Source organism: Patiria miniata, unplaced genomic scaffold (assembly GCF_015706575.1).
Source record: "Patiria miniata isolate m_02_andy unplaced genomic scaffold, ASM1570657v1 HiC_scaffold_8, whole genome shotgun sequence".
Lineage (NCBI taxonomy): Eukaryota > Metazoa > Echinodermata > Asteroidea > Valvatida > Asterinidae > Patiria > Patiria miniata.
In genome coordinates, this window is record NW_024037075.1 from 13,850,759 (window position 1) to 13,922,847 (window position 72,089).

The 72,089-nt window shown below is 40.7% G+C and overlaps 3 protein-coding genes and 1 pseudogene across 6 annotated transcripts in view; all 4 read left to right on the top strand.

Annotated features, from left to right (window-relative positions):
• LOC119719773 (NACHT, LRR and PYD domains-containing protein 14-like) overlaps positions 1 to 3,112 on the top strand; it is a 17,323-nt gene extending 14,211 nt beyond the window's left edge. The window contains exon 4 of the mRNA XM_038189262.1: positions 1 to 3,112. This exon is cut by the window's left edge and continues 1,440 nt beyond it. Coding sequence (XP_038045190.1) covers positions 1 to 932 — 932 coding nt within the window. The 3' untranslated portion in view covers positions 933 to 3,112.
• A 1,229-nt stretch (positions 3,113 to 4,341) lies between these two features.
• On the top strand, positions 4,342 to 45,015 carry LOC119719455 (piwi-like protein 1). Of its 4 annotated transcripts, XM_038188920.1 has the most exons (22): positions 4,342 to 5,023; positions 8,857 to 9,504; positions 12,449 to 12,635; positions 15,061 to 15,207; positions 17,234 to 17,479; positions 18,785 to 19,000; positions 19,934 to 20,148; positions 21,217 to 21,341; positions 22,383 to 22,463; positions 24,038 to 24,232; positions 28,627 to 28,801; positions 29,584 to 29,762; positions 31,019 to 31,139; positions 31,967 to 32,151; positions 33,191 to 33,266; positions 33,792 to 33,992; positions 35,042 to 35,148; positions 35,739 to 35,809; positions 36,168 to 36,321; positions 37,139 to 37,264; positions 38,945 to 39,092; positions 43,613 to 45,015. In XM_038188920.1, exons 5-22 carry the CDS (start codon positions 17,260 to 17,262, stop codon positions 43,727 to 43,729), a joined length of 2,712 nt encoding a protein of 903 aa, XP_038044848.1. In that variant the 5' UTR covers positions 4,342 to 5,023; positions 8,857 to 9,504; positions 12,449 to 12,635; positions 15,061 to 15,207; positions 17,234 to 17,259; the 3' UTR covers positions 43,730 to 45,015. The 4 variants fall into 4 exon arrangements, with proteins under 4 accessions (XP_038044848.1, XP_038044847.1, XP_038044850.1 ...); XM_038188919.1 differs by lacking the exons at positions 4,342 to 5,023; positions 8,857 to 9,504; positions 12,449 to 12,635 and adding an exon at positions 13,790 to 14,029; XM_038188922.1 differs by lacking the exons at positions 4,342 to 5,023; positions 8,857 to 9,504; positions 12,449 to 12,635 and adding an exon at positions 13,790 to 13,999.
• LOC119719765 (bifunctional coenzyme A synthase-like) lies at positions 9,120 to 16,621 on the top strand. Its single transcript, XM_038189254.1, has 6 exons — positions 9,120 to 9,189; positions 9,286 to 9,524; positions 12,449 to 12,613; positions 13,772 to 14,029; positions 15,061 to 15,207; positions 16,595 to 16,621. The coding sequence occupies exons 1-6, from the start codon at positions 9,120 to 9,122 to the stop codon at positions 16,619 to 16,621; spliced, it is 906 nt and encodes a 301-aa protein (XP_038045182.1).
• Positions 45,016 to 65,650: 20,635 nt separating the features above from the next.
• The window catches only part of LOC119719766, a 16,119-nt pseudogene continuing 9,680 nt past the window's right edge, over positions 65,651 to 72,089 (top strand).

Genomic DNA, 72,089 nt, shown 5'->3' on the forward strand with positions numbered 1-72,089 from the left:
ACGTTATACAATTAATTAGTCGACACTGTTTTTTTGAAAGCCAATCCAAAAAGATCCCACAATGTCTAACCAGCGACTCACTCATCCCATCAAATATCAAGGTGAATAACAATACTGATGTCCGCATTCTCAGGTACCTTCTTAAAATAATCTGTAGGTCAGAAGTCCAGGTGCCACAACTGTCACGCATTGAAACCTTGAAGGTCTCTGAGGTGTCTTCAGTCAGTGGTTTAGCCTTTGCCGTGGGTTACATGAAAAACCTCAGTCATGTGATGCTCTGGAGTTGTCCTTTAGTGAAGGGTGAGCTTGAGAAAATCCTGTCATCACTGAAATGCAACTATCTCTTAACCAGTCTTGACATAGACAATTGCAATACATTGGGAGCTGTAGAATGGGCCCCTCATATCAAACACTTGGCAAGCCTTAAGAAACTTGCAGTGAGTGGTTGCAAACTTCAGAGCACAGACATTGCACACATTGCCTCAGCTGTACATGACATGCCCAAACTTACTGACTTGAGCCTTAGCCTCAACAAGACATTGGGTGAATCGGCTGACTTGTGGGCCAAGGAATTGCCGAAAATGACGCACTTAAATCAGCTGGACCTGGGCTATTGCCATTTGACACAGTCAGACATTCCACACATTGCCTCGGCTGTAGGTAACATGCCCAGACTGACTGAGTTGAATCTTTGTGGCAACTGTTCATTGGGTGAATGTGCTGTGTTGTGGGCCAAGGATTTGCCCAAAATGAAGCGCTTAAATAAGCTGCACCTGGGCAATTGTGATTTGACACAGTCAGACATTCCACACATTGCCTCGGCTGTAGGTAACATGCACAGACTGACTGAGTTGTACCTGTTTTACAACAAGGCATTGGGTAGACGGGATAAGTTACACTCCCTCTTCCCATCACTTAGGGTTATATTTTAATTCTCCCTTGCCAAGCCCACTCTAGAATTACATGTACTAGGCATAACAATATCAAAATGATAACATTCTCAATAAAAGGAAATGAAATTTTACAAGAAAATCAACAAAATCAAAGGGTCTAATGTTTCAATCCTAAGCAGGACCATTTTCTAAGGTAAAACTTTGTAATATAAGACAATAATCTATTCACCATAAAAAAGTATAAAAGTGGGGACTTAAATCACCCCCCTCCCCCACACTTCGAAAACAGACAATTAAAAATGTGTCTTTCCAGGATGTCTGCTTGCAATTAAAACAATTAGCTGTTCACCTTCTACACATGACACTGTAGTTTGTCATCAAAGTCAAACTGACACTCTTAAAGTCCCAGGTCGAAAATAACCCTGCATCCGGGTCAGATTGGACCTGACACTCTTAATTTCTTAAAGTCCTAGGTAAGATATAACACTGCATCCGGGTCAGATTGGACCTGACACTCTTAAAGTCCGGGGTCAGATATAACCCTGCATCCCGGTCAGATTGGACCTGACCCCCTTCTGGGTTAAAATTAATTTTCTTGGTCAAATAAGTGACTCAAGAGAAGTGTTATTTTGACCCTGAAAAGTGTCAGGTCAAATCTGACCCAGATTTGGGTCGAATCTGACCCGAGACTTTTTAGAGTGTCTATGATTTGCTGATTGGGTCAATAAGAATGGACAAGGAACTGTAGATTCGTGCTAAGAATGGACGGGGCGAATCTTGCACAAATCTACAGTTCCAAGTCTATTCTCCGACTTAAACTATTTCTTAAAACAACGGCAGTTTATGCAAATAAGATCCCTGGTATACCACAATCTCCACATTTGTGAATAAGTGTAGATTCCACATCTGGAAACTTTTTGAAGTGACAAACAAAATTACTGTAGACCTCAAATCTCTTCGTGTGTGCATGGAAACATCACTAATTTGAAAACCCAGTGGATATATGGTATTTGTTGATTTCGGAGGCTGTATGGGTGGTTTGGTCCATTTCCAAGTTGAGACTTGTTGGCCTGACAACAGTTGTCTTTATGTATCACATTGAAACAATAAGAAATTCAAACAGTGAGAAGTTATGTGATTATTCCAAGATAGAAAACACACATGTATATTTTGTAAATAATATTTTATTTTTGGAGACTCATTGGCCCAGGTGGCTAATTAATTGTGCCTGTATAACGGTTCCAAAACTGTATTACCCTGAGTAGTTTTGGAATTATTCCAACCACCAATTAGTGACTTTTTTGTAAATATTTTTTTTGAAGAATGTTTGTGTTATATTTTGTTTTTTAGGCTGCCTGAATATTATTGTACTTATGTCAGACATTTAAAAGAGTTGTTTGGGATTATTCCAACCACAAAATACTGACTTTTCTTGAAAATAATGTTTTTAAGATTTTATATTTTGTTCATATTTGTATATGGGTCATTCCACAAAGTTGAGATACAAAGTGTGACATTGGGGTCAAATTTTCAAATTACTTGTACAAGTTTGGATTATGCATTTTTTGATAGCCCATACATTTGTGGTTTAAGTCACATGATTTTGGAAAGTTGGTAAATTTGTACACAATATGTATTTACATGTAATGACTATGGAGAAGTTGTGGATGTAACCAGAGGCTACCGTCCTGTTACATCCAAACCTTGTTTTGTTCATAATACTTCAAATGCTTCAAATTCACACCAAACTTGAGTTTATCATCAAATAGCTTCATTTAAATAATATCCATACTTATATACTTTTAAAGAATGCTAAAATTGTTATTTCCAACAATAACAACAAAAATAATGGTTGTAGATGTAACATGTGGGACACCACTACATCACAATGCGGTATTCTTCACCTCGATATGAATGGAACTAAATGTTGTTTGTGTTTAGAAATGTTGTTTCCAAATCTCTGTTTCAAGGGCAATTGCAGATTGCAGGTCATGATATTCATACTTATTTTAGGCATGACCATGTCAACTGGTTGTGGATGTAACACGGACACCATGTGCCCACAGGCATAAGATTTTCTTCATATTTGGCCAAAACATTTATTTGCTTAGACTACGATCACATTATTTTACAAATACCAGTTCAATCATGAAATATTGGGGTCAATCTGACCAAAATTGCTGCAAAAAGACAACTTTGCACAGGCCAGTTGTGGATGTAACATAATATGAAACACGGGACACCATATGTTACATCCACAACCCATTTTAAATTGTGCATGCTATTTTGGCAAAACATTTTAAAATCTGATATTTATTTTTTTCAATAGAAAGGGTACATTTTTATGCCCCGCGGCGAAGCCGAAGGGGCATACTGTTTCCGCCTTGTCCTTCCGTGGGTGGGTGTGTGGGTGGGTGTGTGGGTGGGTGTGGGTGGGTGTGTGTGTGTGTCCGGACAAATCTTGTCAGCGCGATAACTTGAGAAATACTTAACATATGAACTTCAAATTTGGTTTGTGGATTGTTCTTGGTAATCCTAAGAAGCCTTTTGCATTTGGGGCCAAAAGGCCAAAGGTCAAGTTCACAGTGGCTAAAACAATAGAAATCTTGTCAGCGCAATAACTTGAGAAATACTTAACATATGAACTTCAAATTTGGTTTGTGGATTGTTCTTGGTAATCCTAAGAAGCCTTTTGCATTTGGGGCCAAAAGGCCAAAGGTCAAGTTCACAGTGGCTAAAACAATAGCAATCTTGTCAGCGCGATAACTTGAGAAATAATTAACATATGAACTTCATATTTGGTTTGTGGATTGTTCTTGGTAATCCTAAGAAGCCTTTTTCATTTGGGGCCAAAAGGCCAAAGGTCAAGTTCACAGTGGCTAAAACAATAGAAATCTTGTCAGCGCGATAACTTGAGAAATACTTTACATGTGAACTTCAAATTTGGTTTGTGGATTGTTTTTGGCAATCCTAAGAAGCCTTTTGCATTTGGGGCCAAAAGGCCTAAGGTCAAGTTCACAGTGGCTAAAACAATAGAAATCTTGTCAGCGCGATAACTTGAGAAATACTTTACATGTGAACTTCAAATTTGGTTTGTGGATTGTTCTTGGCAATCCTAAGAAGCCTATTGCATTTGGGGCCAAAAGGTCAAGGGTCAAGTTCACAGTGGCTAAAACAATAGAAATCTTGTCAGCGCGATAACTTGAGAAATACTTAACATATGAACTTCAAATTTGGTTTGTGGATTGTTCTTGGTAATCCTAAGAAGCCTATTGAATTTGGGGCCAAAAGGTCAAGGGTCAAGTTCACAGTGGCTAAAACAATAGAAATCATGTATTTATTCTGAGATTATAGGGATTAGGGATTAATTCATATAAAACCTACAGAAGACACTAATGCTGTCGATGAATGTTCCATGTGACCAAGGTACATGTAAGTTGATGTTAAAAGAGTGGTGTTATGTCATGGGAACTGTCACCGTTGCGGGGCATTTGTGTTTGTAAACACACCTGACTTGTCTTGCTATAATTTGTGTAAAACCTCAACTCCAGTCCACTTGTTTTCTTTTAAAAATGAGTTATTTTTGAACTGTAGGTTGCTTTGTCACACTTTTTCCTCATTGTCTATGCCGGACGCCATAACATTTACAGAATTTGGTTATGAAAGTTATTTTTGATTGTCATACCTCTGTCTTTATACTGTATTTTCATTGGCCCAGGACGATCACCTGACCGGGCGATAAATATGCATGGCACACTCCCGTTGTATATCACATTGTGATATCGCTTGCATGTAGACTAGTCCCCGCCCCACAGTCCAAACCATTATGCGCGGACCGCTTTTAAACCAGACTATACTTGTATTCACTGGTACCCCGCAGTACTTTCACGTTCCACAATATAATGTATAGCAGTGAGGGAGCAGTGCATTTGCAGACGACCTTAATTTGGCGGCCAGCGACGAGCGGCATTAAGATTATGTTTACGTTTTGACTGACTCTAGTAACGGTGCCTAGGCCTTCAGAACTTCGGAAATGCAGAGCTGACACAGTTAGTTTTTTCATATACGATCCTCATCAGCCTCAACATGTCAGCTGAGCCCGGAGGCACAGATTCTCCGCTCCAAACAAGGTTTTTGAGCCACTCCAAACAACAAATAAAAGATTTAGCTTTTGAACAAGACTCATCGAACACCAAACGTTGTACCGACTACGCAGTCCGCGTTGTACGAGAATTCTGCGAAGAACTAGAAATGGGCAGGGACACTCGTTTCGAGACACTTCCTGTGAAAGAACTGGACAGAAGATTTTTTTTTATTAAACTTGTAAAACCTTTACCCCAAATTGCTCTGAACTTAAGCTTGTTTTAATGCCCCTACATCTATATATGTTGAAAGAAAACTTTTCAAAGATTCCTTCAGTTTGCTACCCTTAATTCCCTTAGAAAAACAAGTAAAACACATCATCAAGACAGAGGTATGACAAAACAGTTGTTGACTGATGTGATGTGGGATATGACGTTTTGAACACCCTCGGGGACGCATAGCACCCTCGGCTTCGCCTCGGGCGCTATGCGTCCCTCGGGTGTTCAAAACGTCATATCCCACATCACATCAGTCAACAACTGTTAAATATCATATAGCATGGTATCATTTAAAAGCTTATCTTATAGGCTTATTGTCAAATGACATTCGTTTTAGAAATAACCATTCCATAACAAAGAAAAAACTGTTTTATAATCAGACCTCAGAAAATTATGGCCTGTTCCTTTTGAACTTCATGGAATGACCCATAAACATTAGTGCAAAGGTTGGTGGGCAGATCAATTTTAAAAACTGCAAAAAGATGAAGGAATAACTGATTTGACCCAGCATTGAAGGGGGGGGGGGTTACAGAAAAGTTTTCAGAATTATATTAATTGAACATTAAAACTACTGAAGGAAATATGACACCAATGTTTTTTTTTTCTTCAAATAAAGCACAAAGAGTAACTGACTAGGTGCATTGTAATTTTTTTCATATTTTTTCATATAAATAAAAACAACAACAATATTCTGACATGTTTGGATGTTAATGAAGTGTGGTGTCAAATTCACTTTCTATGCTTTGCAGTGGCTGAAAATGGTGAAATTTTCTCTTTACATACTTTTAAATAAAAGACTTGTTTCCATTTATACCGGTATAGGCCTAGTACTCTTACAATAAACTAGAAAACTCTCCTTTTTTGCAAGTAGGGCAAGTCCAAGAAAAGGTCTCCTTGTGGTCCCATACGTAGCGTATCATGTCTTCTTCATCACAAAGAATAACACAAATTCATGTGGGTACGGTATTCTCTTATCAGATGTCCCAACAATAGAATACAAAAAACCACACTGATCTAATTGCTTTTTTGAGGGTTATAAGCATTCCTGGGACGTAACGTGTGTGAATTCTTGGACCTGCCCAGTAATAGCCTGATGGAGTAGACATATGGATTGCATTCAGGTTCCATATTAAAATACATGATGTTAGTATTGTTGCGTTCCCGCAAATTACGTAGTTTACTTCTTTCCCAACCAATCCATTCCACTCCGTGCACAGCGTAATGCTTGCAGCGATCCTGTGTGCCCTCACACAGCGCGAAGCTTTACCATGAAGTCTTAAACACACGTAGAAGTGTGCAGCACATTATACAGTACGCTATTGTATAGCGCGCAATGCATGTAGCACTCACAGCTATTGAACATGTACCGCCATGGGACATGTACTTAGGACTTAGCCATTTTCCCTCCACCTTTCCCCGGAGTCGATGCAAATTCCCCTCACACACCTTACCTCGCATCCGACCCACATTGACCCCAAGCATTTAGCGAATGTGGCTCGCTAAAACCTACCCGTGTATTCACCCCTTAGTGACCCCGTACACCCCAGCGAGTGTGTCCCGCTAACCCACTGGCCGAGACCTACGGTAGCTAGAGGTCAGGTTACGTCCTTCATCTCATAGTTTTACTCCATAGCATTAGTGTGTAGATTCCTACCTAGTCTTAGAGACTAAGTCTTGTACACAAACCTATGTACCGAGAAGTTATTCCCTTTCCCTTTTCCTTGAGGATCAGTTCCCCGTAAGGTACCCACGAGTGATCCTACTTTGCCCGCTAACCACTGCTCTCGGACTTTCTTCCGGTAGATTGTCTAAGTCAGCCGTGTACAAATCTCCCATAGAGAACTTTCCCCATGCCTTTGTACACGGATGCATTATTCATAACTACCAGAATCCAATGCTCCCATTGGCTAAGACGCGCACCCAAAAGTGTATATAAAGCGCGCAGAAATGGCAGTTCTGGTCATTGTTGATCTGGGCTCTGACCCCGACAGAGTCCCTGACATGTACACGTAGATTATCGAGCTGTCCGCTCACTGGCCATAGACCCTACGTCTGTACACAGATAATCATGTACGCCGTAACTTTACATTGTATATAGTGCGCCCTCTATTGACCTGAGATGTAAATAATCCCGAATAAAGTACTAGTGTGTGTGTGTAAGATACTTGTATCTGACTCTTTATTTGATAATGTCTCTCACCCCAGAGAGACGTAACAGTATCTCACAATTGTTTCTGGTGTGATCATTTTGTGTCAGTCACATTCTGTTGTATTGCATTTTACCTTAAGATGAGTATGTGAGGAAGAGTGTATAGTGTGTGACTTTCTGGTTGGCTCAGAATTGAATGGTTCAAACCCACCATCATCCCTGTCCTCTTTTACGGATATTCATTCGAACACAATCCAGGCCATGTGTTTATCGGATACCCGATTACCCTATTATCCGTAAACTCCCAGCCCTACCTCAATGAGGGAGATGGGTCTCAGTTTTGCCGTTGCCTTCAACAAACATGTTTTGTTTCTGCACTGAGCTATATGTTTCGATTTTGACATGTTGGACCGAAACAGTTCAAAGAAAATGTGTTTAAAACCAGCCGATGTTTTATCAGTGGCTTAAAACCAGCCTGCACACCTCCCCTCCCCTATTAAAAATAGTACATCCCCCCTCAAACCCCCCCCCCCCCCGCTCCCGTCTCTCTCTCTCCCCCCCCCCCCCCCCCACCGTTGCTACAGAAATCACCCCCCCCCCCCTTTAAAATCCAGCCCCCCACTCGTTCCCCTGTGGTGAGAACACTGGCTTTCCATTGATACGTTGGATACATTCCTATGGTCTTTTGTTTTGAAAATGGAATATGAAAACGCTCTTGGGATAGTTTTATATCCAAAATTGTACCAACTTCGCATTGCGGCGTAGCTGGGGGGGGGGGGGGAGGTTGGCCAGTCGCCCCCCCCCCCCCCCCCCACTGGAAATTTGGCAACCAAAGAAAAGCACAGTCGTATCATGTTACCATGATTAGCAGCCGTAAGTGCTTTTTTTCAAGTTGGTGTATTCGAAAACGAATACCCACTCGAAAACAGGTCTTCGTTTTCGAGTGGGCCGGTCTTCGGTCTTCGTGTTAGGGGTCTTCGTTTTCGATACTACCATTGTAAGAGCCTTCAAATGAGTCTTGTGTGAATCATTATCCTGACTAAGGGGGGGGGGGGGTTAAGGGGGTATATACACTATTGTGTGATATAGTGTGTCTGATCGTTGGTTTTGAACAGCGCCCCCATTGGAAGAATGGTACCAGCCCCCAGAATGTCTGGAGAAAAAACCTGTCTACATTTCAGCACTGATTTGCTGATTCAAAAAAATCTGAAGTGCCTGACCCCCCCCCTGCAAAAATTCCTGGATCCGCCCCTGACAGGTCTGTATTTTTATCCCCTTCCGATGGACAATGGTACTCACAATTCAGCCTTTGTAAAACGGGACCCCAGAAGAGAAATTCTAAAAACTTTTCTTGTTTTCACTTGAGCAAGTGATTCAAATTAAGAGAGCTATTCCTCCATGGTTAACAACATTTGAATATTTGATTTTTTTTTTTCATTCCATTTTTATTCAGTGCAGGTTTTGCTGTGCTTTCCAGTGAACCAAAATGCTCCCCAGCTGCAAAACGGCATGAACGGGGCTTCTCATCTTAACCTCGCTGATTAACCAACTCATCAAACGAATCAGTCCAATACTGTGCCATATGCCGCCAGCTGCATATTGGAAACACTCTACGTACAGCTGCATCCCGGCCTTGACCACGAACTGGAACCGTACAAACAGAGACTGATTCCCGTTACGCAATCTATGCAAAGTCAGCACAGCTACAAGGGCAAGATGTCAGAGTCGTCTTGGACAATATCAGCAACCGGTCTGGCACCTTGCCTCCCCCTAGAATGCTCAATAGGTAAGTGACTGACTGCTCCACTCCAAACAAACTCCAAGCATTTACTCAAGTCGTGGTTTGTATTCCCAACAAATCCTGTTGTGGAAACAATACCAGAGTCTGTCTGGACGAATGTGGATAGTTCTCCACCAGTCATTGCTGATGTGAGTGAAGTACCGGTACTAGACTGTTTGCCAGTTAAGAGTTACAGAAGCATTGTTCTTGGAGGAACACTTGATGGCATCCACGCTGGACATAAAATCCTGCTGAGCGAGTCGGCGATGAGAGCAGAAGAGAAGATTACAGTTGGTGTGACAGACATATCCATGCTGCAACGTAAGAACGCATCAAATCAAGTATTCATGTAACACAACCCTTTTTACATTCTTTCTTTTCACTTAGCTGAGAGTGGGTCATACATGTATTGTGTTCAGTATGTTTGTGAGTGCAATGGTAAGAATAATTTCATGAGGTGACAGATGGAGTGTTCCATTCAAAGAGACGAAACCAAGTAGAGTGGAACATTCCATCAGTCACTGAATGAAATTAGTGCCATTGCATGAATGCGAATCATTCATTACGTATGTGTTTTATGCAACACCTGAATAAATCCTCGTCGGTCAGAGATGCCAAAACTGTAACCATGCAATGAAATTTCCATTTATTGTGGCATGGAACTTCTATTTTTTTGCAGTGTGGCCATGCCATTGGGACGAATAATTCAATGACACGTGATCAATGACCCACTTATCAGTATATATCTTGCAATCCCTGAATAAACCCCCCTCATCTGATGGGTGGGTCATTGAATTATTTGTCCCAAAATACAGCCGAGTCGCACGTCAAAAACAGAAGTTCATTCCAAGATAAAGTCGAAGTTCCTTTGCACGGTCACATGCACTATTGGCTACCAATCAGATGACAAGCAATTTATTCAGGCATTGTATAAAACAAGTAATGAATGCTTCACGTTCGGCAATGGATGGAATATTCTATTCCACTCAGCTTTGCCTTGTGGAGTGAAACATTCCGTCTGTCACCTCATGAAATTATTCTGAGCATTGTACTCATACATAAACACTAAATTAATGCGTTGGGGTGACAAAGCAGAAAAAATTGTCTGTACACTCCCCCCCCCCCCCCAAAAAAAAACCCCACTTTTGAATTGTTCTGTTGAATCTGCTTAAAGGCTCAGAAGTGTAATTAAGAGACCATGGTAGAACAAAACAATGGAAGACTCTTGAGACCCTTGGCGGCATGCAGCATACACACTGGTCCTTTTCTATTTGCATCATATTGAGCAAATATGAGGTAAACAATTGAAAATGACTGGTGCATTATTCAATTGTTGCCTGCTGTGACAGCTATAGGGTCCATGGTGTTTGCCGGAGTGGGCAAATGGCACCCGAGGCGAAGCCGAGGCTGCCATTCGCCCCCCCCCCCCCCCCCCCCCCCCGGGTGAACAAAACACCACAGCAGGCAACAATTGTTTTGTTATACCATGGTAATAGATTACAGCTGTCCAATTCTGTCATTGCGTCTTAAGCCCCTGTCACACCTTTGCGTATCCTTATTCCTTATGAGTTCCTTATCAAAAATTTTCAATACGCAGCCGTACGCTCGATTAACGTTGAAATGTTTTGATCACTTTGACTTATGTGCTACGCACATCTAGCGTACAAGTAACGAATTCAGCGCATCCATTGCGTATGAGATGCGTATGAGTTCCGTATGCAGTACACAACACTATTTTTCGGGCTGCGAATAGGTCAGTATGCAGTGCGCACGCCGAGCGTATTCCGGACGCACCCGACTTATGCCGACCGCATGCTTGACGCACTTCGGAGCGTATTCCCGCCGCATTTCCGCCGCTCGCCGTCCAGCGTGCGTTGCATCTGCGCTGCAAGTACGCTATGTATACGTCCAATACAGGCGGCTCATATGCTGACGGGGTGCGTCACGAACACATAGCATACTCGTAACGCACTCGACCGATGCGGGACCGATGCGCTGCGTATTTATAACTTATGACCTGCGTAACAGCGTACGCAGCGTTGTTTTGTGCATGCCCAAAACTATCCTGAGTACTGGGCCGTACCATGCGTATATCTGCATACATAAAACCTACACAAAACGATAGAGATGCATATGAGGTGCGTATTGTGCGTACGACTGTGTATGAAAAAAATGTCAATGCGCAACTCATAAGGAATTAGGATACGCAGAAGTGTGACAGGGCCCTAAAACTGTTGGTCTCTTCTTGTTGCGGTGCAGACTATTCCACAGAATTTTCCATATTTTTCTTCGTGCTGATTGATGCTGTCCTGTTCAAAAATCAAATTTCTGATCACGTCTTTGGAACAAGAGGGAACAAGAGAGCAACCTCTTCTATGGAGGCAACCTGTTGTAATCTGCTGACATTATTACGCTGAAATTACAGTGAAATTGGCACAGTTTCAAAAAGCAGACGAACTGTGACAAACGATGTAAACAACAATGGCGGTCATAGCAGAAATATTGCTTCACTGTCCCCCGTGGCACATGAACATACATCAATTTATGTAGTACGAACTCGTACCCGAGGTCACACTAATATATTACAACGCGGTGGAAACGACACTTTCAACAGCGATCTGAAGTAATTTCTGACCACTTTAACCAATATTTTTTTTAAGCAAAAGATACATTGTAATACTTAATAGGGCCCTCTAAATGGGACATGAGTTCAAAAATCTGGGGGGAGGGGACATTTTATATTGTGTCCCCCACCGTTCAAAAAGTGGGGGGACATGTCCCCCTGTCCCCCCAGGATTGACGCCCATGTTTTGCAACATAATACATATAGATGTATCCACAAACATAAAAAACTTAAGAACTTATTAACTGAGTAAAAAAAAATAGTATGGAGAAGCTTCAATTGCATAGGCCCTATATATGAGAATACTAAAATCACCAGATTATTGCCAACCTATTACGTTACAAAATTGTTTGATAAACTTGTATTCTGAAAAAGATACGCATATATTACAAAAAGTTATAAAATAATTAAACAAATTTAAAAACCTAATATTCTTAAATGGCTTGAGGAATTGAACAAAGGAGATAGAGTGCTAATTTTCATTGGGTTTTGTAACAATGAAATTTGGTATTTATGCACGGTGCCCACATGTGCAGTATGCAGGGCTGAATGGAATGCGGACTCAATCAAGTTTTAACAAAAAATTTGAAATTGGTTAAAATTGTTGAAATAGTTGTCAATTTTTATAAAATTTCCCTTTAGAATAAAGATCTACCTGGCACCCCATACGTGATTGGTCTGACCGGTGGCATAGCCAGCAGGAAGTCTTCAGTATGTAGACGGCTGGAGGGGCTCGGTGCTGCAGTGATTGACTGTGATAAGCTGGGGCACAAGGCCTACCTACCAGGCACGCAGGGATTCAGGAGAGTGCTGACTGAGTTGGGACAAGGTGGGTGCTGAAAAAAAAACTCCAAAGTATTTTTCAACAAGCTAAGGCAAGTCTAGTAAAGCTGAGTGGACAAAATTCACAGAGCGGAAAACATACTCTTTCGTCGTTGGATTGAAAATGAGATTTGAAGGTTTGCATGGTGGACATGAACAACGAATGGGAGGTTTACACCATGTGAATGATATCTCTTTGTAAAGTTGTGTGGTTCTGAGAAGAACCAGTTGGTTTGAGAGTTTGAAAAAATTATTCCCACATGGTGTTTCCGCAAACCTTTCATAGTTTCATTCATTAGTATCTCCACCATGCAAAGCCTCAAATCTTACTCAGTTGGTTTACCTCAACGTTTCAAATAGTGTGCTCTGTTTGTCAACAGGAGATTAATGACGAACAGAGCATACTGTTCGAAAGGTCGAGTAAAACAACTGGTTCAAATCTCAGAACTCAAAAGAGCTATCATTCACATGGTGTTACCGCAAACCTCCCGTTCATTGGATTGAAAATGGCTGAAGAGTTTGTAGAATAAGCTGTAGTAGTATTACGTGATAGAAATGAGAGATCCACTGTCACCACTCGCATGGAGACTTGACTTACTGCCAACACATGGATCATGAAGTTACAAATAACAAGCTGTGTCAGACTAATGGACATCTGGTATCCACTAATGCAATGACAGTCATTTTCTGAGGTGGCACTGCGGTGGCACCAGGCTCGTGCAAGTCGCGCTCAGGTAGTATGCACGCACTCAGGGGTCCTTGGACCAATAGGGCTACCAATGCACACGCGTCTCGTCTTTAAGAAAGTGTGCTTCGTGCGCGTGGGCATGGCACCACTGAAAATGGCTTCTAATCTTGTTCGATGAATTACACTGTAGATGAAACATGACTTAAATGAATAGACAAGCCTCGTAAAGCTGCTCCTAGACTGGTGTATTAAAGTCATAAGGGATAGTCAGTCAGTGAGATAAATAGCCAGGCTAATTCACAAGTAACTGTCAGTTAGTGAGTCTGTGAGAAATAAAAAGGACTTAGGCTGGACCTTTCTGGGACCGTCAAAAAATCTTGTGCTGTGTTGGGCTGGATATTTGTCAGTGGATTATTTTACAATTATCAAGGTGTAAACATATTTTTGTTCTGCAGATGTTGGGGCTGATGGAAGCATCAACCATTTGTCAACAGGCGTGCTCTCGGCGCCAAAGTCTTCCAAGACTGATCCCGTCTGGACCGGCTGAACCAGATCGTCTGGCCGGAGATTGCCAGCATGGTTCAGGAGGAGATGAGGGTCCTGGAGGTGATGAAGGATGCCTGGTGTGTGTGCTGGATGCAGCCGTGCTGATTGAAGCAGGGTGGGACGGCTTCTGCCATGAGGTGTTGTCATGCATTATTCATAAGGATGAGGTGAGTCACACCCCCAATTAGGAGATTGAAGGTGGATGGGCTGGGTTCTGCTGTGAGCTGTGTTCATTAATTCGCAAGGATGAGGACAGTCACGCCTTCCATTGATGAGTGAAGCTTGGGTGGATTAGCTCTACTATAAGTTGTGGTCTCATAAGGATGAGATAGGTCGCGTCTCATTCATTATGATGAGGTGAGCTACTTTTCTTATTGGATGATTGAAGCTGGGTGGGATGGGTTATGGCATGAGATGTGCAAGGTCATGCATTATTTATAAGGATGAGGTGAGTCACGCCCCCCATTCGTGATTGAAGTTGGGTGGGACGGGTTATGGCATGAGATGTGCAAGGTCATGCATTATTTATAAGGATGAGGTGAGTCACGCCCCCCATTCGTGATTGAAGTTGGGTGGGACGGGTTATGGCATGAGGTGTGGTCATGCATTATTCATCAGGATGAGGTGAGTCACGCCTCTCATTGGGTGATTGAGGCCAGCTGGGATGGATTCTGCCATGAGGTGTGGTCATGCATTATTCATAAGGATGAGGTGAGTCACACCCCCAATTAGGAGATTGGAGATGGATGGGCTGGGTTCTGCTATGAGCTGTGGTCATACATAATTCGCAAGGATGAGGACAGTCACGCCTTCCATTGATGAGTGAAGCTTGGGTGGATTAGCTCTACTATAAGTTGTGGTCATGCATTATTCATAAGGATGAGATAGGTCGCACCTCATTCATTATGACAAGACCACGCCCCTTTGAGCATCTTTGCACACAGTGTTATTATTGGACTAGCCCATATTTAGTGCAAATTTTTTAAAAATGCTCATGAATCATTCACTACAATGAAAACAGTCATGTGCACTTCTCAGTCACTCTGAAATTACACTCCATTCTCATTATGTGATACTCAGCTTCTCAACATGTGTCAATTATAACTAGAGTAAGATTTGTTTCTGCATTTTTACTTTGGTGACATTGACCTTGTAGTTTATTCTTTTTCATCTTCTTTCAATGTTGTTTTTTTGCCAGGCCTTGAAGCGTATTCTAGACAGGGATCGTCTACCAGAGGAGAAGGCACGACAGCGCATAGAATCCCAGCTCAGTAACCAGGAACGTGTGGATCATTCCAATGTTGTCTTCTGCACCTCCTGGGAGCCAGAGGTCACTCAGAAACAGGTACAGGTCGGGTTTAGCGTTGTTGTTTTTTAGCCCTTCAATTACTTTTTTTAGTAGGTATTAGTATTAAAATTGTGATTGGAAAGAATGTTGCAACCTGACGCCACTTTTTTCTTCATATATCATCTCAATAAAGGTCAGTCAATGCATTGCAAAAAAAAGTTGAAAAAAAAACATTTCCAATTTGTTAGGAAATAAATGTTAGGAAAATGTTCTTCACTCTCCATGGACTTTGTACACAACCGCTGAAGTGGCGTCTGGTTACTACATTCGTTTCGTCTACTTAAATAAAAAGAACACTTTGATTAAAAATGTAAAAATTAAGACATCTATTAAAAACAAACAAAAAAATGTTGAGTAGGGGCCTAGTGCTGTGCGGGGATTCGAACCAGGGTCCCATAGCTCATTGAGCTAGCGTCTGTTACTCCTAGAACTATGTTGCAGCACAAAACACTAATTAAGTTCAAAAACGTCCATCAAAACACAGACATTTCCCACAGAACCGCTGCACAGTTTGCCCCTAAACTCTGTACTATACCTCATGACATACTCATGTAATGTGCGCAGAACAATCATCGCTGGATTCTGTCGTTTTTTTTTGCCAAAATGATGAAAAATATGCCCTTTCCACACTGAGCCAACCTGACACTTGAAATGTGCACGCATTATATTCATCGATCGATGATTTTCGGTTCGCTCGGAGCGTGCCGCTGATTCTGGAGATTAGCTGGCTGTATAGGGCATAAAGCGATTCACTTCAGTGACTTGGAAGTACCCACATAATGGGCAAGGGCCACATAATGGGCATTAAGTCTTTTTGTGAATACGAACCAGGGTCCCATAGCTCATTGAGCTACAGACAAATCTGCCCCAGCGCTATAGACAAATCTGGGGGCAGCTATTTTCTGCAGTGGCACATATAGGCTTGCGCAATTAGTCAGGCTCAAACACGCACTCCGGCTCCTTTGACAAATAAGAATACCAAAATGCATGCGTATGAGTGTAACACCACCGAAGTGAAAACTCTCTGGTCACCGGATTCCACTATACCTGCCAGAGACGATTAGGCCTTTTACAGAACCTAATTGTTGGTACCTTTACATCGGTACTGTAAGATCACTTTAACCCTAACAATACCCATCCTGCCGAACTCCAACACCAGGGTTTGTTGGAATCTGTTAGGATGAGTACTGCACTAGTAAACTGAGGCATTCCACCAATAATCAGAGTCCAACAATTTTTGTGTACAGTTTACCCACACACAGGCTTACGTTACATACCTTGTGTGGACTTTCCATTGGTTTCATTTTTCTCAAACTGTGAAAACTCTTTAAACCCAATTTTTTTTCTATGATTCCCTTTAGTGTTTCTCTTCATTCTGCCACAGATAAATCTAACCCAAAAATGCCTCTAAACCTGTTTTTTAGAAATGGGGAAACATTGTGTGGACGTGGGCAAGTCCTCACAACGTCGCTGCTACCTGGTTTATGTGGACCTCTTTTGTTCGGAAGTCCACACAGCCTATGTAATGCTTGTACACTGTCCCTTGTGTGCCTTTTTGGAGAATGTTCAATTATAGAAATACCTTACAAGTTGTGGAGTGCAAGTGTTTTCATGGAAAAAAAATAATTGGCATCTTTCATTTTCATAAATACAAACTTGAAAATTTGAATGTCTTTTTCTCAGCACTTTACTTCTTTTTACACGTTTATAAGAGTGAACTTTAAATAGCCATAACTTGTCAACACAATATCTGATTCGTGGTAAGGAGCATTTTATTCTCTTTCTTAATACGCAAAAAAAACTCTTATTGAGGGTACCTTTTCTTAGTAAGACATTGGGTTAGTTTTCTTTCAACCAGACTGTTAAAATAGGATAAGTAAACAATCTAAAGTATAAACTTCAGGACTTTGTGTCCCATTAAACAAATGCTTTTAACTGTTCATTGGTGTTGCCATTTCACTGTTTTACCATTCATAATTGATGTAACCTCTGTTCATCACCATAAGCTGTTGTTCCTCCCCAGAGCAAAGAAAAGTAGAAACACCCATCATGGCCGACAGTCAGCAAGGCGTTGGCAGCGGGCGTGCCCGTGGTCGGGGGCGAGGCCGCGGCCGCGGGCGAGCCTCTGCAGGGCAGCAGCAGGGCCAGCCCCGGAGGCCTGGGGAGACAGCGTCTGCCACGCCCATGCCTAGTGGTGATGCCGAAGCCATGCCTGCCCCAGGGAGGGGCAGAACCAGGGGTGGGGCTTCCCAGGTCCCTGGATCAGGAGGTGGGTATCCATTGACAGAAATTTTTCAGGCTGAGAGTTCCTCCCCATCCATGCTCTTCAACATAATTTGATTTTTTTCTTCTAACAATTTTAAATTTTTCAAATAAACCACAATTTCATGAAGTTACACTTTCATTTTGTATGTGTTTTCATTTTGCATTGAATATTAAGATGGAAAAACTCCTCTTTTTTGGTCTATTGTACACACTTTCAACCCTCTGAAAATATGAAGCCAGAACTTGTTAGGTTCGAAACGTCAGGCCGCTTACATTTTTAGATTTGCATATTTCAGGTCAATCCAGTCAAAGCAGTTTGCAGCAGTTTTATGCATTTTCATTTTATTCATTTTCTCTGAAAATATGCTTTTATTTTGGGTTGTTTTGTGCCTGTGCCCATAATGTATAAAATATATGCCTGAATTATTGTCAGCCGCAAACAATCTGAGAGTTGTAAACTGATTAACCCTCTTATGCAAGTATGCAAACATACAACCTGAAACAAGTTGTCCTTTCAGTCAAAGCCAATTAAGTGACGGTTTTCAACAGTTAAGGGCTCCCAGCCTACATAAAGCAGGATTGACTGGCTGTGACTGTCTACTTGATCCAGCTATGCTTTGACTGTAGGAGATTGATAAGCCAGCTGTGCCAGCCACTTGCCTGCTTTTGTCGGTTGACTGAATTTGGCTAGTCACAGTGCTTGCTTGAAATATGATCTAACTGTTGGCGACTAGCCTGTGTAAAACGCATGACAGGGAAGAGGATTGACTTGTTTAACTGTCTGTGACTTTTCAGATAGCAGGAGGGTTAATAAGCTTGGATGGAATTTTTTTGCGCGATGTTTCATACAAAAGTGATAACTTATGGTGATGAAAGTGATTATCTTTTGTATTGCTAAAAAAATTGCAATTTAAAAACAAAATCTATTTTTTGGAGGTTGAAACTTAACACAAAAAACTTCCAGCAAATTTACATATACATGTACATGCTCTATATTCAAATCAAGATGTCAGATGTAACAGGGACAGGAAAAAAGTGGACCCCAAATTTATAGAATGACCCTATAGATACAGTATGAGTAAAAAAAAATATACACTTTTATAATTGGCCATAGTTTCATTCTGTAGCAATATAGATATTTTCATATGTAGTTTTTAGAGTAACTCTTCCTGCCTCTTTTGGTGACATTTTCACTGGATTAGTTTTCATGCATGACTGCACAGGAGACAATTAAAGGGGTCGGGTGAAATCTGACTTGCGCCAACTGGTTTATACTCACACTGTTTAAACTACTTTCTTTGTTACACAGCTGCTATAAGCATGGAGCAAAGAGCGGCCATGGCCGAGAGTTACCATCCTCATGCCCCGAGGCCAATGCCAGCTGAAGCGCCCCCTACAGCTCAGATGGCAGCATTGAGCGTGGGCGGGGCCCAGGGTGCTGAGGGAGGGGGAGTCAGTGGCCGCGGCAGACAGACAGAGCTCCGCTACGGAGAACAAAAAGCACCCAGACCCATTGATAAGAGAGGTAGGTCTGGTGCCCTGTAATCCCTTATAATGTGCCAATAACAAGGGTGTGAAATCTCAGCTTTAAAGCTGATTTCAGCTATTTTTATTAGTTTTGGATTCAGCCTTTTTCAGCTTTTTCCCTCACTTGCTGTGTAAAAAAGTATAGGAGATTCCCAAAGTTCAGCTTTTTTACACCTTTTTCAGATGTTTTCAGCTATTTTTATCAGTGGTCACTCACACCCCTGCAATAAATATTCCATTTTCTCATCTAAAAGCTGTCTTTAAAGGTAGGGTAGATCATTGGTCATTAGTGCAGTTTTTCCCACGGCGCCATGAAAATATGCCTTGGGCCTTAGCTCACTGTGTCGGTTGGTAGGTAAGTTTGTTTCTGCATTCAATAAGGGACAATAACCTAGTCATGTTTTAAATTGCGCCCTAAATCAGCGTCTGGGACAACAGAATGATTCAGTATCCAGCATTGCCTTTGCACAGGCACCTACCTCACAGCAACAACAGCATTTAAGTTTGAAGTCATCTCTCTCTGTCACAATTGAGTGAGAACATGTGCACAAACTCCATTGTACATTAACCCTTACTCTCTGAGGGTAGTTTACTGCATGTCAGTTGGTTATGCCAATGCCCTCCAGCTGCAGTTTATTGGAGGATACTTTGATGTAGCAGTGAAGGCTCCAATTGGCAGGAGTTGGAGGCCCTGGAGGGTGCCTGATACTGACCAGCTGGGGGCACTCACTTTGTTATCAGAGGACTCTCATTGTTCTCTGTGGCATGTATTGGAGTGCCTGTCCAGTTACCCTTGAAATGACATGGCAGATATTGGAGGGCCATGCAAAAAACATAGGAGATTTTCTTGAGGCACATATTGGCATGCGTTGGAGGGTCTAGTAGGGTAAGGGTTAAAAAAAAAACATGCATTTTTCTCATAATCCTCCAGGCAAGAAAGGAAAGCCAGTGGAGGTCTTGACCAACTGTTTCCGCATGAAGGCTGCTGATCAGTGGCTTCTGCACCAGTACAGCGTGGACTTCAGCCCCGTTGTGGACAACCCTAGGGCACGTCATGCCCTGCTACGGGCTCACTCTGAGATCCTAGGTACCCCCATGGCCTTTGATGGGATGATGTTGTTCCTGCTCCGAAGGCTTGATGAGCCGGTGAGTAGATGTAAAATGTCTTTTTAACCCTAACCTTCCCAAATCTTTCAAAATCCTCTGCAAAAAAAATGGAGGATTTTGCAGGATTGAGGCTATATGGCAAAAGTATGTCACTGATTTCGAAAAGAAATTTTCTTAATGGGAGATAAATGCCGGCATGATTTCTAGCGTATTTCTAGGAACCTTTCTCAACCCTCTAAGATCCTCAGCTGTATACTACTGGAAATCAATGCTGCATTATTTGTACCTGCCCCATGTCATGTGAATGTTGCTGGGCTCTACCTTCCTCAAAACTGCATCTGAGAGTGATTGGGCTTTCACTACAGGGTGAGTAAAAAAAAGCATGAAACCCAAATGTTGGGACCATTGTTTATGTTGAAGTGAAGGTCTGCATGTAGCACTTTTAAAATCTAGGATATGAAAGCCCAATTCATAAGCTTTCTTTTAGTACAAGAATCATTCAAATCACTCATGTAATTTTCAAGTTACGGAATTTTAAACACAACCAATGTTTAAAGTTCTGTCCAGGGATCACAAAACGGTATTACAAACGGTAAAGTGTTCTGCTAGCAAAACAAATCACATAGGGATGTGTGTGAATTGTTTTCACTTTACTGAAAGATACGCACACCTTTTTATGTGATCCGTGGACAGAACTTTAAAACAGTGGTTGTGTTAAAAAAATTGTAACTTGAAAAGTACACAAGTTATTTGAATGATTATCTTTTCTTTCGAAGGTCATTGAAAAGGTTATCGCTTCTCGCATTACGACACACATGGATGATCACAATTTATGGGAACCGCAACAATCTGCATATAGATCTGGATACAGCACTGAAACTACACTGCTCTCAATCAAAAATGATTTTGAAAGTGCTACATGCGGAACTTCACTGAAACAATAGTCCCGACATTTGGGTTTCATTTTTTTGTACTCACACTGTAGAGTTATTTCACATATTTTTCAGAAACAATCAATCTCCACACAAGATGCAAAGTTGTAAAGATGTTATCATGAGATGTACATATATTTTCTATACTTATTTTTGTCTGTTTTGCAAACTCTAGGTGACCAGGTTTCAAACCAAACGCCGTGACTCTGATGACATCATCACTATTACTGTGGCTCTCAAGAATGCGCTGCCTCCTACTTCACCAACCTGCATGCAGGTTTACAACATCATCTTCCGCAAGTAGGTTTGCTCTTTTTTTCATCGTTGCTGAAATTAACTCTAAACCCCCGAGGGTCTTTTTGCTGGGAACCATCCTCAATCCTCCAAAATGTTGCACTTATGTTCAAATGTAGGTTACCCTGCGCCTAAATCCTTCAAAATTGTCAGACAAAAAAATGCATTCATCCTCAATCCTCCAAAATCCTCCTCCAAACACCATTCATCCTCAATCCTCCAAAATCCTCATGTTTCTCAAACACCATTCATCCTCAAATTATAGGTTTAGCCCTTCACCGACATTTAAACACTGTATACTCAGTGTGTTACCTCCCGAGAGAAAGTTGGAAAAAATCACTCAGGTGGGACTCGAACCCACAACCTCCTGCTTTCTAGTGCAGACGTTTGAGGTCATGAGTTCGAGTCCCACTCGAATGATTTTTTCCAACTTTCACTCGGAGGTAACACACTGAGTATACAGTGTTTAGACGTCGGTGAAGGGCAAAACCTATAATTTGATTTATCACCCCGATGCAAAAATTTCACCATTCATCCTCAATCCTCCAAAAACCATCCAGAGGATTTTGGAGGATTAGGGTTAAAGAACACGTAAGACCCAGGGTTTTTATTTAATGGCATACTAAATAATGACCATCCGCGAAAAGCTGAAACAATCAGTCAGAATTGACTTAGAAATCAATCAGAAATGATTATTTGTATTCTCCTTTGTGAAAAATGACAAATTTTATTGACAAATCTCCAAAACTTTGAAGAAAGTTGAGTCTGTGTGGAAAAGTAGGAAAGTAATTAGTTTGCTGTCATTTTAATTTCAGTTTTATGGAAATAATACAATATTTTCAAAATTATCAACAGGTTGTTAACAGTGACAAAGATGCACCTTTTAAATGCCTTCTAAGCTATTGCACAAAATGTTCAAGTGTAAATTTCAGTTCATGGCCTCTTAAAAACAAAGATACAATTTTGAAGTATATTTTTTTAAGGAATTCAGGGAAGCGTAATTCGTGCTCGCAATTTTTTATCACATTGTTACTTTCACTGTTTTAGGATTCTTGGATTGGTCGGTTTTGAGCAGATTGGCCGGAACTATTTCAACCCCAACGCCAAAAGGGAAATCCAGCAACACAAGTAAGTGAAACCATTTAGCTCATGTCGTAAGTTGAACGTAGATGTGAAATATCTGTAGCCATAGGTCAGCATGGCTTTGAGTTTCTTTAAAAATTGTTTGAAGTGGCGGAGATTGTATATAGTAATAGACAGAGCCATGAAGCAGAAATATGGATTGCCATTAAATATGAGAGCCTTTTGTGTGGATTTTGCAAAACATCTTTCATTTTTGCAGGTTTGGTAGTAAAGTGAGGAAATTTGACACTGCACATGTTGGCCTATGTAGACTTGCTATATGTCACCTGCCATATCATAATGAGGAATAAACTCCCCCCCCCCCTTTGACTTTTCAAGTTACGTACATCATGTTAAAGCGTAAATCATTAGCGTTCAAATGATACCAAATTTGTTTCTGTAGCTTAATGTACTCCCAAGATATGCCGCAGGAACTTCATCAGTGTCCCACCAAATTTTACCAACCTCATTTCGAGAAAAACGGCTTTGAAGAAAGAAATGCACATTGCGCTGCGAACGGCAGTGGAAAACGTTCTTCAGTTTCCAACTTTTGGGGATATTTGTTCCCAACAAAAAGGCAAAGTGTGAATCTTGGATAACTTGGCTTTTCAAAAATAAAAAAAAAACCAACATTGATTTCAGGAGTTGATTACATTGTTTTGGGGGACATTCCTCATTTTGCCACAGTAGGTCACATATTGTCGCTTTGCTCACGAAGTGACAAAAACTTTAAAAATCGACAAAAGTTCATCCAGAAACAATCGCATTTGAAGTTATTTATTTTTTCAAAAGACATTTTCGACTACTTCGCAGTAAAAGAATTTGGAAATGTTTGCATTGTCCCATAGCTTATGATTTGATCTTTGCTGATTCATAGTTGTTTGTTAAAAATAAATAATTAAATTAAACAGTAATTCATTAATAAAACTTGTTTACGCTTTGTGAAAACATCAATACTTTGGGTCCCATATTTTCCCCATTACTTTGCACACAGTTTTTGTCACTTCGTGGGAACATGAATCGCGGAGGCTTTACTTATTTGTACTTTTGTCGATGCAACAAACTTGCAACTTTTACGCGTCATACGACAGTTGAGCGCACGCGCGTCTGTCCTTTTTCAACAACGTTCGCACGCACGTGTATGCTCCCATCCTGACGCGTGAAGACCAATGTGTAGTTCCTCCGGCCCTGCCCACGAGGTGACTTTCTGTCACTTCGTGAAAACATTTTACACTTTTTACACTTCGTAAAAACAAAAACACGGATTTCAGGCTTTTTGTCAAATTTTGTTTACAATAAGTAAGAAAGTAAACAATTTTTCGCTTTGAAACTTGGTCAAATTGTTCCTTGAGACAACTATAATAAAAAGGCTAGTAAAACTCAAAATCGAACAGTTATCGATTTTCGAGGTTTTTGTCACTTTGTGAGTAAAGAGACAATATGGCAGATCAAATGTTTACAATGGCAGAAACAAATTAGATTATGCTTACACAGTTTTTAAGACTGTTTTTTATTGTGTTGATTGTTCCCCTTTCCTTGATGCTCCTTTCTCTCCGTCATTTCTCCCCTCATCCCTCCAGGATCCAGCTCCTGCCAGGTTTCATCACCTCCATCTTGCAGTATGAGCAGGAGGTCCTCCTGATGGCGGACGTCTCTCACAAGATCCTGAGGACGGAGACAGTCTTGGACATGCTGGCTGAGATTGAGCAGACCAAGGGAGCAGGCTGGGCGGATGTGGCCAAGAGAGTACTGGCAGGAGAAATTGTCCTGACCAAGTAAGGGAACAGCATTGTTTGGTTAAGTTTGTTTCAGATCAGGTCTGTTTGGTTGGATTGAGTTAGTTAGGTGTGGTCAATTTCAGATCCATCAGTTCAATTGGGTTAAGTTTGGTACATACAGGGTGAGTCAAAAAAAAGTAAACACCCAAATGTTGGGACTGTTGTTTTCATGAAGTTCTGCATGTAGTACTTTCTAAATCTAGGATATCAAAGCCGAATTCATAAGCTTTCTTTTAGTACAAGAATAATTCAAATTGCTCTCGTACTTTTCAAGTTGCAGATTTTTAAACACAACCAACGCTTTAAAGTTCTGTCCACGGATCACAAACAAGGTGTGCGTTCTTTCACATCCCTATATGTGATTCAGTTTCGTTTTGCTGAAAGAACGCTTACCTTTTTGTGATCCATGGACAGAACTTTAAAACAGTGGTTGTGTTTAAATTTCCCTAACTTGAAAATTGCATGAGTGATTTGAATGATTCTTGTACTCAAAAGAAAGCTTTATATGAATTGGGCTTTCATATCCTAGATTTTGAAAGTGCTACATGCAGAACTTCACTAAAACAATTATCCCGACATTTGGGTTTCTTTTTCTTTTGACTCACCTTGTATATCAGTTCAGTTCACTTGAGTTTGGTTTTTTTTAGTCCGATGTATTCGGTTCTGTTCGGTTCCGTTCTAATCACTTTGGTATGGTTGAGATCGGAATGGTTTGGTTCGGTTCAGTTCGTATCAACTCAGTTGTGTTTGATTTGGTTTGCATTGATTCAGTTCAATTTTGTTTGTTTGAGTATGACCTGGTTGACTTTAGATCATTTCGGTTTAGTTCCGTTTAGTTGAATTGGCTTTGGCTTGATTTGGTTTGGTAGGGTTGGGTCGGCCTAGGTTGGGATCAGTTGGGTTGAGATTATCAGTGAATGGATGGTGTTTGGGTTTAGATTAGTTTTGGGTGATATAAGCAATGACTAAAGGGGGGTGTGGGGGGGGGCACCCACCCCCCCCCCCCCCATAAAAAAAACACAGAAAATTTGGCATCCGGAGAAAGCACAGCCATATGAGTTACCACGATTAGCTGAAAGAACATAAAGTCCCTTTTTTCTGTGAAACTTTCAAAAGCGAAACTTTTTTTTTGGCGAGTGGCTGTTTATTGTAAACGTCCCTTAGAAGCGAATAGCGGTAGTTATTGTCTAATGTAGCCATGATATACATTTTGAACGCCCCCCCCCCCCCATGGGAAGATAGTGTCACTCCTCCCCCCCCCCCCCCCCCACACTATTTGGTTGTACAGAGGGCGGGTGTCCAGTGGAAAAACCTTGTCTACCTTTGTAACCTCAAGCCCCGCCCCAAATGTACCCCCCCCCACCCCCCTAGGATGAGAACCCTGGCTACGGCATTGGATATTAGTGGATTGAGATCAGTTGGGTTGTGATCAGTGGATTGAGAGAAGTTGGGTTTGGATCAAATAGGTCAAGGTCAGGTGGGTTAAGAGCAGTTTGGTTGAGATCAGTTGGGTTGTGATCGGTCAATTGAGATCAGTTGGGTTGAGATCAGTTGAGTTTGGATCAGTTGGGTTTGGATCAGTTGGGTTTGGATCAGTTGGTTTGGATCAGTTGGGTTGAGATCAGTTGGTTTGGATCAGTTGGGTTTGGATCAGTTGGGTTGGGATCAGTTGGGTTGAGATCAGTTGAGTTGAGATCAGTTGGGTTGAGAGAAGTTGGGTTTGGATCAGTTGGGTTTGGATCAGTTGGGTTTGGATCAGTTGGGTTGTGATCGGTCAATTGAGATCAGTTGGGTTGAGATCACTTGGGTTTGGATCAGTTGGGTTTGGATCAGTTGGGTTTGGATCAGTTGGTTTGGATCAGTTGGGTTGAGATCAGTTGGTTTGGATCAGTTGGGTTTGGATCAGTTGGGTTTGGATCAGTTGGGTTGAGATCAGTTGAGTTGAGATCAGTTGGGTTGAGAGAAGTTGGGTTTGGATCAGTTGGTTGAGATCAGTTGGGTTTGGATCCGTTGGTTTGGATCAGTTGGGTTGAGACCAGTTGGTTTGGATCAGTTGGGTTTGGATCAGTTGGGTTTGGATCAAATAGGTCAAGGTCAGGTGGGTTAAGAGCAGTTTGGTTGAGATCAGTTGGGTTGTGATCGGTCAATTGAGATCAGTTGGGTTGAGATCAGTTGAGTTTGGATCAGTTGGGTTTGGATCAGTTGGGTTTGGATCAGTTGGTTTGGATCAGTTGGGTTTGGATCAGTTGGTTTGGATCAGTTGGGTTTGGATCAGTTGGTTTGGATCAGTTGGGTTTGGATCAGTTGGGTTTGGATCAGTTGGGTTGAGATCAATTGGATTTGGATCAGTTGGTTTGGATCAGTTGGGTTTGGATCAGTTTGTTTGGATCAGTTGGGTTGAGATCAGTTGGTTTGGATCAGTTGGGTTTGGATCAGTTGGGTTTGGATCAGTTGGGTTGAGATCAGTTGAGTTGAGATCAGTTGGGTTGAGATCAGTTGGGTTTGGATCAGTTGGGTTGAGATCAGTTGGGTTTGGATCAGTTGGGTTTGGATCAGTTGGGTTTGGATCAGTTGGGTTTGGATCAGTTGGGTTTGGATCAGTTGGGTTTGGATCAGGTGGTTTGGATCAGTTGGGTTTGGATCAGTTGGTTTGGATCAGTTGGGTTTGGATCAGTTGGGTTTGGATCAGTTGGGTTGAGATCAGTTGGGTTGAGATCAGTTGGGTTTGGATAAGTTGGTTTGGATCAGTTGGGTTTGGATCAGTTGGGTTTGGATCAGTTGGGTTTGGATCAGTTGGGTTTGGATCAGTTGGGTTTGGATCAGTTGGGTTTGGATCAGTTGGTTTGGATCAGTTGGGTTTGGATCAGTTGGTTTGGATCAGTTGGGTTTGGATCAGTTGGGTTTGGATCAGTTGGGTTGGATCAGTTGGGTTGGATCAGTTGGTTTGGATCAGTTGGTTTGGATCAGTTGGTTTGGATCAGTTGGTTTGGATCAGTTGGGTTTGGATCAGTTGGGTTGAGATCAATTGGGTTGAGATCAGTTGGGTTTGGATCAGTTGGTTGAGATCAGTTGGGTTTGGATCCGTTGGTTTGGATCAGTTGGGTTGAGATCAGTTGGTTTGGATCAGTTGGGTTTGGATCAGTTGGGTTTGGATCAGTTGGGTTTGGATCAGTTGGTTTGGATCAGTTGGTTTGGATCAGTTGGGTTGAGATCAGTTGGGTTGAGAGAAGTTGGGTTTGGATCAGTTGGGTTTGGATCAGTTGGGTTTGGATCAGTTGGGTTTGGATCAGTTGGGTTTGGATCAGTTGGGTTTGGATCAGTTGGGTTTGGATCAGTTGGTTTGGATCAGTTGGGTTTGGATCAGTTGGGTTTGGATCAGTTGGGTTTGGATCAGTTGGGTTTGGATCAGTTGGTTTGGATCAGTTGGGTTTGGATCAGTTGGTTTGGATCAGTTGGGTTTGGATCAGTTGGTTTGGATCAGTTGGGTTTGGATCAGTTGGGTTTGGATCAGTTGGGTTGGATCAGTTGGGTTGGATCAGTTGGTTTGGATCAGTTGGTTTGGATCAGTTGGTTTGGATCAGTTGGGTTTGGATCAGTTGGGTTGAGATCAATTGGGTTGAGATCAGTTGGGTTTGGATCAGTTGGTTGAGATCAGTTGGGTTTGGATCCGTTGGTTTGGATCAGTTGGGTTGAGATCAGTTGGTTTGGATCAGTTGGGTTTGGATCAGTTGGGTTTGGATCAGTTGGGTTTGGATCAGTTGGTTTGGATCAGTTGGTTTGGATCAGTTGGGTTGAGATCAGTTGGGTTGAGAGAAGTTGGGTTTGGATCAGTTGGGTTTGGATCAGTTGGGTTTGGATCAGTTGGGTTTGGATCAGTTGGGTTTGGATCAGTTGGGTTTGGATCAGTTGGGTTTGGATCAGTTGGTTTGGATCAGTTGGGTTTGGATCAGTTGGGTTTGGATCAGTTGGGTTTGGATCAGTTGGGTTTGGATCAGTTGGTTTGGATCAGTTGGGTTTGGATCAGTTGGTTTGGATCAGTTGGGTTTGGATCAGTTGGTTTGGATCAGTTGGGTTTGGATCAGTTGGGTTTGGATCAGTTGGGTTGAGATCAGTTGAGTTTGGATCAGTTGGTTTGGATCAGTTGGGTTTGGATCAGTTGTTTGGATCAGTTAGGTTGAGATCAGTTGATCAGGCATGCAACTTTTCTTCGGATCAGCTGATTTCCTCTTTTTTTCACTAGAAAAACATTGTTCAAAGTCTTGGAAAGATTTCAATTTCCTCTTTTTTTGTGACTTCCCAGTTGCATGCCTGGTTGATAAGATCAGTGGACTGAGAGAGGTTGGGGTTGGATAAAAAAGTAACCAAATAAATTCTGCATGGCTGTCATTCAGGTACAACAACAAGACCTACCGAGTGGACGACATCGACTTTAATATCGATCCCATGAACACATTCGACAAGTTGGACGGCACTAAAATAACCTACGCCCAGTACTACCGGGACGCGTACGGGCTAAATATCAGTGATCTAGGACAGCCACTGCTGGTCAGCAATCCAAAGAAAAGGGTGAGTTATTTCAGATCTTATTGAAAGCGCATTATATAACACCCAAGTAAATCCTTGTCATTTGATTGGAGGATTGTAGGTTAAGGGGCATTCAATAAACAAACCATTGCACGGCCTATGTCATAACCGTTCATTTTTGGTTCCATTCACCCTGCATTTTTGTCCCATCCCTTTCGATCTATTGCACGCCGCGCGTACTCTACGACGCGCAGCGGCCCGACGCTATACAATCTTTGCGCTATTTAAACCATTATCATGCATAAAGGCAGTACAAAACTTGCCTTTGAAGTTGATGCAGTTGCAAAGATGGGGTTTTTTTTGCATTGGATTAAGAAATTACAATGTTGATTTTCATTATGGTCAATGATTTGACTTTTAAACCTCTGTTAGCCTTGACCAAGCTGAAAAAAGTAGTGGATATGGTGCACTTTTGTGAGTTTTGTTTGTTCTTCAAATCTTATCCTCCAATCAAATGACAAAGATCTAATTGGTTGTTATACAAAACAAATAATGAATATCTTGCATTCGTGCTATTGTGAGAATATTTTCATTCGTTGAAAGATGGAGTGTTCCATTCAACTCAGCTTCGCCTCGTTGAATAGAACATTAAATCTGTCACTGTCCTAATTATCTTCACTATTAGGCATGCGTAATACAACTAATGTATCTGTATTTCATAGAGTCCAAATTTCACACAACACTCGCCCGTCAACCACAAAGTAAGGACCAGGAGCCAGTCCATAATCACAGGCAGATTTATTTGTGTTTTTTTATTGCAATAGGATCAGCGCCGGGGAATGATTGATCACATCCACCTGATCCCTGAGCTGTGTACCCTGACGGGGCTCAGCGAAGCTATGCGCAGTGATTTCCACGTCATGAAGGACCTGTCTGTGTACACTCGCATCACGCCCAACGTCCGCATGAAAGAGCTGACCAACTTCATCGGCAGCTTTCCCAGGTCAGTAAGGTTTATTTTTCCTTACATCCGGAAAAATTTTGTTAAATAACAATTGATGGTAATCTACATTCAGCAAAACTTTTGTGCGCCATTTTAACAGTAAGCCAGCACTTTACACAAAAATAACCTGCCCAGCGTGTGAGTGTATTTATTTTGACTCAGTGACATCCAGTGATGTAGAACTGGAGCCCAGGACTCGTATTCAAGTCTGTCTCAAGTCGCAATTTTGTTGACTCTGACTCGACTCGAGTCACATAGGCAAAAGACTTGGGCTTGGATTCAGACTCGGCCATCATGACTCTGATTTGACACTAATGACTCCGGACTCGTGAGCAGTGAATCATATATTTATTTACACCAAAAACAAACCATTTAAGCATATTTCTTTTTTCCCCCAGAAGTAACATTTCAGTAACACTAAAGAACGTTAAGCACATGAAATGTACCACACCTCACTCCAGGTGGTGTTGTAAATGATGACAGTTTGTCATTAAATGCACCCCTCCCTATATCCTGCGACATCTCATATATTACATATCACTTTAAGTGAGTCCATCCTGATTCACATCCATCCATCATCCATCTGTTTATAGTCCGCCCCCCAACTCGAGGGTTGGACTCCATGGTGATCATGTCTACTTGACCCAATCGCTTTCTTCAAATCCATTGATCCATAGATATTTCATCCATTTTATATAAATGTTACTCGGACTCAAACTAGAATCAAATGACTCGTCGCTTGGACTTGGATTTGGACTCAGCCACGACCCAATGGACCGATCCAGTAAGCCCCTCCCACTGCGCACGTGGGCAAATTAACACGTGCTCCTCTCCAATGCCACACTGCATTTTCCTGCCGCGCACATCATACACGCGTGCACGCATTTCGGACTTTTGTGCACGCACGTCGGACATAAATCACGGCTGTGATTGGTCAGAATACAATGGGGCGGTGCTTACTGGATCGGTCCATTGACTTGAGACTCCGACTCGGACTCGACCCTGAAGTGACTCAACCACAATACTGGTGACATGAAATATAATAATGTGTATGCTTTACAGAGTGGACTTTTAATATTAGGTTTTGCCCTTCACAGATGTATAAACACTGTATACTCAGTGCATAGACTGGACCTTTGCTGGTAATTGAAAACATAGCTTGTCAATGGCAAAAATGAATGCCAAAATCGCAAAAATATTTGATTCGGGCCCAGAAAAATAATGATTTGTGACCTGTGTTCTTAACCTTCTTTCAGGAATCAAGAGGCGAGTACTTACCTGCAAAAGTGGCAGGTGAGCTTTGAAGCTCAGCCAGTCAGGATCAACGCTCGCATCATGGATCGGGAGAAAATCCTCACCGGTCACCAGGGAAAGAATGTGAGTCTGACAAAGAGATTGGGACGTCAAGCTGAAGACCAGTTTTTAAGTTACATGTAGTTTTTGTGAATGCGAAGTGAATTTGACAACACGAAACATTTGTGGTGAAATCGGCTAGAAAAGTTTGTTGGATACTTTCTATTTCCTTTTTTTTTTTGGAGCAACAAAAGTGTTCATATTAAAGAAGGGTGCCTAAAAACTAACCTTTTGAAGTTTCAGCTTAGCATTTGAGTTGGAATAATTTCTCAGGATAGTTGATACCAGTCCTTTCTTCACTTTGAGCAAGGTTTATACTGACATTGAATCATTAGAAACTTTTCTGGGTAATTGATAACAATCCTCAAAGTATTTGAAAAGAAAAAGAACAGGCATTGGAATAATAAGATTTGTGAAATCAGTACTATGTTTCGTTTGCTTATAAATGATCGTTGTCAGCGCTTCTTAAAGGCATAGAGGATTATTTGCATTTGTCTCAAAAGTAACCTTCTGAATTATCATTGAAATGCTTACTTGGATTAAAGATTGTACTGGTACTAAACAATCTGTAAAATTGTTTTGTCTGGCTTGCTGTCATTTAGAAGAAATCAAGAAATGTAGGTGATATCCAACGATCAGTCAATTGACTGATTTTTTGGAAAATAACAAGATCTGTAGACAAAATAGTGTTTCATTATCAAAACGTTGTGCATGGTTTTTCACTGTTTTCTCGCAAAGTGTAATATCCACAGCTGAAACTTCAACAGCTTAAATTTTGGACATTCTTCTTTGGAATTTTGAACAAAATGCATGAAAAGAAAATAATCCTATATGCCTGTAAACACCAACAGGAGATTTCCTTGGGTGAGAATGCAGAGTGGAGCAGAGATCTGCGGAAGGATCTGCTGAGCTGTATTGGTCTGCACAACTGGCTGCTGATCTACACAGCGCGTGATAGCAAGAACGCCATGGAATTCCTGAACGCCTTCAACACAGTGGCGACGCGTTTGGGAATGGAAACCAGACCACCCTTAATGTAAGGCTGTTTACAAGATTGTTAGTCAAGTTATTTGAGTCGAGTCCAACTCCAGGTGTTGAGGCAATTGGGTCGAGTCTGAATCCAAATTTGGAAGCAATTGGGTCGAGTCTGAGTCCAAGTTTGGAAGCAATTGGGTCGAGTTTGAGTTCACGTGTGGAAGTAATTGGGTCGAGTCTGAGTCCAAGTTTGGAAGCAATAGGGTCGAGTCTGTGAGTCCAAGTTTGGAAGCAATTGGGTCGGGTCTGAGTCCAAGTTTGGAAGCAATTGGGTCGAGTTTGAGTCCACGTGTGGAAGTAATTGGGTCGAGTCTGAGTCCAAGTTTGGAAGCAATAGGGTCGAGTCTGTGAGTCCAAATTTGGAAGCGATTGGGTCACGTCTGAGTCCAAGTTTGGAAGCAATTGGGTCGAGTTTGAGTCCACGTGTGGAAGTAATTGGGTCGAGTCTGAGTCCAAGTTTGGAAGCAATAGGGTCGAGTCTGTGAGTCTAAGTTTGGAAGCAATTGGGTCGAGTCTGAGTCCAAATTTAGAAGCAGTTAGGTCGAGTCCAAGTCCAAGTTTGGAAGTGATGGGGTCGAGTCTGAGTCCAAGTTTGGAAGCAATAGGGTCGAGTCTGAGTCTAGGTTTGGAAGCAGTTGGTTCAAGTCTGAGTCCAAGTTTGGAAGCAGTTGGGTCGAGTCTGAGTCCAAGTTTGGAAGCAATTGGAACAAGTCTGAGTCCAAGTTTGGAAGTAATTGGTTCGAGTCTGAGTCCAGGTTTGGAAGCAATTTGGTCGAGTCCGAGTCTGAGTCTCAAGTTGCAAAAAACTGCACTGTGTAGAGCAGTGAAGCATGACTGAATCTGCCTGCTTGCCATGAGCTTAACCACACCAAAACATTGTGCAGGGTTTCCGTGCTCCACAGAAGATTACCTCAACAGATTTTGAAGTGTGGATGCCAACTCGATTGACTAAAGTGGCTTTGCAAAACTTTAAGGTTTTTGAAGTGCGGAATTTATTTGCTTTCCTTTTTCTCTCCTTTCCTTTTTTTGGTATTCTGTAGATGTGAGTTACGTGATGACCGCACTGAAAGCTTCATTCGTGCTATCCGACAGAACTTGAGTCCCCAGACACAGATGGTGAGTGTGATTAAAGGCTGCCTTCTCAATTATGACTTGAAAGCCTGTACTCCCATAGCCTTGACCAAGTCTGTCTACTTGTTCCCTGAGAGAAGACTGTTTACTATAGCCTGAACTACTTATTATAGTGAGCATATACTTTGCTTCAAGGCTGTCTTTTGCCTCGACTGTTGGGGAAAAGTTAGATATGTGTGTGTGGGGCGTAATTAAGCGTGCAGATAAGCAAGGGGATCGTTGAGGCTACTGTGCACGGCGCAGTGTTGTGGCAATTCACATGTACAGTACAACGGGTACGCAAATCAGGCTAATATATGCTGTACGGTAGCGGCCGCTTGTTACGGGAACAAGTAGACAGACTTGGTCATGATCAAGGCTAGTATTCCCATCAAATGTCATTGGAAGCTGTTTTTTGAAGTGAACTTGCATGCTCAGTCGCCTAATTGCCTTACTTTCACAAAGCCTAATAAGCACTTTTACCAGTAGTATTCAGAATTTTGTTTACTTTTTTGTTCCACTGTTACCCAGGTTGTGTGTATCCTACCAACTATTCGTAAGGATCGCTATGACGCCATCAAGAAGTTCTGCTGTCTAGAGGCCCCGGTACCCAGCCAGTGCATTGTGGGTCGCACTATCAACAAGAAACAGACCGTCATGTCCGTAGCTACCAAGATTGCTATGCAAATTAACTGCAAGATGGGCGGAGAGTTGTGGACAGTTTTAATTCCAGTAAGTCATACAATGGTATTCAATTTCATGAATATGTATGAGCCTAATGTTCTTTATTCATTTTTTGTAATCATGTCCAAAATATTGACAGTTTTAACGCGACATTCAAAACAAGGTTGTTTCTCAAATACATCAATGTTGGCAGTTATTTTATGTTTGTATCCAAATGAGAAATTTTTGGCAAACATTTTCATTGTTAACGGCAGGCTTAGACATGAGTTAATGCCATCTTAATTCTTTAGTCCCTGTACCACCCCAAAGCACCCTACCTGTTAACTACTTATACCGCCCAAAACCACCTCAGCACTTTGCAGTAAATACAGTGTATTGCATGTAAAAATAAGTGTATTACAATGTTATGTGAATAAAGTGCAGTAGATAAATGTGGTGTCTGGTTCTCAGACTGCGGCCTTACTATCGTTGCATAAAAAATTAATCAGGAACACACTAGGGTTTTGTAACGGAGTCACAAAAAAAGGTTCCAATTTTTAAAGGGGCTGCAGAGAAACCTTTAAAACATGACCATTAATTCAAGTAGAAACTTGCAAAAACGATTTTAAAAAGTGCTCCCAAATTCATCCGTGTTGGCCATTTGTGAGAAACTGCTTCATTGTTAGCAACATTTTCCGAGTTGTGAAGATATTATGTATACATGTAGTATGCTCTGTCTCCTGACGACAGGCAGAGCATACTGTCCAAAACGTTGAGTTTCTCCGCGGTTCTTTTCAGAACCTGACAAACTCATAAAAGAGATCGGTCACATACATGTAGTGCTACTATAAATCTTTATCTTATTGTGAAAATTTGTCAATCTACACAGCCAAATAAAGAGCTGGAGATTCCTTTACATTTTATGTAAATGTTTCACTTTTTGTAAGTTAGTTGCTTTGTGCAGATAGTTTTACATGCACCCTATTACAGTTTTGAGTTTATTTTACAAGTTCCAGTGAATTCATGTATCGATGCGTGCTTGCAATACAATGAATTGGTGTTCTACAGAAGTTAAATAGCTTTGTCTTTCTGTTTGTCTTTCCATTTATTACTTTCAGTCCAAAATGTTGATGATGGTGGTAGGAATCGACTCTTATCACGACTCCGCCACTAGAGGGCGCTCTGTTGGTGGCTTTGTCGCTTCCATGAATCATGACCTTAGTAGGTGAGTACACTATTTGGTCATTATTTCACAGTGTTACTTTTCATGCAGTCTTAAGCAAAGTAGGCTGCACAGCTTAAGTAACTGGAACCTAGTGGTTACTGCAGCTGTACACATGAGGAGCAGACAACATCACATTTAGCATGGACAATGTCGCTAGCAGGCAGTAAATAATATTAGTAGTTGTTCTGAATCACATCCCAATTCCATACTTCTTGCTTGATACAATCCAAAATTTGCTGAATTACAAACCAACTACTAACAGAAACTTCCAAAAAATGCGTCACTTGACGCATCTTTACCGTTTGAAATAATTCTGCATGAAATTGTGTCATTCTGAAGAAAACAGTCTTTCAAGGTGGTTCAAAAAAGGTGAATCCAGTTACTAGACCCCAACGAATTGTGCATACATTTTCTCTGTTTTCTCAAAATAAATAGTATCCACTGAGCTGAAAACTCAAACAATTTTTGTTGTTATGCACCTTTCTTTGATATTAATCTTTTTTTCTTCAAACGAAAAGAATTGCACACAAAATGATCCTATGGACCTTTTAAAATATCCACTGTCGCTCGCCATGTTATTGTGTTTACAGGTACTTTTCACGATGTACATTCCAGCACACAGGACAGGAGCTCATTGATGGTCTCAAAGTCTGCATGACAAGTAAGTATATGATGGGAGCACACATGCTTTGAGTGTGAAATAGCTTAATTTTTCCGTCCCAATTTTGCTTCTGTCAACGTCTCAATTTTGCTTCAAATCTCGATGCTATACACCATTATCAGGTTGCAGTTATCTTGATTTTTTCCCATTCAAATCAACGCAACCAAAGCGAGGCTGGAAAGAAAAATAGTCTGGTTCCTTTTTGCACAAAAACATTATCATTCAGTAGTGTTATTGGATACAGGGAACATGACCGAAATGGTGGCAGCTTGATAAAGGTCCACTGCAATCTGCCAGTCTGCTCCTCCCCTGGTTATGCTGCTGGTCATTTCCCTGCATGTATATTTTTTTTGTTTAGGCGCATTGAGGAAGTTTAAAGAAATCAACGGTAAGTTGCCCGAGAGAGTCATCATCTATCGCGATGGCGTCGGCGATGGGCAACTGCCGGCTGTGGTGGAGTATGAACTACCGCAAGTGATTGATACCTTCAGGATGATAGGAACAGACTATAGGTAGGTTGAGCACTCTCACTGGTGTCGTAGTTGAGTCCGTCACCTGTCCATCAGACAAGTCCAGTCGCAAGCATAGACAGTGAAAAAGGAATGTTTGTCTTAGATTTCGTTTGAACAGCTTGTGACGTGGCTTGTGATGGACTTGTGATGGACTAAACTACAGTACATCCCAAAATGCCCGCAACCTATTTTTGCGAGGCTCTAGCGTCACTGTTAAAACACGTACTGCCATTATTTTTATATAATTTTAAAGCTTGGAATCCTAAGTTTATCCCTGGTAAGTATTGGTTTGATTTTCAAAAAAGTTTTGAAATTTGTGTTCAAATAAAGGCATATCAAAAACAAATTTAACTGATTTCAAGGAAAATCAATCACATTTTTTCTAATGTGGAAATGGTTCATCATGTTCATGATGCGACGATCTTGTTGCCTTTTACTTTCTGTGTTTTCTATTCTTTTTGATCCACGTAGACTACACCTTAAAAGAATTCAGATTATTGTTCTTCTTTTCAAGTTTCATTTTGAAATTTTCAACCTAATGACTCGACTCGACTCGAGTCACTTCTTTAAAATTACTAGACTCAACTCAAGTCACTACTATGAAATAACTCGACTCAATTCAAGTCACAAAATTAGGACTATACAACTCTGCCAACAAAATATGTTACATGGTATATCTGTGTTGTTGCCTCAAATTATATTTTCGTTTTGAATCTTTCACATTTTGCTTTTTGTCATAGAAGTGCCATTTACTAGTGTCTCATGTCATGATAGACAATTGTGCCAATAAATGTTGTCTTTGATTGTTTGTGTACAGCCCTAAGTGGGCTGTGGTCGTCGTTAAGAAGCGAATCAACAATAGATTTTGCTCCTTGAACCAAGGAAATCTCGTCAACCCATCCCCAGGAACGGTGATCGACTCAGTGGTCACCAAACCAGACTTGTAAGTAAAGAACTCACTGGAAAACATCAAACAGAAAACAAATTATTATCCCTGTACACTGTAACTAACCAAAATATTGTGGCGGTCTTGTGTCGACGATGCCTTGGATATTGCTCTCTGCCGACCCGACGAGCGGCTGTGGGGAAGGCCAGGGGAACAGGTCCGTTTTGGGGCAGTCTACCGCCAGGCGCTCAGGGAACACACTCACTCGCGCTCTCACGCAAACCTCACGAACACACTCGGGGAAGGGTTAACGTCCAATGAATAGATCAGACACTCGGGTATTTAGGGCTTCACTGCTTTATTATAACTACTTGGAGACCCAATAAGATGCGTCCTACTTAGGTGCGTCCTACTTAGGTGTGTCCTACTTAGGTGTGTCCTGCTCAATTGTAAGAATTGGCCCCTTTCCAATAATCGTCAAGAACTGGAATGCTTCCCGTACCAACCAGATTTCCTAATCCCTGCACTCACCGGAACTAAACCAGTGCTCTTCCTGAGTGAAAGACTGACCACAGCTGTACTACGCACGCTTCAGCAACTCCAAGTCTCTGAGCGGGAACTGTGCTACGCTTCGCGCCACAATTAACAGCTAAAGCACACAACGTGAGCAGTGCAATGGGAGAGTGCAATCCATGGACGAGTGAAATGGAAGAGTGAAATGGAAGAGAGTGAGTGCGCATGCGACACGCGCTTATATACCCGCGCTGGGTACCAACCAGCCACGCTACTCGCGCGCTGTACAACGGACAGAAGTCCACGTACCAACCAACTAAACTACAGTGAACCTAGCGCGCCAATATTAACTGTTCCGCTACAATATGTATACTTATGAAAATCATAAGTTTGTTCTGTTTTCATTATACAAATAATGAATGTTTGTGAGTGCAATGGTAAGAATAATTTCACGAGGCTACGGATAAAATTCGCCTCGTGAAAGGGAACATTTCATCTGTCACCAAATGAAATTATTCTTTCCATTGCATGAACGTGAAACATTCATTATTTGTTTTACATAACACCTGTATAAATCCTCGTCATCTGATTGGTTGACTTTTAATAGCCAATTTATTCAGGTTGAAAACTTTTTAAAAGTTTGACAAGTTCATCATATTTATATTAATGCCAACTATTCGACAAGTTGAGAACAATCATATTCAATTTATCAATTTATCTCGATTTAAAACAGCGCCACCACCAGCAGCAGTGACAGCGTGCAATGGACGTTCTATATTCACAGCGCAATAGAACCTCCATTGCACTGTGCACTGCGCGCCACGCGCGTGCCGTGCATTGGTACGAATAATTCAATGACATGTGATTAACGATCCTCCAAACAGATGACGGGGGTTTATTCAAGTGTTGTATAAAGACTACTAGTGCAGTGTCTGTTCAAAACAGGCACACTAATTAGCCTCCAGCAGACCTGCAAACGTGGCAGTGTAGAGTGCAGTGCCCGTAGAACAGCGCGCCATATCTACACCTCACGGTTGTGTAATCATCCCCTTCAAAAAATGGTCAAGTCTGTGCAGCCAACCCTAACCCTGCTCCGAGTATTTTTATGACCCTGCTGGATCCATCAATCACCAATAGATACTGAAGTATGAAGCCTGCTGAAACTTTTAACATTTATTTTGACTGTATGTATCACTCTGACCGGTCTCTACTTTGTGTCCACAGATACGACTTCTTCCTTGTCAGTCAGTCTGTACGCCAGGGCACGGTCACTCCAACCAGTTACAATGTGATCTGGGACAACTCGGGTCTGGCACCAGACAGCATGCAAAGCCTGACCTACAAGCTCACCCATCTGTACTTCAATTGGCCGGTAAGGAGCGGGGCAAGTTATGAACGGCATTCCAAAGCATTGTGACTATCCTGTATATATGGGGGGCTAATCGTCCTTACTCGCAGCATGAGCTGAATTCGGGCGATTCACAATGCAGTGCACCACCAAGAGTTTGCCACCGAGAGTCTATTTTTCAATTTTACGGTCGACAAAACATGACCCATTTGAATGAGTGTCAATAGACAACTTGAGCTAATATGTCATAGATTGGGGCATCGCGTTCTGCCGCCTTACAAAAAACACCAAATTGATAACAAGAAAAGGAATAACAAACAGTGCCTCGAATCATACGCTTACGAAACCACTGACCGGAAAAAAAACCAACAATTTCTAATGTCCCGTGCTGCGAATTTGTCGACCATCTCCCACATGCACTGGAAAAAATGAACTCTCCCTGGCAAATTCTTGGTGGCGCACTGCATTGTGAATCGCCCGAATTGTAATGCACATAGCTACAATGTGGTCTTGCCAAAGGCATGTAAAGGCACCTGCCGCCGTATGACCCATGTCTGACCACGGAGCACAGACCAGGCGCGGATCCAGGGGTGGGCCACGGGGGCACGTGCCCCCCGTCAAATTTAGTCCACAAAAAATTAAAATGAATAAAACAGGGGGAAAAAGAGGTGGAGGAGAGAGAAAAGGAGGGAAGGAGGAGGGCAACCTTCTAACAAAAATACCGGCGCCGATATTAAACATCAGCGGCCTGCAAAAATTGTGTACTGGTCGTATGACACAGTACTGGGAACTCGAGAAGCTTCGAAATAAATTGCGATCCCACCGTACGTACTCCATACGTAACCCTGAAAAAATGAGAAAAAAATGCTTATTTAATTTAAAAAATTTTGCTCAAATAACTCAGGGAAAGAGGGGCCAGGAATCGCTTCAGATTGCACCACAGAGCATCCAATTATCAAAAATTTCCCGGGGCCCTTAAGCGGGCCCCGGACCCCACGCCGAAAAACATTCGCACTCCGCATTATTAGTCCTCGGGACAGATCTTCCTACGCATCCTTAAAACAGTTTACAAACTAAGCCTATCCAATTCCTTTTCCGAATAACATGCAAGAATTTATTATGCAGTCGAAAATACCTGGTTATCGAGTGAAGAACAGAAGAAACTTAACTAGGCTTGTATTAAGAAATACAAGAGTACAATTTTAAACCAATGAACAAAAAATCAAAAAAACACATGGTGTTACCACAAACCGAAGCGATAATGAAAAAAAAATCCTCCAATCTTCACAACATTTTGCTGAAATGGGGCCAGGATTGCACCACAGAGCATCTCTGGAATCAAAGATTTCCCGGGGCCCTTCACTGGGCCCACGCCCCGAACCTCACGCCGTAAGACACTGCTCCGCGTTTGCATTAGTCCTTGGTCCCAGCCCATCGCCCGTTGCAACAGTTTACTATCTGAGTTAATACAATTCCTTTTTGTTTGTAAATACAATGCAAGAAATTATGAAGACGAAAATACATGGTTTGCACATTTGAAGTACACAGTAGCTTAACATTTGTAAAAACAAGAGTATATTTTTTTGAATCCTTATAAGCTTAACAACTTTTGCTCAAATAATTCAGGGGGAAAGGGGCCAGAATTCGCCTCAGATTGCACCACAGAGCATCTAGAATCCAAAATTTCCCGGGGCCCTTAAGCGGGCCCCGGACCCCACGCCGTTAGGGCTTCGCGCTCCGCGCTCGCATTATTACTCAGAGCAAAATGCTCTAAAAGTGTGCCCCCCGTCTAAAGAAATCCTGGATCCGCGCCTGTAGACAGAGATCCAAAGTGTCGATTTTTGCGGAGGGAGGAAAACTGGAGGTCCTTATGGAACAAAGATGGCAGACGGCTGCTTCAATATGAGCATGTCATAAGACATGTCTTGAGGGAACAAAGATGGCAGACAGCTGCTTCAGTATGTGCAATGTCATAAGACATGTCATGAGGGAACAAAGATGGCAGACGGCTGCTTCAGTATGCGCAATGTCATAAGCCATGTCATGAAGGAACAAAGATGGCAGACTGCTGCTTCAGTATGCGCAATGTCATAAGACATGTCATGAAGGAACAAAGATGGCAGACTGCTGCTTCAGTATGTGCAATGTCATAAGACATGTCATGAGGGAACAAAGATGGCAGACGGCTGCTTCAGTATGCGCAATGTCATAAGACATGTCATGAGGGAACAAAGATGGCAGACGGCTGCTTCAGTATGGGCAATGTCATAAGACATGTCATGAGGGAACAAAGATGGCAGACGGCTGCTTCAGTATGCGCAATGTCATAAGACATGTCATGAGGGAACAAAGATGGCAGACGGCTGCTTCAGTATGCGCAATGTCATAAGCCATGTCATGAGGGAACAAAGATGGCAGACTGCTGCTTCAGTATGTGCAATGTCATAAGACATGTCATGAAGGAACAAAGATGGCAGACTGCTGCTTCAGTATGTGCAATGTCATAAGACATGTCATGAGGGAACAAAGATGGCAGACGGCTGCTTCAGTATGTGCAATGTCATAAGACATGTCATGAGGGAACAAAGATGGCAGACGGCTGCTTCAGTATGTGCAATGTCATAAGACATGTCATGAGGGAACAAAGATGGCAGACGGCTGCTTCAGTATGTGCATGTCATAAGACACGTCATGAGGGAACAAAGATGGCAGACGGCTGCTTCAGTATGCGCATGTCATAAGACATGTCATGAGGGAACAAAGATGGCAGACTGCTGCTTCAGTATGTGCAATGTCATAAGACATGTCATGAAGGAACAAAGATGGCAGACTGCTGCTTCAGTATGTGCAATGTCATAAGACATGTCATGAGGGAACAAAGATGGCAGACGGCTGCTTCAGTATGTGCAATGTCATAAGACATGTCATGAGGGAACAAAGATGGCAGACGGCTGCTTCAGTATGTGCAATGTCATAAGACATGTCATGAGGGAACAAAGATGGCAGACGGCTGCTTCAGTATGTGCATGTCATAAGACACGTCATGAGGGAACAAAGATGGCAGACGGCTGCTTCAGTATGCGCATGTCATAAGACATGTCATGAGGGAACAAAGATGGCAGACGGCTGCTTCAGTATGTGCATGTCATAAGACATGTCATGAGGGAACAAAGATGGCAGACGGCTGCTTCAGTATGTGCAATGTCATAAGACACGTCATGAGGGAACAAAGATTGCAGATGGCTGCTTCAATATGTGCAATGTTATAAGACATGTCATGAAGGAACAAAGATGGCAGACTGCTGCTTCAGTATGCGCATGTCATAAGCACTGATTTCTATATAAAGACTGGATAGCTAATAAAGAGCCGCACAATGTACGAATTTGACGCCATATTGGTGAGACCGGCTGGTGATCTACAAAGGACAAGTTGCCGTCTTTATAGACAGCTTGATTTCTTTTGTAACGTCGCGGCTCACTTGACTTATATTTTGGCCACCACCACTGACCAACTGACCAAGGTTTACTACAATTTTTCTAACGTAGTGGTTACTTTTATAATGCCGCAAATCACTTTTTCGGCGTTTTTGAAATAATAATCACTACGGAAATGTGTTCATTTTAGAACATCATAATATGTGCACGTGACCAAAATGCGCGTCAACTGTTGATACAATGCGCGCGTATTTACGCGTAGAACGTTCGTATCATACGCGGCCATCTTCGTGAGACCGGGGGCGAATTGGTCAATATGCAAAGTCAACTGTGTGAATGTTGTATGCATATCCGCTATCCAGTCTTTATAATAGAGATCAGTGGTCATAAGACATGTCATGAGGGAACAAAGATGGCAGATGGCTGCTACAGTATGCACATGTCATTAGACACGTCATGAGGGAACAAAGATGGCAGATGGCTGCTACAGTATGCACATGTCATTAGACACGTCATGAGGGAACAAAAATGCCAGACAGCTGCTTCAGTATGTGCAATGTCATAAGACATGTCATGAGGGAACAAAGATGGCAGACGGCTGCTTCAGTATGTGCAATGTCATAAGACATGTCATGAGGGAACAAAGATGGCAGACGGCTGCTTCAGTATGTGCAATGTCATAAGACATGTCATGAGGGAACAAAGATGCCAGACAGCTGCTTCAGTATGTGCATGTCATAAGACATGTCATGAGGGAACAAAGATGGCAGACGGCTGCTTCAGTATGTGCAATGTCATAAGACATGTCATGAGGGAACAAAGATGGCAGACGGCTGCTTCAGTATGTGCAATGTCATAAGACATGTCATGAGGGAACAAAGATGCCAGACAGCTGCTTCAGTATGTGCAATGTCATAAGACATGTCATGAGGGAACAAATATTGCAGACTGCTGCTTCAGTATGTGCAATGTCATAAGACATGTCATGAGGGAACAAAGATGGCAGATGGCTGCTTCAGTACACACATGTCTATAGACAGTACAGTAATAATAGAGTTCAGTGGTCTAGTTCCATACTCATCTTGTCTGTTTCTTCTGTTGTTTTGCAGGGAACCATTCGTGTACCAGCCCCCTGCCTCTACGCTCACAAGCTGTCTTTCCTTGTTGGCCAAAGCCTGCACAAAGAGCCGCGGATTGAGTTGGCTGACCGGCTGTTCTTCCTATAGGCAGTAAGACCAGGGGTAATATGCAAACAATAGCTTACCAACGTTTGCACAAGTGTGACTGACTCTTTTCTGCCTGACATTTACGAATGTTAACAACAAAGGCATATGGTTTTCCTGTGTCGTATTATCAAAAAATAAACTTTCATGCTGTAACGCTAAAGCTTCATGTTGAAAGATGTCTTCACTGTTTTGCTCCCAGAAAAATTTGGAAATTAGCATAAACAAAGTGATTGGAGAGATGCAAAATAATGTAAATGGGGCACAAAACAGCAATTAACGATTACTTACATCTCTTTCAGTATGTCATCAGGTGCAAAAAACATGAAAACTACTTCGAGGTTTTGAGGTCACAAGAAGTTAGGTCATTCCATGGGTTGGATGGTCACCATCTCAGATTTTATTTTTAATATTCTTCCTTAAGATCCTATTGTTTTTTATTCCATAAGATACAATTGTTGTGATCTTCCATAAGATCTAAATGTTGCGCTCTTCCGTAAGATTCAATTGTTGCGATCTTCCATAAGATCCAATTGTTGCAATATTCCAATTGTTGCAATGTTTTTAAGTTCAAAAGAAAAGTTAATTAAGAATTTTTTTGTTGTAGAATTGTGAACTTGCACAAATGTAGGCTTGTAGATATTAGGTGAAATGTTTAAACGTGATTTACTTTAAGTTGCACAAGTTTCAAAAACAACACAATTTTCTGAGGTTTCTACAAGTCTTTTCGAAGTGTATAGCAGATACAATGTAGAAAATCCATCATGTGTTTTGTAATTTGACTGAAGCATGACAGCAGTGTTTATGCATCTTACATCCTGCCAAAATGCCTGTTAACAAAAATAATGACTTTGTTAATCTTAAAAATGTATTTGTTTATACTTACAATTTTCGCTGTTTTACAAAATGTGAATCAAAATTGATGTTACTTTTTTGTAAGAAATGTTAGCAATTGCAGATTGAAGTCTAGCAGTGATGTATAGTCAAAGGGGCTTTGAATGAGACTTTGAACATGGACACGTCACTTTGCTCATATGCAGGATTACAATGTTGCCAAATTTCTAATTGGTATTCTTAACCAAGCCTAGTGTTTGCATGGCGCTTGTGTTCTTGAGCAAGCCACTTTACCTTGACTTTACACTCACGAATACCATGTACTGAGAAACCTAAATCTTATAGTGCAACCATGCAGCACAAGAAAACAGACTTTTGCTTGAAGTCCAACACATAGACCTCATGCATCACAGGCATCTCAGAGGCTGTTCGTTGTTATTTTAATCTAGTAACAATGAATACACAAAAGGTTTACGCATGCCTAGCCAAGCAATACCAAATCATTGCCCTGTAACTCCGCCCTAATGCATAAGGTCTATTAGTACTGGTCTGTAGAGTGTTTCAAATCTTGTCATAGGTTTCTCTGTAAACTCTTTTCATAGCCTTGCATCCAGTCTGCTAAAACTGTCCATCTTTTCAAGTTGGACAGACATGTACATAGATAGATAGATTATAATGCTTATATAGTGCTGTCCATCGTATCAACAATCTGAAAGTGCCCCGTTCATCAGGCCACGAGACCACGCAGCAGCTGATATATCAGCACACATTCGGTCTTCTACCCTCACAGTATACCGATTTGTACTCCTGGGTGGAGAGAGGCAATTGTAGTAAAGTGTCCTGCCCAAGGACACAAACACCATGTTCCTAGCAGGGTTCAAACACCGTAACCACTGGACCATGGCATTCTTTAGCCAATCTACGCTTAAAATGTTAAAATTTGTCATTATTCAAAATCAATGGCAATAGTTGATAAGATAAAGAAAACTTCTGGGTTTTATTCTTTTTTTTTAATGAAGACATTAATTATACTTGAATCTCATATTTACCTTATTAAAAAATTGGCAAAGTTGTCTATACGTTTTCCTGGCTATTTTAAAATGTTTATCATTCGAATTCACAATTTCTAATATTCAAATTCGTCAATCAACATCGATTTAGTGCACTTCCAATGTTTAATTTCGTCTTTTGTCAGACAATTTTAAATTTAGTTCAAACAAATTCAAACAATGAGCACATGTTCGATTTTGTCTTGTCCACGCCAAACCTTGTTATTCAGAAATCAAATTTGTCTAATTGATTTATATCGGACGAATTCGATCTCTGAATGCTGCCATTCGGCAACAGCTTATGCGAATTTGATGTGTAATGACGAATATTCTCGACCCGGTGACCAAAGAGGGTGACTAAACTTTGAAATTGAATGGTAAATGACTTAATTGGTTTTGTTAAAAGCGTGTGAAATTTTTCTCGGACGAAATTGAATGATAAAGTTGGTGAATTTGTGTAAATAATGTTTTAAAATAGCCGGGAAAACCTATATTAAAATACAAATGTGGTACATTTAGGATTTTTTTTTTATCTTAACCAGTAATTACTAATGTGCTTTCATTTCAGTCTTATTAATTATCAATTATTACTAATTCTTAATTAATTGTATCTTATTAATGAGTTAGTTCTTAGAGTTCTTTATTTAATTGCATATTATGTTTTTAATTTGTATTCATAAATAAGCTTGTTTTGTTTTCTGGTTCTGTTTCATTAATCCTGCAATATTTTTTATTCCAAAAAGGTATTTATTAATCCTGAGTGTTTACGTTTTTGTGTTTTTTTTTCATTTAATTTCATTTTTTAACTTTATGTTGTTTGTGTTGAATAAACAATAATAATATTAATTATGTCATAATCTTTGTTTATGTTGATGCTTGTACCTCTGAAGTAGTAATAATTGGAAGTATAATCACATCTATAATTTCCTCTATTTTATTGAAGTTATAGTGTCATGCACATTGCACAGTGGCAAGCAGATCAAGAGGCACATGAAGACCAATACTTGGCACTAGAGGGAAAATATAATTTGCCAAAGAACTTGCACTAAATTGTGGAAGGGAATACTTATGTGAAGAAAGACGTCAAAAACCCTTGAGAGAAAAAAGAATATGTAGGCAGCTGGGGGATTCCAGGAGATTCTTTAAAAAAAAAATTGGAAAATGTGTTGGCCCTGAAAAGGACCGTTAGGGTTTAAACAAACTTATTCAGTTGATGTAACTGAATAAACGTATTCAATGGTAAAGGCAGCTTTTAGGGGGTCAGTCTTGGGTGATCTTCGTTGCTCCTATGAGGAAATCTTTATTCCCAAACTCAGTCAATTGATAGATCGTTGGAAATCGCATGCATTCCTCGATTTCTCCGGGCTGTTTAATACCTGTACGATATTTAATCCAAGTCAAGGGCGTCAATCGCTCCTCGAAAGTGGGATGGAGGGGGGGGGGGGGGGGGAGGAGACATACCTTGATCAGAACCAATGCAAGTGCGGGGCCCGCCTTAGCTTAAAGGCCCCGAAAATTTTCCGGTAATCTAGATGCTCTGTTGTGCGATCTGAGGCAATTTCTGACCACTTTAACTTTTTTTTTTTGCAAAAAATATCATCATTTAAACACGCTAGCTTTTCGAGTTTGGAATCATTGAATCAGCTATTCTGAGCTATAGAATCATTATGCAGGCTACATACAATTTGTATTTGGGACGAAAAATGTGGGGAGGGGAAAACGATGATATCCCCGGCCCTACCTTAAAAAAGTGGGGTGGGGGACTTGTCCCACAACGTGTCCACACCCTGTCCCACACCGATTGACATCCATAAAGCTTTTTGATAACAATTCGGTAGGGTACTTTGGGATAAATGCAAAGGATTTTGTCCCTTGACAAACAAAAAAGGAAAACATAACATGCATCTCGTTTCGCCCAAAGGGTTACAGCCGAGGTATAATCACCGTGAAGCTGACAGTGAGAAAAACAGAGTTTCTGTGGTTGAAACTTTTTTGTTAAAATTCTACGATGAATTCTGCGAGTTTTGCTAAAGTCTATATTTTTCGTGTTTGGTTTTATGATGAGAGTATGGAAACACATCGAATTTTTTTACATTTTGAACCCCCGATTTATTGGTGGATGCTAAATTTGGTGATAAGAAAACAAAGCGCAAGAATTCTAGCACTGTCCAATCAGATTGTCTTTCAATACTTGCACTTGCATCATACCAAAGAAACTCTAACGAGCTTGACTACCTCCAATTAACGCAACCAAAAATAAGCACGTCAGCTTTGGGACTCTAGTGTACTTTTAACGTGCTATTGTTGAATGAACTGTCACTCTCTTTTAATACCATATATCATCCCGTCCAGCCCCGCCCCCTCCCATTGTTGGTTGAGGTGTATGCTATTATTTGTGCAATTATGGCTTACTTTTAAACGAGGTCAGTCTATTAATTTTGTTTAGCAATTGTAAATGATTTTGTTTTGTTTGCGGAGTGTTTTTGGCTGTTAAGACCCAACTTACACAATACGAATTAAATGTGCCGTCTTCTGCCTTTCTGTTTTCTGAAAATGAAAATATAGTTCACCTTTCTCCATGATTTTGTTGAAAAACCTCGATTTTTTTTGGGGGGGGGGGTGGGTAGGCCTACTCTAGAAAACCTCCACGAGACTAGTATTGATTTTGAGTGTTGGCTTGAAGTTTTCCAATTTTGTCCTTAAATTTCAGTCTTTCGTGGTTCGGGGGACGAATAACTTGGCGTACGTAGTGCTGTTTGTGTGAAACGGTGGATTTGCAGTGTCTTTGATGGCAATAATTGCCTTGTTTGGATCAAATATTGAATTTACATCACCCGACGCAAATTTCATCTTGTTTGGATCTGATTTTCTGCTGCTCTGACAAAAGAAAAGCGGATGTCCACTTTTGGTCTGCCCAGCCATTACAGAAAAACATAACCTGTATCTCTGGTAACAGAAAACCAAAAAGCTAAAAAATTGAACCTTCAAAAACTTTTAAACTGCTGTCTGCTATTTTTGACAGCAGAACTGCATTAATAATGTGACGTTTGCTAACATTCGCTCAGTTTTCTCATTAACAGCGCCCTCTTGCGCCAAGTGGTAAAAACAAAAACACATACATGATCATGATCGTGACATGTGCTCAATTATTTGCAATTGCAATGCATGAAGTGCCGTAGTAGTACCCTGGATTTCATGGACTTTGGAGGTAGGAAAACTGCTCTTTTGATATTACCGTAACTTTCTTGAAGAATAACCATTGAATTAGCCCCATAAATGTGGCCAATTTACTGGACTACCTCCGTATATAAAGGCCACATGCACACTTCCACCTAGCCCCATAAATGTGGCCTATTTACTGGACTGCCTCCGTAAACATAGGCCACACGATAAGTTTGGTCCAAGTTACTCAGACTAGTCGAGCGCAATTTCAGTCCCCCGCGGCGCGTAAGTTTAAACTTGCGCGAGGGACTCCCGAAGCACGCAAATTACACTGCGCCATTTTAATTTGCGTGCGCACGTTACAACTAGTGCAAAGGCGATCGCAATTTGAGAACCTTGCGGGCGGGATTTTCATTGATGAAGAAAAGCACATGGAGAAATAAATTAATAAATAATGAAATAAATCAATGAACAAACACATAAATAAAAAGGGGAATTCAATGGGCGTCAATGAAAAGAAACAGTCAGATTTAGCAGTGCTTATCAGAAGAGTTTTTTAGGGGCGGGGGCAGGGAGGGGACCGGGCAAGCAATCAATAAGCACACTAGCGGCGATTGCTTCGAAAGTGTACTGAAGTTGTTCAGTAATGGAGACAAGCTTCAAGTTTTTTGCCTTGTTAAACTAATTATCATTTTATTTATATTCTTAAATGTTAGTAAATCACAATTTCCTGGGGTATCCCGTTGTTAACGTCATTTTAAAGAAGTGACTCGAGTCGAGTCATTAGGTCAAGACAATCGAGTCGAGTCGAGTCACAGTGTGTAGTCGAGTCGAGTCAAGTATTTAGCTCGGTCAATTCAAGTCACAACTATTTGAGCACTATACACAGTCAATATATAAACACAAGAGAGAAAGTCATTTTTTTGAATGATGAGTATGTATCTATATTATAGCCCCATAAATGTGGCCTATTTACTGGACTGCCTCCGTAAACATAGGCCACACATCCACATGTACAAAAATCGTGTTGACTTTGCCAAATTTGGATTTTCACATTTAGGCTTAGTTTGTAGGATTATTTTGCTTTAGAAGCATACTCACCCTCTTTATAGGCTAATCAGAAAGTGCTGCCTTTTTCAGATGTATATTTTTCGTGAAATTTCCAGATTCATTTTTACACGTTTGCGTATCAAAATTTCAACATGAAATTTCACAAAAATTAGACATCTGAAAAAGGCAGCACTTTCTGATTAGCCTATAAAGAGGGTGAGTATGCTTCTAAAGCAAAATAATCCTACAAACTTAGCCTAAATGTGAAAATCCAAATTTGGCAAAGTCGACACGATTTTTGTACATGTGGATGTGTGGCCTATGTTTACGGAGGCAGTCCAGTATTAAAATAGGCCACATTTATGGGGCTAGTATCTATAAAGCTGAGTCCACAAGTTAAAAAATAGTTATGGAAATGTATACAAAAATACCACTTTTCTTGAAAATGACTGCACACCAGGTGCCATAATTTTACAGGATGCTTTACACTGTCATTTACTAACATCCTAGTAAGGTATTTCGTAAAAACTGGGTAGTAATATTTTTCGATGTTTGCAATGTATACAACATTGCATTTAATTAATGAAAATAAAAAGGGGGTGTTAGCTGATCGTCATTCAACTAATGGGGACACTGATCAAACCACGTATGTATATGTATACATTATTCGCGAAATATTCTAACGTGACGCGAACAAAAATTTGCACCGGCGTAAGTCATTGCAAATATTTTTCGCCCAGTCGAGTCGAGTCATTCTGATGAGGGACTCGAGTCGAGTCGAGTCATTTGCTCGCAGTGACTTGAGTCAAGTCGAGTCATTTCCTCTCAGTGACTTGAGACATGTACTCAATTAAAGAAGTACTTATTCTTAAAAAAAATACTTGTTTAATTAATCTAGCAATTAATTAATTGGACGGTACAATAATTCATTTTGTTTTTAAAAATACTTTGCATAACATCATTTCGAGTGCTGTGTACACTTAAAAAATGCATAATTTGAAATTTTTTTAATGAACTCATTACTAATTTAATTAATTAATTTAATTAATTCAATTATTTCATTTGCAGGCTCAATAATTCATATTTAATGTTTACATTTTTAAACTTAAAAACGCTATGCATATAAAATGGTCATTATTTTAAAAAGTAAATAAATTTATTAAGGAAATAAATGTGTGCTCTGGAGGTTTTTATCACTCTGTTTAAGGCCACTTAGAGTCTAGGTGCTGATAATTACCCGAGCCGGAGGCGAGGGTAATTATCAGCACCCAGACTCTAAGTGGTCTTAAACAGAGTGATAAATACCGACGGAGTACCGGTACATATTTATTCCCTTAATAAATACCTTTTTGGTAAAAAATATCAAATAATTCGTTCAAAAAATACCGATTTGTTCAACAAGTTCACTTCATGCTTTTTGAAACATCCCTCTAGCAAAATATTGGAGTGTTCAGCTGGCGAGTAAGATGTAAACGGCCCTTTTATGGAGATTGACGCGCGCATGGCATGTTCTGAGCGATGTCGCGCAGAACGCACCTGGCGCGTTGCGTTTTGAATTTAGAACTATAAAATTCTGACTCGCTGGTAGTGTTGCGCATGCCTACTACGTGAAGATTGTGAACGTTCAACCAATGAAACGGTAAGAGGCACTGGATTTTTAGAAAAGTTTTTTAGGGGGCGGGGGCAGGGAGGGGACCGGGCAAGCAATCAATAAGCACACTAGCGGCGATTGCTTCGAAAGTGTACTGAAGTTGTTCAGTAATGGAGACAAGCTTCAAGTTTTTTGCCTTGTTAAACTAATTATCATTTTATTTATATTCTTAAATGTTAGTAAATCACAATTTCCTGGGGTATCCCGTTGTTAACGTCATTTTAAAGAAGTGACTCGAGTCGAGTCATTAGGTCAAGACAATCGAGTCGAGTCGAGTCACAGTGTGTAGTCGAGTCGAGTCAAGTATTTAGCTCGGTCAATTCAAGTCACAACTATTTGAGCACTATACACAGTCAATATATAAACACAAGAGAGAAAGTCATTTTTTTGAATGATGAGTATGTATCTATATTATAGCCCCATAAATGTGGCCTATTTACTGGACTGCCTCCGTAAACATAGGCCACACATCCACATGTACAAAAATCGTGTTGACTTTGCCAAATTTGGATTTTCACATTTAGGCTTAGTTTGTAGGATTATTTTGCTTTAGAAGCATACTCACCCTCTTTATAGGCTAATCAGAAAGTGCTGCCTTTTTCAGATGTATATTTTTCGTGAAATTTCCAGATTCATTTTTACACGTTTGCGTATCAAAATTTCAACATGAAATTTCACAAAAATTAGACATCTGAAAAAGGCAGCACTTTCTGATTAGCCTATAAAGAGGGTGAGTATGCTTCTAAAGCAAAATAATCCTACAAACTTAGCCTAAATGTGAAAATCCAAATTTGGCAAAGTCGACACGATTTTTGTACATGTGGATGTGTGGCCTATGTTTACGGAGGCAGTCCAGTATTAAAATAGGCCACATTTATGGGGCTAGTATCTATAAAGCTGAGTCCACAAGTTAAAAAATAGTTATGGAAATGTATACAAAAATACCACTTTTCTTGAAAATGACTGCACACCAGGTGCCATAATTTTACAGGATGCTTTACACTGTCATTTACTAACATCCTAGTAAGGTATTTCGTAAAAACTGGGTAGTAATATTTTTCGATGTTTGCAATGTATACAACATTGCATTTAATTAATGAAAATAAAAAGGGGGTGTTAGCTGATCGTCATTCAACTAATGGGGACACTGATCAAACCACGTATGTATATGTATACATTATTCGCGAAATATTCTAACGTGACGCGAACAAAAATTTGCACCGGCGTAAGTCATTGCAAATATTTTTCGCCCAGTCGAGTCGAGTCATTCTGATGAGGGACTCGAGTCGAGTCGAGTCATTTGCTCGCAGTGACTTGAGTCAAGTCGAGTCATTTCCTCTCAGTGACTTGAGACATGTACTCAATTAAAGAAGTACTTATTCTTAAAAAAAATACTTGTTTAATTAATCTAGCAATTAATTAATTGGACGGTACAATAATTCATTTTGTTTTTAAAAATACTTTGCATAACATCATTTCGAGTGCTGTGTACACTTAAAAAATGCATAATTTGAAATTTTTTTAATGAACTCATTACTAATTTAATTAATTAATTTAATTAATTCAATTATTTCATTTGCAGGCTCAATAATTCATATTTAATGTTTACATTTTTAAACTTAAAAACGCTATGCATATAAAATGGTCATTATTTTAAAAAGTAAATAAATTTATTAAGGAAATAAATGTGTGCTCTGGAGGTTTTTATCACTCTGTTTAAGGCCACTTAGAGTCTAGGTGCTGATAATTACCCGAGCCGGAGGCGAGGGTAATTATCAGCACCCAGACTCTAAGTGGTCTTAAACAGAGTGATAAATACCGACGGAGTACCGGTACATATTTATTCCCTTAATAAATACCTTTTTGGTAAAAAATATCAAATAATTCGTTCAAAAAATACCGATTTGTTCAACAAGTTCACTTCATGCTTTTTGAAACATCCCTCTAGCAAAATATTGGAGTGTTCAGCTGGCGAGTAAGATGTAAACGGCCCTTTTATGGAGATTGACGCGCGCATGGCATGTTCTGAGCGATGTCGCGCAGAACGCACCTGGCGCGTTGCGTTTTGAATTTAGAACTATAAAATTCTGACTCGCTGGTAGTGTTGCGCATGCCTACTACGTGAAGATTGTGAACGTTCAACCAATGAAACGGTAAGAGGCACTGGATTTTTAGAAAAGTTTTTTAGGGGGCGGGGGCAGGGAGGGGACCGGGCAAGCAATCAATAAGCACACTAGCGGCGATTGCTTCGAAAGTGTACTGAAGTTGTTCAGTAATGGAGACAAGCTTCAAGTTTTTTGCCTTGTTAAACTAATTATCATTTTATTTATATTCTTAAATGTTAGTAAATCACAATTTCCTGGGGTATCCCGTTGTTAACGTCATTTTAAAGAAGTGACTCGAGTCGAGTCATTAGGTCAAGACAATCGAGTCGAGTCGAGTCACAGTGTGTAGTCGAGTCGAGTCAAGTATTTAGCTCGGTCAATTCAAGTCACAACTATTTGAGCACTATACACAGTCAATATATAAACACAAGAGAGAAAGTCATTTTTTTGAATGATGAGTATGTATCTATATTATAGCCCCATAAATGTGGCCTATTTACTGGACTGCCTCCGTAAACATAGGCCACACATCCACATGTACAAAAATCGTGTTGACTTTGCCAAATTTGGATTTTCACATTTAGGCTTAGTTTGTAGGATTATTTTGCTTTAGAAGCATACTCACCCTCTTTATAGGCTAATCAGAAAGTGCTGCCTTTTTCAGATGTATATTTTTCGTGAAATTTCCAGATTCATTTTTACACGTTTGCGTATCAAAATTTCAACATGAAATTTCACAAAAATTAGACATCTGAAAAAGGCAGCACTTTCTGATTAGCCTATAAAGAGGGTGAGTATGCTTCTAAAGCAAAATAATCCTACAAACTTAGCCTAAATGTGAAAATCCAAATTTGGCAAAGTCGACACGATTTTTGTACATGTGGATGTGTGGCCTATGTTTACGGAGGCAGTCCAGTATTAAAATAGGCCACATTTATGGGGCTAGTATCTATAAAGCTGAGTCCACAAGTTAAAAAATAGTTATGGAAATGTATACAAAAATACCACTTTTCTTGAAAATGACTGCACACCAGGTGCCATAATTTTACAGGATGCTTTACACTGTCATTTACTAACATCCTAGTAAGGTATTTCGTAAAAACTGGGTAGTAATATTTTTCGATGTTTGCAATGTATACAACATTGCATTTAATTAATGAAAATAAAAAGGGGGTGTTAGCTGATCGTCATTCAACTAATGGGGACACTGATCAAACCACGTATGTATATGTATACATTATTCGCGAAATATTCTAACGTGACGCGAACAAAAATTTGCACCGGCGTAAGTCATTGCAAATATTTTTCGCCCAGTCGAGTCGAGTCATTCTGATGAGGGACTCGAGTCGAGTCGAGTCATTTGCTCGCAGTGACTTGAGTCAAGTCGAGTCATTTCCTCTCAGTGACTTGAGACATGTACTCAATTAAAGAAGTACTTATTCTTAAAAAAAATACTTGTTTAATTAATCTAGCAATTAATTAATTGGACGGTACAATAATTCATTTTGTTTTTAAAAATACTTTGCATAACATCATTTCGAGTGCTGTGTACACTTAAAAAATGCATAATTTGAAATTTTTTTAATGAACTCATTACTAATTTAATTAATTAATTTAATTAATTCAATTATTTCATTTGCAGGCTCAATAATTCATATTTAATGTTTACATTTTTAAACTTAAAAACGCTATGCATATAAAATGGTCATTATTTTAAAAAGTAAATAAATTTATTAAGGAAATAAATGTGTGCTCTGGAGGTTTTTATCACTCTGTTTAAGGCCACTTAGAGTCTAGGTGCTGATAATTACCCGAGCCGGAGGCGAGGGTAATTATCAGCACCCAGACTCTAAGTGGTCTTAAACAGAGTGATAAATACCGACGGAGTACCGGTACATATTTATTCCCTTAATAAATACCTTTTTGGTAAAAAATATCAAATAATTCGTTCAAAAAATACCGATTTGTTCAACAAGTTCACTTCATGCTTTTTGAAACATCCCTCTAGCAAAATATTGGAGTGTTCAGCTGGCGAGTAAGATGTAAACGGCCCTTTTATGGAGATTGACGCGCGCATGGCATGTTCTGAGCGATGTCGCGCAGAACGCACCTGGCGCGTTGCGTTTTGAATTTAGAACTATAAAATTCTGACTCGCTGGTAGTGTTGCGCATGCCTACTACGTGAAGATTGTGAACGTTCAACCAATGAAACGGTAAGAGGCACTGGATTTTTAGAAAAGTTTTTTAGGGGGCGGGGGCAGGGAGGGGACCGGGCAAGCAATCAATAAGCACACTAGCGGCGATTGCTTCGAAAGTGTACTGAAGTTGTTCAGTAATGGAGACAAGCTTCAAGTTTTTTGCCTTGTTAAACTAATTATCATTTTATTTATATTCTTAAATGTTAGTAAATCACAATTTCCTGGGGTATCCCGTTGTTAACGTCATTTTAAAGAAGTGACTCGAGTCGAGTCATTAGGTCAAGACAATCGAGTCGAGTCGAGTCACAGTGTGTAGTCGAGTCGAGTCAAGTATTTAGCTCGGTCAATTCAAGTCACAACTATTTGAGCACTATACACAGTCAATATATAAACACAAGAGAGAAAGTCATTTTTTTGAATGATGAGTATGTATCTATATTATAGCCCCATAAATGTGGCCTATTTACTGGACTGCCTCCGTAAACATAGGCCACACATCCACATGTACAAAAATCGTGTTGACTTTGCCAAATTTGGATTTTCACATTTAGGCTTAGTTTGTAGGATTATTTTGCTTTAGAAGCATACTCACCCTCTTTATAGGCTAATCAGAAAGTGCTGCCTTTTTCAGATGTATATTTTTCGTGAAATTTCCAGATTCATTTTTACACGTTTGCGTATCAAAATTTCAACATGAAATTTCACAAAAATTAGACATCTGAAAAAGGCAGCACTTTCTGATTAGCCTATAAAGAGGGTGAGTATGCTTCTAAAGCAAAATAATCCTACAAACTTAGCCTAAATGTGAAAATCCAAATTTGGCAAAGTCGACACGATTTTTGTACATGTGGATGTGTGGCCTATGTTTACGGAGGCAGTCCAGTATTAAAATAGGCCACATTTATGGGGCTAGTATCTATAAAGCTGAGTCCACAAGTTAAAAAATAGTTATGGAAATGTATACAAAAATACCACTTTTCTTGAAAATGACTGCACACCAGGTGCCATAATTTTACAGGATGCTTTACACTGTCATTTACTAACATCCTAGTAAGGTATTTCGTAAAAACTGGGTAGTAATATTTTTCGATGTTTGCAATGTATACAACATTGCATTTAATTAATGAAAATAAAAAGGGGGTGTTAGCTGATCGTCATTCAACTAATGGGGACACTGATCAAACCACGTATGTATATGTATACATTATTCGCGAAATATTCTAACGTGACGCGAACAAAAATTTGCACCGGCGTAAGTCATTGCAAATATTTTTCGCCCAGTCGAGTCGAGTCATTCTGATGAGGGACTCGAGTCGAGTCGAGTCATTTGCTCGCAGTGACTTGAGTCAAGTCGAGTCATTTCCTCTCAGTGACTTGAGACATGTACTCAATTAAAGAAGTACTTATTCTTAAAAAAAATACTTGTTTAATTAATCTAGCAATTAATTAATTGGACGGTACAATAATTCATTTTGTTTTTAAAAATACTTTGCATAACATCATTTCGAGTGCTGTGTACACTTAAAAAATGCATAATTTGAAATTTTTTTAATGAACTCATTACTAATTTAATTAATTAATTTAATTAATTCAATTATTTCATTTGCAGGCTCAATAATTCATATTTAATGTTTACATTTTTAAACTTAAAAACGCTATGCATATAAAATGGTCATTATTTTAAAAAGTAAATAAATTTATTAAGGAAATAAATGTGTGCTCTGGAGGTTTTTATCACTCTGTTTAAGGCCACTTAGAGTCTAGGTGCTGATAATTACCCGAGCCGGAGGCGAGGGTAATTATCAGCACCCAGACTCTAAGTGGTCTTAAACAGAGTGATAAATACCGACGGAGTACCGGTACATATTTATTCCCTTAATAAATACCTTTTTGGTAAAAAATATCAAATAATTCGTTCAAAAAATACCGATTTGTTCAACAAGTTCACTTCATGCTTTTTGAAACATCCCTCTAGCAAAATATTGGAGTGTTCAGCTGGCGAGTAAGATGTAAACGGCCCTTTTATGGAGATTGACGCGCGCATGGCATGTTCTGAGCGATGTCGCGCAGAACGCACCTGGCGCGTTGCGTTTTGAATTTAGAACTATAAAATTCTGACTCGCTGGTAGTGTTGCGCATGCCTACTACGTGAAGATTGTGAACGTTCAACCAATGAAACGGTAAGAGGCACTGGATTTTTAGGAGTCTACATTTTATTGCGACACTGGAAAACCAGCTAGCCATGTCTTTATCATCCGTTTAAGACCGGCCACATGACAGGCTCTCGACCAATAGGAATGGCTAAACTGTCTGAGATATTTATGAATGTTTATTAAACAAAATCCTAATGAGCCATAAATAATAATACCAGTATCATGATGCAAAGTGCATAAATTGTTTGCATTACCACCCCTTATCTCTGAACCTCTACACAGTCAATCTCATTAGCATAATATGTTTTAAAAAAGGTTTTAATTTAGGCATTGTCTCACGAAGCACAGTGGTGCTATTAATTGAAGAAAAATATGCTTTAAAAATAATATTACATATCTGCATGAGTTTACCAGGAAAAAAATTAGTTCAGTGGCTTTGCATGCATGGGGAAAATCTATGTAGCGCGCAAGTTTAAACTTACGTGCGCAATTTGTAGCAAGGAATTAGTGCACGCGCAGGTTTAAACTTAGGTTCGCGCAGGTTTAAACTTGCTCGCGCAAGTTTAAACTTGCGCGGGGGACTCCAATTGCGCTCGACAAGCATACTCACCCTCTTTATAGGCTTATCTATAATCATCTCTTTATAAGCTAAGCTAATCACTTACATGTATAGGCTAATCAGAAAGTGCTGCCTTTTTCTAATTTTCGTGAAATTTCATATTGATTGAAATTTTGATACGCAAACGGGTGCAAACGAATCTGGAAATTTCACGAAAAATAAACATCTGAAAAAAGGCAGCATTTTCTGATTAGCCTATAAAGGAGGCGAAAATGCTTCTAAAGCCAAAAAAACCTACAAACTAAGCCTAAATGTGAAAATCAAAATTTGACAAAGTTCGACATGTTTTTGTACATGGTGGAAGTGTGGCCTTTATTTACGGAGGTAGTCCAGTAAACTGGAATGTTAGTACGGTCTGACTGAACTGACGAATGATCGACCTCTCTACCGATTTTCTTGTAAAAAGTGAGAGGAACAGTGGTGTTGTTGATAATCCACAGTGGCATGGGCATCGCCAGGATTTTTCTAGAGGGGGGCAAAAATTTTTTTTTTCCAAAAAATGCTTGTATTTCTCAACACATTCTCGATTTATCAGTTTTAGAGGGGGCAGGAACATTTTGCCCCCCCCCCAACTCATAAAATTTTCAGCACTTTGTCTTCGCGCCTCTTTTTCTTTTTCTTTTTTTTCTTTTTTTTTCTTCCTTTTTTTTTTTTTTTTTTTTTTTTTTGCCCCCCCCCTTGCCCCTCCCCCCCTCGCGACGCCCATGAACAGTGGGAGTCGAGTGCACGCAGCGCCAGCAAATGGCAATGCCAGCAGCATATAGCCAGCAAAAACAAAAATTGATACATATTTTAATCTACACACATGTCCATTGTGGGGGGGGGGGGGGGGAGTTGGGGGAGGGGGAGTGGGGGGAGCATGATGCTACATTGGTAGACCCTTCAAAACTACGCCATCTTACTTCTACGTAGCCCCATAAATGTGGGGCACTGAGCCAATCTGACAGAGATTATGATCGATTGATGATTTCTGGTTCGCTCGATCGGAGCGTGCCGTGGGGGTACGGTACTTGCACTTGTACGCATCATGCGCATACTATCATTTCGCTTGTACCGTACCCCCCCCCCCCCCCCCCCGGCGCGCTCCGAGCAAACCGAAAATCATCGATCGATCATAATCTCTGCGTGCACGTTTTGAAGGTCGGATTGGCTCAGTGCGGAAAGGGAATATTTTTCATCAATTTGGCCTAAAAACCGACAGAATCCAGCGATGTTTGTTAGGCGCACATAACGCGAGTATGTCATGAGGTATTGTACGAAGTTTAGGGGCAAACTGTGCAGCAGTTCTGTGGGAAATATCTCTGTTAGTCTGTTTTGATGGACGTTTTTGTGCTTAATTTGTGTTTTGTGATGCAAACAATTTTGCGGGGTTCTGTGTCCATGAGGCTCCGCTCACGCGGAGCATCATGGTTCTAGGAGTAATCACAGGGCACTTTGATTGGTCACCGTGGAGAAACTTAATCGAGACACCATGTGATTTGCCCATTGAGGCCTCTAATCGAGGTGACCAATCGAAGCGCCCTGTGATTGTTCTGTCTGATGGGGGGGGGGGGGGGGGGCAGTCCTGGATGCCACAGTGGTGGTGCTCAATCTCTGCAGCGTCCATGGGTGTCAGTTGGTTAGGGACGGGGGGGGGGGGGGGGAGGGGGCGAGTCCCACTTTTTTATCCCCGAAAAAAACACTCTGACCACGGTTCCATGGTACAACAAATTTATTGAAATCGCGTACTGATGTGAAGCAGTGTAATAACAAATGAAAACCTAGTCATGGTGACTGACTCACTTGAAGTTATTGACACATTTAAAAATGGCAAAATCAATTCCGTGTGAGCCACTTCAATGAAAATGGCATAACTCCTCACCACGCCACTAATTTGAAAAATTCAAAATTCCTGTGGAAGACAAGGTAATGACCATTTATATGACATGCTCATTCTGACTCACCCTGTGCACTTCCTGATCAACGACAGTTCCAGATCATTTGATTTTAAATAAAATTTATTAAATTATAACCAACTTTTGAAGGTCTATTATGTAGCAGTTGGCGGGGAATTTAAAAAAAGAACATTACCCACGATCCAATTCGGCAAAATATCTGCTTGTTTTGTATTAAACCTGCCTGTGAAAAGAAGCGCGTAAAGGCAAAATTCTGGTTTCCTTTGGAAGGTACATGTACCGGTAGCCAACATTCATCATTTTTTCTTGGCTATAATAGGTTTTCTTGTAAGGAAATAATCTCAAGTACCGGTATCACTGGGTAATAATGATTTTGACATTTGAATTATTTTGCCATATTCACTGCAAGATTTGTATGATGACGGCGTAACACATGACGTGCGCTGCGTGCGCTATTGATTATGAATTTATACATGTACCAGGTAGCACATCGTGCGTGATCTGGAGCTGTCAAAAGTGATCCGCAACTGTTGGGTTCAGTCTTGTACAAGAGCCATGATTTGTTTCCCTTTAAGTTGAGTCTGTGTGAACATATCTGGTTTTAACTTCAATAAGAGGAATTTTACTATGAAATGATGTCACTCGGACACAGAAACTCCGAACATGGGCGAGTGTTAGTGGTTTGTATAAAAAGTGATCCGGAACTGTCGCACTGATAGTATTTTGCTCAAAACAATTGGTTAAAGTGGTCAGAAATTGCCTCTGATCACACCATGCACAGATCTACAATTCCAAAATTGTTGCGGCCCTTAAGCGGGCCCCGCACCCCACGTCGTTAGGGCTTCACGCTTTGCGCTCGCATTACTTTTGATCAAGGTACATGTATGTCCCCCCCCCCCCCGTCCCCCCCCCCCCCCCCACTTTTGAGAAGCGATTGGTGCCCTTGGTAGCATCCGTGCTGAGTAGATGTTTTTTTCTCTACCGCATCGGATATCGTTACGGCGGCGATCATGTACTGATGCTGTACAGGCCCCTTTTTTAGTCTTGATCGAATGAGAGTCAAGAGTGTTCTTTTTTATCATTCAAAAATGACCTTTTCAACCTCACAAGCAGACTTCTCAGTTTTCTCAGTTCTAATGACACCTTCTTGTAATTTTAAACACTTTCTTTAGGAAGAAATAACGATTTTTGTACGCGGTTTAAGATGTTTGTACGCGGTGTAGGTGCCGTGCAATTCAGCTTTCCTGATAGACATCAGCAATCACCCAGATGACATTTCAGGCTTGCAGTTTGCAGTCATTGAACCCTGATATCTTAGTTTATTCATAAGGAGCCTTCCTGATTTCTTGAAACCTGGCTCTGAGCAGGAAACCAAAAGACACAATTCATGCAAGGCCCATTGTCCTCTACCTTTTTCAATCCTTAAAGAAAATATCCTCGCAAACTGTCAGTGATATATAGAATTCTACAAAAGAACTTTGCAGGCAAGCTTTAGAGTGGTGACTCGAACCCACAACCTCCTTAATTTGAGGAATTGAAATCTACCGTATGTGGTAAAACTAAAAGTGTTGTTTACTTTGTCGTTGATTTACCACCGCTGTTCCAGAGGCTCACAGCCCGACATGAGGTTATATGCGCATGCGCCAGTTTTTCCGGGCTGCACTGTAAAATGAATATTCATGAGCTCGTTCATAAAAACAAGTCGCTGAGAACAGTCTTCCAAAAAACTGCTCATAATGCACGAAATAGGTATTTAAGCCAAAAGATTTGTCCCAAAGTACATGTAGGTTAAAAAACATATCCTTAGCATCTACATCGAATATTTTAAATGCGATTTTGTTATTTTTGGGAAATTTAAAAAAAACGAAGGCCTTTTTCACTGATTGAAAGCCATCAACCAGTGAAAAAAAGGGTCCAAAAGAAAGCATTTTTTTTCTGCAATCAAGTAAATTAAGCTAGTATTAAGACTGCGATGAAAACATCAATTATTAGACTTTAAATTTTGTATTAACGGTGATTTCAAAAGAGCAAACCCCTAAACTCGCTTGCAAATGGGGGATTCCCTGGTGAGTTTACTGAACCTGGAGTGTGGTTTCGCACTCAACTGCCCAGTTTACCAAAGCACTTGGGGTTCGCAATTCAAACAACCACGCCTACGCGTGATTGGCCCGTGCCCCATGCCCGGCGTGTATATACATTTCACAGGGCCGGAAGGGGAAATACATGTACGCGTAGTGCCTGCATGCTACCGGTATATGGATTTGTGCACACATGGCGCCGTTTGTTTACATTTAGTGTCTGTACATGTAGCTATGTACGTGGCTCCAACATGGTTTGCTCTCAAAAGTCTTCCACATTGGTATCCTGCTTTATTTAGTCTTTCCAATGGTAATTTACCGGTTCTTGATTCGGAATTAACTTTCCAAGATGAAGAAAAATCCCACGAAAACGTGACGATTATTTTCATTCCGATTGAGACATTTATAAACGTCGCAATCAAAGGTAATTTTTTGTAGGTGTTTTCTCATGAAGTGTTTTGCTGAAAAGTTCACTGTCCTATCTGACAAAAAAAGTCCTCCGTTCATGCCGTTGAGCTGTTTTTACGCAAAACCAGACTGGATACATTTGGTCCCAAGAGGGCGTTTTATACGAGCTAAAGCACGGACATGCGCAAAAAACCCTGAAAACAACGGTGTTACGGCTTGATTTCGTGATGAAAGCATCAATTTTTTCAGGAAGTGACAGGTTGGCGATGAAATTTAGGTAAGACAGTTGTTTTCCAACATATTTGTAACAATTTGATTGGACTTTCAGATTGGCTATTTAATTAAAATGGTTCCCAATATGTGAAAGGCTTAATGCGTTTGTGGGGAGTGTGGCCTAGTGGTTAGGGTTTGTGACTGGTGATCAGAGGGTCAGGGGTTCGAATCAAACTGCTGGCCATATATGTTGTGTCCTTGGGCAAGCCACATCACCCCCACTTGCCTCTCTCCTAAGGACACCACTTCATCCCCACTTGCCTCTCTCCACCCAGGAGTATAAATGGGTACTGGCATTAGCTGGGGAGTAACCTGTGATGGACTGGCATCCCATCCAGGGGAATGTTGAAATATTCTCAGTTGTTTCATGCTACCGATACTGGAGATAAATGCCGGCCTGATTGGCCATATTGGCTTAACTGTGTTTACTTGATGCCTTTATAGAATCAGTTCAGACATTAGTGCCAGTTTTAGGATGTACCGGGGTAGGCCTACTTCCAAACAATTATTCCGGCAGTTTTTAATCGCTTTTTATTATAGTTTCTTATAAATACTAAAATAGTCACCAGAAATGTTTGCTGTATCACATGTTTTATCTACTTTTTTGGTTATCAGTACCAAGCTATTTAGGCCTATATGCGTACGCATCTGACTAAAGGTAAATTAATTTGCATTGAATAGATGCTGAGCTAAGAATAACACTCGTAAACACTTGAGATCACGTCATTTGATAAGGAAACAAGTCACCCACTGACTTGTCAACTTTGTAGATCTTTGCATCACTGCAGATCAAATAAAACACTCCAGTGCGGACTTCAGAACATTTAGGGAAACCCAGATTTATTTCTGTAGGCCTACTGGGACAAACATAGTTTTTCTATATATCGTTACGCAATTTGCCAGGATTTAAAACAGCCTTTTGTTTTTGTATTAAGATATATTTAGAACAAAAATAGACTCACTAGGACAAAATACAGATCTTGAAAGTGCATGTTTTGTTCCATTGGGTGCAACCTGCTTGCATGTGACAGAATATCAAAGTCATTTGTCAATCATTAACTTGTAAAGTTTGAGTCAATGCCATATATGGACATTTATTGAGAGATTAATTTGCATAATGTAGTTCCGTCAAGTGGTCATGAGATCGGTGGGTGTGGCAGCTGCAGTGCTTTAGTGTCGTCTTGGATGTCTCTGAATCAACCCGCTTCAAACTTAACTGTAAGTTTTGCCACAGCGATGGTTCAGTTTCGTTTTTGATTTTTGACTTTTTTGTTTCATGGATTATACTAAACATCAGCGTAACCTACATGTATAATGAAGAGGTTTCACTGTCGTATTTTACCTCTCTCACTGACTGACGGTCAACTGTGCATTAGTCTGGAGCAGTATCAGCGACTCAAGACCACTTTTTCTCGGTCTTGGTCTTGTCTCGATCTTGTCTCTGTCTCATCCTATCAGAGTCTTGGTCTCGAATGGGCTGGTCTCAGTCTGGAAAGTGCTGGTCTCGGTCTCGGATGCCAAGGTCGCAGATTTTACCTTCGTGACCCATCGAGACCACAAAATGTACCATCTACGCATGGCTTTATTCATGTGCAAGCTGAATTACATACAAACTTACAGTCTTTATTCTAAACATAAATGACATTGTAAGTACAAATTTTCATGCTGAAGAATGAGATTGAAGCTGGAATGAAGACCAGTGTGTTACAGCTTTTCATTTATTATTGACAAACAGGACTTCTTTTTGTGGCCGGGTGATCCAAAGTACCATGGGCCGTGCACAATCTAAAGCAGCCTGCCGGACTGATGTCCCTACCACGATGCAACAGGAGGCACAGGTACCCACCCCCTCAGCTGCAACAGGTGAGTACATGTAGTAGCAAGAGCATTTACATGGGGTCAATGAGGGAGGGGCAATAACTCCCCCTCCCCACTCACCTGCCCACACACCCACCACACACCCACCCACCTCACCACAAGATTTGTTTAAGTTGTTGGGTTTCAACTTCTTTTTTGGACGTTCAGATTTTTCATAATCACATATCTTCATAAAAACAATTAGTTTTCCAAGCATGGATGACAACTAGGGATTAAGGAGAGTCAGGTTGGCATAGTGGTACTTTCCTCGCCTTCCATGGGCCAATATGTGGTTTGGGTTTCAGTCCTTGATTCCGTGGGTTTTTCCCGGAATATTCTTCAGGGGTTTTCAACCCACCTCTAAAACTGTCATTTCTTCTCATTGTCTTCTCTCCACAGGTTTCTTCAGGCTTGCTAGCTACAGTGCCCTGGTTTCATTACCAGAAATAAATGAATAATAGAGATGAAGTCAAGTACATGAATCATTTTGTCGATGTCCTTTTAAGAGTTATTTTAATTATTCTGATTTTAGATTCCCCACAACGAACTGGAGCCATCGGAAACATGGGCACAGTCAGCGGTAGCAACAATCCTACCGTTGTTGATTCAATTGTCAACTTCTACAGCTCGCCGTCGGATGGAGCAGGTAAATATAATCTTGTTTGTTACACTAATTGATATATTAGATCAGGTGTTAATGTATTTGGGTGGGTGGAGGTGATATGCTACACAATCAGGGACACAAAGGGCAGATTGCTGGTAATGCGAGAGAGAGAGTCACCAATTTCTCGCTACAACTATAAACCAGTTAGTAATAGGATATAGGCCTCTGGTGAGCACATTAGGAGGGTGCTATTTACAGTGGGTAAAGTCTTGTAATGTGTTCTTTATGTACCCACGCCAAATGGTGCCCCTACTGTGTGTCACATTTGAAAGAAAATGAAAAAAGTGAAGATAGTTTTACAGAAGTCACATACATGTATTAATAGCCAAGCCATTTCATCTACATCCTGCCACCTCCGATCGCATTCTACAGCCCATCTTCAGTTACTGCCTGGACCTAAAACCAAAACCCGCTATGGCGACCGTGCCTTCTCTGTGCTAGCCCCGAAACTCTGGAACTCTCTTCCCATCCACATCCGTGAAACTGATTCATTAGACTCGTTTCAGATAGTACTTAAGAGCTTTCTTTTTTTCACAAGCCTTTGATCAGTAAATTGATATTTGTACAAGAAACAACTGTGCGCTTTGAAACATGGGGGAAGCGTATTATAAATGTTGTAAGTTATAGTTATAGTTATTAATTTTGCACTAAATAAATGAATGGAATAATGAATCAACTTTTTTAAAGCCCACACACTGCATGTACCAGGTTTTGTTTTAATTTATTTTTTAAAAATGTGAAAGTTAAACCAACTTGCGCAAGTTTGTGTCTAACAAAGATACAAAAGCCACAACATTCTTTTTGTTTATTTTTTGGGGTAATTTTATTTTGTACACTGCCTCACTGACGAACTGTAAATCTCAAGTCACCACTTCTTTTACGTGTCTGCCTCTGTAGAAGTAGACTATTCAATTATTTCAGAAACGGTGTTTCAGTGAAGTAATACTTTCAATATTGGGTTTTGCCCTCCACTGACGTGGTATTTTATAAACACTGTATACTCAGTGTAGTCCCAAGTGATTATGAGAAAAATGACAAACCTGTGACCTCCTGCTTACTAGTGCATGTTGCTTGTTTGACCTCAACAGGAGTACTTCCGCAGAGTCAGAGACCAGACCAAGAACCAAGAGTGGGGGATCTCAACCAAGAAGTCGGTAACAAGACCAGGGACATTTTGAGGAAATGGTACAAGACAACGCGTACTTATGTTCAGTTTAACCCCGAGGTTCCTGACGATCAAAGACCCATTGCTGGCATTTACACTAAATTGCGGGTTAGAACAAAGAAAGGTACTGCAGAAGAAGATTACTCTGAGGAAACTGTATATTCCACAGAGTATGAGAAAATATTGAAAGATTGGCCTGAGACTGAGTTCAATCGTGCTATTTTATTTGGCATTGGTGGTGTCGGGAAGTCAACCATTTTTGACAAGATTGCATATGACTGGGCCGATGAGACATGTGAAATCCTGAAAAGATTCAAGCTTGTCTTTCTGTTAAAGATGTGTGCCCTGTTGCAAAAATCTGATCTTGTTGATTCCGTTTTTGATCAACTTCTAGGTGAAACATCTGGAGTAGCCAAAGATGAACTTGATAAGTTCATTCTGGCCAACTCAAATGAGATCTTGATTCTGTTGGATGGTTTTGATGAAATGAGGACCAAAACACTTGATGCAGCCTCATTTGGTTCTATCCTAAAAGCACTCAATAGAAAAAAATACCGAAAATGTTGCATCTTTGTCTCAACTCGCCCCTCTCATTTTGAGACACTGAAGTCACTTGTCCAAAATCCTTGCACACACGTAGAGGTTCTGGGGTTTACCAAGGAGGATGTTAATGAATACATTCGGAAATTCTATTACAAAGATCCTATTAGTGGCAATGCACTGATCCAAAGCATTGAAAAATCCAACACGCTGCTCGATTTGTTCACGTATCCAATGCTTCTCCTTCTCATGTGTTTGTTGTGGAGGGAGAATAAACAACTCCCCAAAACAACTTCACGCCTCTTCACTAAGGCAGTTGATTACATGTTCACAAGAAAAGGATGTAGCTCCGAAGATGCATCAAAAGCAGTGATTGCTATAGGAAAAACTGCACTAAGTAGTTTCATACGTGCTGACCACAATTTCTCATATCAAATTGATGAGTTTGAACGAAATGCGCTGCACCTTGCACTGAAAGCGGGCATCCTAACCCAGCAGAGAGTTATCAAAAACCTCACATGCCACAACAACATACAATTCATGCACAAGACTATTCAGGAATACTGTGCTGCGAAATACTTGCAAAGTGTTCATATGTCAAACCTGGGATTTTGTATGAGTACGATGTACAAAGAATTTCAAAACAGTTTAAGCCAGCTTTGTCAGACAATTGAGGACATTGTTTCACATGATTTCCTTTTACGTTTTTGTTGCGGCGACAATGAAAAGTGCATGACTGACATCGTGAAATTGCTTGAACATAAATTTGAGGATCGATATACAAGTACATCAAGTTACCAATCATCTGTTGCACAAGCGATTAGTAGACAATGTTTTTTTGAAAGCCAAGCCAAAAATGTCCCACAGTGTCTCACCAGCGACTCACTTATCCCATCAGCTATTGAGGTGGATAACAGTAATGATTTCCGCATTCTCATATACCTTCTCGAAATCATCTGTAGGTCAGATAACTTGATGGTACAACTGTCACACGTTGAAATCATTGAGATTTCTTGGTTGTCTTTGGTCAATGGTTTAGCCTTTGCCCTGGGTTACATGGAAAACCTCAGGGATCTGATGCTCCACTTGTGTCCTTTAGTGAAGGGTGAGCTTGAGAAAATCCTGGCATCACTGAAATGCAACCAAGTTTTGACCAATCTACACATAGATTTCTGCGAAACATTGGGAAGTAGAGCTGTAGAATGGGCCCCTCATATCAAACACTTGACAAGCCTTGAGAAACTTGAATTAAGCTATTGCAAACTGGAGAGCACAGACATTGAACACATTGCCTCGGCTGTACATAACATGCACAAACTGACTGACTTGATGCTTACTGGCAACAAGCCATTGGGCGGATCCAATGACTTGTGGGCCAAGGAATTACCCAAAATGATGCACTTAAATAAGCTGAACCTGACCGATTGCGGTTTGACACAGTCAGACATTCCACACATTGCCTCGGCTGTAGGTAACATGCCAAGACTGACTGAGTTGAATCTTTATGAATACACGTCATTGGGTGGATGTGCTGCAGTGTGGGCCAAGGAATTACCCAAAATGATGCACTTAAATAATCTGCAACTGGGCTATTGCCATTTGACACAGTCAGACATTCCACACATTGCCTCGGCTGTAGGTAACATGCCCAGACTGACTGGCTTGAATCTTGGTGTCAACATGTCATTGGGTGGATGTGCTGCAGTGTGGGCCAAGGAATTACCCAATATGATGCACTTAAATAAGCTGGACCTGAAAAATTGTGATTTGACACAGTCAGACATTCCACACATTGCCTCGGCTGTAGGTAACATGCGCAAACTCACTGACTTGGGTCTTCGTAGCAACAATTCATTGGGTGGATGTGCTGCAGTGTGGGCCAAGGAATTACCCAAAATGATGCACTTAAATAAGCTGGACCTGAACTATTGCGATTTGACACAGTCAGACATTCCACACATTGCTTTGGCTGTAGGTAACATGCCCAGACTGACTGACTTGAATCTTCATAGCAACAATTCATTGGGTGGATGTGCTGCAGTGTGGGCCAAGGAATTACCCAAAATGATGCACTTAAATATGCTGAACCTGAGCTGGTGCCATTTGACACAGTCAGACATTCCACACATTGCCTCGGCTGTAGGTAACATGCCCAGACTGACTGACTTGAATCTTGGTTACAACCGGGCATTGCATGGATGGGATGAGTTACAGTCCCTCTTCCCATCACTTAGGGTTACATTGTAATTCTCCCTTGCCAAGCCCAATCTAGAATTACATGTACTAGGCATAAAAATATCAAAATGATAACTTCCCTATAAAAGGAAATGAAATTTACAAGAAAATCATATGTCTTATGTTTCAATCCTAAGGACCATTCTCACAGGCAAAACACGGTAATACATGTACATGCTCAGTTTAGATCTGATAGGTCACACTGCATGTCAGACAATTAGCTGTTCACCATTGAAAAAAAATACTATGAAATCAGGGACCTGTGCAAATTCCAAAAACAGATAATTAAAAATGTGTTATTCCAGGATGCCTGCTTGCAATTTAAACAAAAACATCATAACACATTCTGGATTCAGATGGTCAGTAGGGTCACACTGCGTGTAAGATAATTAGCTGTTCACCCTCTACATATGACACTGTAGATTGTCATCAAAGTCAAACTGACACTCTTAAAGTCCCGGGTCAGATATAACCCTGCATCCGGGTCAGACTGGAACTGACACTCTTCTGGGTCAAAAAAACAATTTTCTTGTCAAATGGCCAGAAAGGTGACCCAAGAGAAGCGTGATTTTGACCCGGAAAAGTGTCAGGTCAAATCTGACCCAGATTTGGATCGAATCTGACCTGGGACTTTTTAGAGTGTCAATAGTTTGCTGATTGGGTCATTGATAATAGACAAGGAACTGTAGATTCGTGCTAAGAATGGACGGGGCGAATCTTGCACAAATCTACAGTTCCAAGTTTATTCTCCGACTTAAACTATTTTTGAAACAACGGCAGTTTATGCAAATAAGATCCCTGGTTGACCACAATCTCACGTTTGTGAATAAGTGTAGATTCCACATCTGGAAACTTTTTGAAGTGACAAACAAAATTACTGTAGACCTCAAATCTCTACGCGTGTGCATGAAAACATCACTACTTTGAAAACCCAGTGGATATATGGTATTCGTTGATTTCTGAGGCTGTATGGGTGGTTTGGTCCATTTCCAAGTTGAGACTTGTTGTCCTGACAACAGTTGTATTGATGTTTAAACAATGAGAAGTTTAAACAGTGAGAAGTTATGTGATTATTCCAAGATGGAAAACACATGTATATTTTGTAAATAAAATTATATTTTTGGAGACTCATTGGCCAAGTGGCTTAATTGTGCGTGTATAACGGATCACAAAATGAAGTTTTACCCTGAGTAGTTTTGGGATTATTCCAACCACCAATAAGTGACTTTTTGTAAAAAAAAATTCAAAAGAATGTTTATGTTATATTTTGTGTAACAGGCTGCCTGAATATTATTGTACTTATGTCAGAAATTTAAAAGATTAGTTTTGGATTATTCCAACCACAGATTAGTGACTTTTTTTGAAAATAATGTTTTTAAGAATGTTTATTTTATATTTTGCTCATATTTTGTATAAACATTGGTGCAAAAGTTGGTAGGAAGATCAGTTTTAAAAACTGCAAAAAGATGAAGGAATAACTGAATTGACCCAGCATTGGGGGGGGGGGGGGTGGTTACCTTAGCAAATGTTTTCGTGATCACAAGGGCGGATCCAGAACACAATTTTGTTGGGGGGGGCCCAAAAATTTTTTGGTCCCCCCAAAAAGTGGGTCAAAAAAATTACGGCGTGGGGTTCGGGGCCCGCTTAAGGATCTGAGGCAATTTCTTACCACTTTAACAATTTTTTTTGGATTCTAGATGCTCTGTGGTGCGATCTGAGGCAATTTCTGACCACTTTAACCAATGTTTGAGGAAAAGATGGTGTTGTACTCATTGCCTGCCTTTATTGCGATGTTACATAAAAAAAAATTTAAAATTAGTTTCGTTTGGGGGGGGGGGGGGGGCATGGCCCCCTTTGGCCCCCCCTGGATCCGCCCTTGCGTGATCATTGTATAGGTCTCGTTCAAATGACGTCATTTCCTACAGTCCCGCCACGTGCATCGGCATTTTGAGCATAAAGTTGCATAACGTGCATCGATTGCATCGTATTTTGAACACATTTCTAGCAACAAGTGTGCGTTTTGGGAACATTTTCAACACTGCGCATTATGTGCGTGATTGCGTTCAATACGCAGTTGCAGTTCTCCTACAGAGTTGGCCGTCATTGAGTATACAAATATTGAGTGGCTCAGCGTGGAATGGGAGGAATATTATCGCAAGGTAAAATCTGGACTTTTCCATTTCACGAGGCGAAGCCGAGTGAACTGGAAAAGTCCAGATTTTACCGAGCGATAATATTCCTCCCATTTCACAATTTAAAGCCACTCAATATTTGTTTTATATAACTGACATATAGATCCTTGTCATTTGATACATTTGAACTCTTTTTCAATACGAAACTGGAGGAAAATCTATTTCTCTGGTCCAAACCACCCCTTCACGAAAATGTTTGAACCCAACGCTGTAGCGCTGCTCTTTGGAACAATAC

What these genes read in the sequence shown, in the direction of transcription:
- LOC119719765 (XM_038189254.1), top strand. Translation starts at nt 9,120, where the DNA reads ATGTCAGAGTCGTCTTGGACAATATCAGCAACCGGTCTGGCACCTTGC. An exon ending in GCACGCAGGGATTCAGGAGA is followed by an intron (nt 12,614 to 13,771) that starts GTGCTGACTGAG and finishes TTTGTTCTGCAG; the next exon opens with ATGTTGGGGCTGATGGAAGC. An exon ending in GCATTATTCATAAGGATGAG is followed by an intron (nt 14,030 to 15,060) that starts GTGAGTCACACC and finishes TTTTTTTGCCAG; the next exon opens with GCCTTGAAGCGTATTCTAGA.
- LOC119719455 (XM_038188920.1), top strand. Translation starts at nt 17,260, where the DNA reads ATGGCCGACAGTCAGCAAGGCGTTGGCAGCGGGCGTGCCCGTGGTCGG. An exon ending in TCAGCAATCCAAAGAAAAGG is followed by an intron (nt 28,802 to 29,583) that starts GTGAGTTATTTC and finishes TTATTGCAATAG; the next exon opens with GATCAGCGCCGGGGAATGAT. An exon ending in GAAACCAGACCACCCTTAAT is followed by an intron (nt 32,152 to 33,190) that starts GTAAGGCTGTTT and finishes GGTATTCTGTAG; the next exon opens with ATGTGAGTTACGTGATGACC.